Source organism: Triticum urartu, chromosome 3A (assembly GCF_056163025.1).
Source record: "Triticum urartu cultivar PI428250 chromosome 3A, HENAU_Tu73, whole genome shotgun sequence".
Taxonomy (NCBI): domain Eukaryota; kingdom Viridiplantae; phylum Streptophyta; class Magnoliopsida; order Poales; family Poaceae; genus Triticum; species Triticum urartu.
Genome location: NC_141875.1, coordinates 374,319,638 through 374,391,726, shown reverse-complemented (window position 1 = coordinate 374,391,726; position 72,089 = coordinate 374,319,638). Strand labels below are relative to the sequence as shown.

Here is a 72,089-nt window from a genome sequence, read left to right as displayed (position 1 = left end):
TTATGGTTGTTCTTGTTGCATCCTAGAAAGTAATACTATGAAATGCATTTAGATTCTCATTTGACTGGGATTATGTGAGTTTGAGCATGTTGTGAAGTACTATAGACCTTGTATACATCTTGGGATTCGACAATGATTGTAACTATTGAATTGTATAGACCATTACATTCGAAGTCAATAGCCTAATATATTTATTTCACAATTTCAACAAATGATTAGTTCACTACAAACTAAGAAAACAAATGTGTACTCCCTCCGTTTTTATTTAAGTCCGCGTATTAGCATTGGTCAAAGTCAAGTTTTGTAAACTCTCAGAAAGCTTATAAAAAAAATATTAACATATAAAATAACAAATAAATACTATTAGATTCATTATTGAATGTACTTTCACATCATACATATTTGTTATGGTAAATGTTTATATTTTTCTATAAACTTGGTCAAACTTTAGGAAGTTTGACTTCGGTCAAACCTAATATGCAGAGTTTACTACTACTACTCGCTAGTTGCTTAGCCGAACCACTCAACACGCCACACCGGGAGTCCAGTGTCACAAAATTTTGAGGTCGGCGGGAAAATCTCCCGCGACCCTAATTCGAGCAATGGGAAGTTACCATCATAGCCTTCAGAACAGGCCTACGGATGACGCTTGGTAGGGGGCTGTTTTCGTAACTTCAGGTTCACCCTACCCAGCCAATCCCACCCCGGCACCCAGAGTAGTACACCTGAATACTCCCCAATTTCTATCCCCACCGCAAAATAGATTTCTCCACGGCACCGCAGCCTTCGTGCTCCTCTGCTTTACATCGGCGCACTCGTCCACCGCAGCGCATCTGCCTAATCGATGACCTCGTATGCCGCACTGGATCCGGTCCATCGTCGTTGTCGTACATGGAGCCTCTTCCCCGGCATCGTCTTCCATGGTCTCGTATCTGCTTCCCGGAAGCCGACTCCAAGCGTAGAAGTACCACCGTTGTGGACAATGAACTGACTCCTGTTGCCGACCATCACTCACAGAGGCCGCCGCGACCATCGTTCTCCTCCTCGATTGGTAATGTGTGTGTTGAATCACTTAGCAGTACATGTGCAGTTCCAATTTTTTTCATACCTACCCTTCAAATTTCCTGGGTGCTATTGTTCCCGTAAATATAATTGGTTATAGCGTCCATTGTCCAACAGAATATCAGCTTGTAATTGTGCGTCGCTCCTGTATCGCGCTGTGCTTGGGTAGGTTTTTCATCTGCAACTAGTAGTGTGGCAAATGATGGAAAGGTTTTTAGAACTAGCAAAATGCCCATGCGTTGCACGCATCAAGATGCATTTGTATGAGTAGTTTATCTTGTTGGAGATGCTCTAACATGGCAGACGAGTGCTTTAATGTTGCCCACAAGATGCGCGAGTATTACTAGTAGTATATTTTTCTTGCCATGTTGAGATTTTAAAACCACGAGTGCGAACATGCAGAGGAGCAATGAAGATCAAACACGAGATATTCGGGACATCTTCAAGGAGCGTGGCAAGTTAAAGAGGAGCTGCACCGAACCTGTAAAACGATCTTTGGTAAGTAACACCCTTTCAATTACTTTCGTGTAGCCTCGTGTTCTTCGATGTGTATATGTTGTAGTTTCTGTTTCTCTTAAGTGTGGTGTTCTTCGATGTGTAATAAGAAGAGTCTTAATCGTCCTAATGCTTTCGTTTTTAGCTTGATGTAGGAAGTGGGTGTTCTCACCTTGTAGTCTGTTTTTATTTATTTTTTCCTTTTGAATTCACTTCTCTGAGTTCTGTTTATCTGGCTTCTACTAAATGGATCTAGGTTGCTCTGAGTATTGATCTAAAAAAGAAGTAACTTCATGATGCAGTTCCTGCGAGGAGGGAAGTATGGTCAACCTCGAGATCATGTTTCCAAAATGAGGCTAGATTACACACAAAGTGCCAGTTACCTAATGATGCTGGATTAGACACAAGGTGCAAATTCCCAGATGATGCTGGATTACACACAAGCCAGGTGGAGTCGTCAGCTGTTCGTGTCCTCGTGGCATTAGTAAAGGCTGAAAGAAAGCGTGCAGCAGCCCTTGAGAATGTAGCTGAGTTCCTGAAGAAGCGAAAAGAGCAATCAGATGCTCTCTTCGCCCAAGCCAAAGAAGAGATGGAAGAAGCCAGAAATAAGCTAGCAGAGGCAGAGCAGGCTAGGCGTCTCCTACTATCTAAAACTGTTGTCAATACAAAATTTCCTTCATAATAGCTAGGTTCAAATGTTTATCCAGTCAGCATGCCTGTTGTGATGTCCGTGCATCTACTGATGTGGCACAATTTTTTTCGGGTCATGTAATAACAACAATTACTTTCCAAACAATAACAGACAAAGCATTGGACATGGTATAGTTCACGCGCAAGCCTGACATTCCAAGTTCAACTTCCACATCAAACTCATGTTCACAGATATTTGCACATTCATACATAATGTCCACAACCATGATTCACTTCAAAGCCAAAAAAAATGTGAGGAAAGTTATAAATAAAGAAAATCCTCTACTAGTTCCTGCTACCAGTGCGAGCACAACAAGTCAAGACCATGCGTAAATTAATTATATTGTAGTCATTTTTTGTGTTCTAAAATGCCTGCCGGCTCGCGGAAGGACGTGTTGCCGGCACACGCGCGGATTCAATGAAGGCAGGCGGGGCAGTCTTAAGCTGGTTGCACACGGCGAGGAGGCGTGCTCAGCCGGGCCTGCAGTGAGTGCGGCCCTCTTGGCCGGCGTGCCAGTTCAATGCCTGCGCTATGAGAGGTCGCGTCCTTGTCAGAGCAATCACTCCCTCCAGTCCTTTTTTGTTTGGGTTTAACAAAATCTCGTTTTCCATTCACATTTTAGTGGTAGGAGTTGTGCGTGTGTGTCTGTGAGAGAGAGAGAGGAGACGGTAGTCGGGGTTGTCTGATCGGTAAACAAATGAATAATGTCAGTCTAGAATGGAGACGAAAAGGAGACCACAACAAATGTTGTGTCTACAGGAGAGATAGAGAGAGTAATTTTAGTGGTATGAGTCATATGTAGAGACATATAGGGTGTGTGAGAGCATCCCATAGAGAGAAAGACAAAGTGAAAGATGAGTGGAGACTGTGTGTTTGGCGGTGAAAAAGAAAGCTTAGGTACCGAGTGATACCAGAGAACAGTAGAGACGTGAGAGATAATTAAAACAGTGTAATTTATAATGATAGGGAGAGTGTGACACTTCTCAAGGGAGACGTCGAGAGACCATGTTTGTGAGGATAGGAGCAACATGAAGTGAGCATGCGGGTGAGCTGGAGAAAAGAGAGTGATAGCTACCTGAAGGAGCATGCATGCGAGAGAGATGGGCGTGAAAAGAGTGAACAAAAAAGGGATTCAAATATTTGAATTCGAGATGATGATACATGTAATCCATACTTGAACCAAAATTGATCTATCAAACATGCATACTCATATGAATTCACGCACATCTATGTTATTTAATATGTAGATATTACTGATCCATACATTTTAGTAGAACATAATTTGGTTAAATTTTTTCGAATTCAACCTTAAGATTTCGAGATCGTTGTATTTGTAGATCATATTATACATATAAAGGAGCAGAATTCTTTGTTGTGCTTTTGAAAGTATATATATATAAATGATGTATATAGAATGTAATTCCAATTGAAAATGGATCCCGCCCGAAAAAAAATAGAATACAAACGGGATTCAAATTGAGTTGGCACGGTAAACGTGCACTCTGCAAAATTTGAACGAAGCGGGGAAAGTCGCAGTAACCGTCCGAAACCAAAATCTGCGAGATGGAAATCACTACTGCCTATCCCTGTCACGCAAAGCCTATATGCTGGATTTCTATAGGTTTCGATAGGGGTAGGTTTGTAATTTCACCCAAACGTGACGTAACCGCCTCTCACCCAGATTCATACACGGCGGGCGCCAAAACACAGTGTGTCCTCGGCCGAAATCGACTCCCTCCCTGATTCATATTCATACACGGTGGGCGCCAAAAACAAACTCTCGTCGGCAAATATTCGGTGTATGCGAGATTACCGTCCTATCCCCAACCGACTAGTGTTGTTGTGATGTAGTAGAAATTTGAAACGGGGGCTAAGTTTGTAAATTTCCTCGCATTTGAGACAAGCGCGCCCTGAATACATGGTTCCCCCTTCCTCTCTACCTCCCTTTTCCCCATTCGTACTCTGTGGGCGCCAAAACATCCTCTCCACCCCACCCTCCTCCATCCGCCACCCCATCCACCGCCGTCCTCCTCCACCATGTCGAAGCTGATACCCCGCCAACGCCGTCCATTACAAGAGATCGACCTCTCTCATCCACGGCTTTGGACCGGGATCCTTGCATCCCATCCTCTCTCTTCATCCCCGCCGTCGTCCACCTTGCCGGTGCTGCTCCTACGACTGTCTCGTCCACCGCGCCCCGCCGCCACCGTCTACCCTCCTAGATCTGCTTCCACGCTGCCGACAGCCATCGCTACCGCAGCACCGTCAAATTCTCGGCAGATGCGTACATGGCGCCGCACCAGAGGCGGTACTCTTTCGTATCTGCTCAACTTATTTATCGCAGCAAGAAAATAGATCGCCACTGCTTTACTCTGATTTCTTGTCTTGGTTGCGAAGTTGCCTTTGTCCGGTTTGCACCTTCAGATCCACCCTGGCACGCTCAACACCATACTCGCAATGCTTATGGTTTTCCCCTTTTATATTCCACACTAGTTAAATCACAGTAGACTAAATTTCAAAATTGGGTCAGTCGATTTTTCAGAGCTCGCTGGAGTTCGCCGGTGCGATCGAAGGGGCTCGGGTGGTTGTGGGGCCTCGCCGAACGAAGAAAACTCGACGTGGGTGGGGTTGGGGTGGGGGTGGCGTAGGAACACAGGCGGTGGGGGCCGGTGGTCCGGCCGGCGGCCCGTGCGGTGTTCTGTATGGGAAGAATCAGAGACGAGGAAGAAGAAGGGTTAGGAGACGTAGGATCTTCATCCAACTGCCTGAAATGGTCGAGAGACAGCTAGGAGTTGCATTCTTAATGCGCTCTGGTTCATCACGTGTGGGCACTGCGCAACCAACATTTTATTATCCAAACTCTGCTTGCTCTTCTTTACCATGTTCCTCTTCCGTTCTTCTTTAATATGTACTCTCTCCGTTCCTAAATACAAGTCTATGTATAGATTCCACCATGGTCTACATATGGAGCAAAATGAGTGAATCTACACTCTAAAATGTACCTGGATACATCTGTATGTGATCCATAGTGGAAATCTCTATGAAGACTTATATTTTGGAATGGAGGGAGTATGATAGTAGTACAGTATGTTCCTTGTACTGAAGATGAGCAGGGACATTTGCAGTGTAGAGGTATATACGGTCGGTTGTGATGGACACTTTGAGCCTCTTTGATTCGTAGGATCTTGTAAACATAGGAATAGGATTTGTAGTGGCCTGCCCACTTGAATCCTATAAGAATAGCAAGGAAACGCAGGGAGCTGTGTCGCCTTTGAGAGTTACATTGATATTAACAGTACCACACCTTCACTTGAAGAGAGCTGGTATCCGAAGCCTTTCTAGCCGTACCGATAATACTAGCACATATATTCCAGCAAGTTCCACTTTGCTGATTTTACTCTGATGCTTAAGGTTTTCCCGTTATATCTACACTATGATCTGTGTAGCTGCTTTGTGTCGCACTAGCAGAGTCCACTCTTGAAGCTAAACACTGCAATGACTTACAAAATTGGCACCAAGGCATTGAGTGCCATTCTGGATGCAATGAAACTCATACTCTCCCCACCTATTGATTCTTGTTCAGAATATGATCCTAATGACTATTCTAACCTTGAGGAGTCAAAGGCAGTTGGCCTGTCCTGTTCACCCATCAAGGTGCCTGTTCTAATTTGGCAATGTTTTATTGATTGCGGGTATCTTGCATATGTTGTCTTGCATTTCTTCTACTTTGTTGCACCGCCATCTGCTTAGTTTACTCATCATATATGTCGAGACGCCATGCCCATACATTATCAATACATATTCCATCTATCATCATACCATGTTTTTCCACTCAAATGTTGTTCTAGTGCATCATACATCAAAAAGGAAGATGGTGATTGCCGAACCTGAAGGAGGACCAGCAAAGTCCTTGAAAAACGTGGTGGTGCTGGAGAAATCAGACAGCACCCCACTTATATTGGATGTACAACCAGTGACACAAAATGTAGGACCGACTCCAGCAGACTGTACCCATACTTCACTGGCCACACCACTAGCCCCACCACACAGGACCTGCACTCCAGCAAAAGGTATACCGATTTCATTTGCCATAGCACCAGCTGTACCACAGAAAAATCCCACTCCAGCAAAAAGTACAGCAAGTCCACCGGCTGAAGACCTATCCCAACTGCAGAGACAGCCAATTCCTGCAGATTGGAACCCCATTCCATTTATTCCCAGTTTAAAAGACAATGCTTTCAATGTTGTTAGGGACTACGTGCATATATTCCCATCATGGGAAGATTATTGTGAATACAAACACCATTTTCACATCTTCCTATCCAACTTACGTGTAAGTGCTATTATTCATGGCTATTATTTTCCTGTTTTTTGCTGATTGAACACATCAATGATTTACATTACATTGTTGTAACTAGGCAAGGGTCAATCTGGATAGTCATGATGAGCAAAGCTTGCTTGTGCTTTTCAAGGAAGCATTGTAGCAGTATCGGTGTTACCTGAGGAAATCACACTTTGATGGCAAGTTTATAAACGAATTTCTAGTGAAGTCTCCTGTGCTAAATTTAGAAGACAATGAATGGAAAAACCTTGTTATGCACTGGTCTCGTTCCCAGGATGAGGTACTGTCTATGAAATCACATGACAATTTGAACTTCTACTTTTCCGCATGTGCCTTACGGATCTTTTTTGTAGGAAATCTGCTCGAAGAAGAATTCTGATTTGACAAGAACGACAGGATATCTCAAATATGCTACCCGCTACTTTGCTCTTGTTAGTACCTGTTGTCCTGTATCACTGTACTTGCATACATACCTGGTTCATTATGTGACAGCAGTATGCATGATAGCTTACTTATCAATTGTTCGCTCCAAATTATCTGATCTATATGAATGGTTACATTAGTGTAGAATATATTCTATGCCAATGTTTTTTTAGCTCTGCATTGTTCTTGTAAGTACATGCTGTCCTTTATCAGTGTACTTATAATGACATGTAGTTGTTCATGTACCATCACTCTGCAGTTTATTTTCCTTTGCCATCCATTTTCTACACATCAGATCTATATTTACTCTTACCATAAGGTTGGTACTGAAGAAGTTTAGCTGTGCATTGCTCTTGGCTGTACCTTTTGCCTGTATCGCTGCACTTACATTTATAGCTACTTGGTTATGTAGCATCACTCTTCATCTTATCTTAAATATTCTCCATTTTTTCGTATATTATCACATCTATATTTACTCTTAACAAAATGTAGAATAAAGGCAATGCTTTTGAAGAAGATTCTGTGGTAAACTTCTTGAATTGCCCCCCCCCCCATCAGCATGGACAAGGCCTTTATAGAGCCTGTCTTCACCAATAATGTAAGTTTGTCCATCTCAAGCCTTCAAACTTTGTTGTATATATTTGGTTAGGCATGACTGCAACAGCTGTTTATTTTTGGTGTTTGCATCAAATTGCTTGTTTAAAGTTTATTATATGTAGTTCATAAACAAAAGTTCATCCTTTCTCAATTTAAGTTTTCAGTTGTACAACCAAGTTTCTTCTTCATACCATGTAAATTAAACTATACAGAGTAAGTGATCTTCTTTTGCATTGCATGTATGCTTCTGTTCTTCATCTGTAATCCAGTGGTGTGGTGAACCTACCCACTATAGCACAATGTCATATTCTGCAATGTCTTAACTATGAAAAATGTCATATCATTCTACTATTATTTAAACCGTCTCTTTATTTGCCAATCTGAAATGGTATAAATTGACAGCACACTAACCATTGATACTTATGAGTTCTTGATCTGTAATCTAGTGGTGTCGTGAAGCTGCCAACTCCTTCACAATGTCATTTCCTGCCATGTCTTGACCTGAACAATACCATATTGTGTTAATGCAAATTTAAACTGTGTCACTTTATTCGTGAGTAAGAAATGTGATGAATTATCAGCACTGATACTTTTATGTGCAAAACATGTCATCTGTCTGCTTGTTTATCTTTCAGAGTGAGGAAGATATAAGTGTTGAACAAGCGCAGTCTCATCATCTTGCTCAGCTGCTTGCGCTGCAGCTCCCCATCAGGGCTAACCTTTCTTGAACTCTATTGAAGTGCTGTCGGTTTTGTATATTATTTTGTCGACATGTTTATTTGCGCTGGTGGCGATCTTTGATGCCCAGTGTATGTAATCTGCTGTCTGTTTGTGCTTTATTATCATAGTGGCGAACTTTGATGCCCAGTGGATGTAATATGCCGTAATTTTTTTATTGTATAGCATAGGTTTTTTCTTATTCACGATGCTGCAGTTATTTTACTATATATATATCCTGTCTTCGCAGTAAACCAGCCAAACCATAAAATTACGGTACATAATCGGTCCATCATGTAATCACGATGTAGGCTGGGCCTGAAACGTGCCGATCAGCTCACAGGCCGGCAGCAGCCCGAAATGAACCCGGCCCATGATTGTGCGAATCAAATCACGGGCTTTTAACAGGCCAAAAAATTGTCTCAGTCCTTGTTTGCCCAATCAGATATCGGTTGCGAGCAGGCCGGATGCAAACCGGGCCGTAGTTAGGCCCAACTATATGACGGGCTTTCAACAGGCTAAAATTAATATAGGGCCGAAATGTTAAACGGGCCCTTAACAGGCCAAAACTAATATCAGGCCGAATTACTAAGTGGGCCTTTAGCAAGTGGGCCCAAAAGCATAGTGTCCAGTTGACGGGCCGAATCCGATATGGGCCATAATTATGCCCAAAACCTCTTAAAGGGCCAGACCTGATCTGGGCCGTAATTTGGCCCAGAACATGGCAGGCTTTTAATGGGCCGGATCTCATATGGGCCACTATTAGGCCCGGAGCGTGGCAGGCCATTAATAGACCATATCAAATATGGGCCGGCATTTGGCCCAAAACATGGCAGCCAGTTAACGGTCTGACCTACCAGGGTCCTCAAAATCTTGTGGGCCTACAGCTGGGCCGGCCCATTAATGTCGGCGAAATCTCGTGGGCCTTTAGCTGGGCCGGCCCATTATGATCCGCAAGAATTTTGTGGGCCTTTACCTGGGCTGGCCTATTATGGCACACAAAAATCTTATGGGCATGTACCTGGGCCGGCCCATTATGGCCCGCAAAATCTTGTGGGCCTTTAGTTGGGCCAGCCCATTATGGTCCGCAAAATCTCGTGGGCCTTTAGCTGGGTTGGCCCATTATGGTCCGCAAAATCTTGTGGGCCTTTAGTTGGGCTGGCCCATTTAAACTTGTTGGGCCGTGCCACGTGTCGACGTATCATAGGCGCCTTCTGTCCAGCGAGTGGATGACATCTGTCCCGATGATGAGCCGACACGTGTTTCCTCTAGCCAATGATGATTTTACACATGGAAAATCCGCATTGGTCGGGGCTGTTAACGGGTTATCGGATCCAAAACCCGACCTGTTAGCTTAACGGCGTTCCGTTACGGTGGATGCCACGTGTCGGTCACCCTTGACGAAAGCACTTCTGTGACGCGCGATTTATCGTCATGGAAGTGGACACTTCCGTGATGATAATTTTGGTAATGTCATGGAACACTTCTATGACAGCACATGTATGACTATCTTGATTCTTTCATAAATTTGTCATGGATGTACATGCATGACAAAAAAGCGACCTACTGTGACAAACACGTATCATCACGGAAGTGTATTTTTTTGTAGTGCAGGTGGTGGTCACAGTTACTGGCGCGTGGGACACCTCTGTCATCGGCTACGCAGTCGTATGTGGTGGTCACAGTTACTGGCGCGTGGGACACCGTTGTCATCAGCTACGTGATCGTAGGTGGTGGGCGCAGTTACTGGCTTGTGGGACACCTTTGTCAGCAGATGCGCCAACCGAAAAAAGAGGTGGCTTATTAAGCCAGGAAGAGTACTCGAACCCGAGACAACATGCTGAAAGAGAGGCACAAGAGCCAACAGACCAAGTATGTGTACGTGACTTTTGAAACAACCCTCACCATTTTACGCACTAAATGAAGCGAAGGGTAAACCAACCATTTAGTCACTTTATGTAGTATACCATCAAGGTGTTAATAGTTTTGTACAAACCATTTGGTGTGGCAGATGCGCTTGAGTCAACTAAATTAGTTTAGTCCTAAATATTGGTTTGGTGAATGAACGTGGGACATGCAAAGTAAAAAAGTAGGCCACATAAATGAGTTTAGTCTATAAAAATGGCCACATAAATGACTTTTGTTTGTGAAGGAAGTGTCGCAAATAATTTTGAAATGTGTTCCATTTCATTTTTCATCTAAAGCAAGCCACTAACCAGGTTTCAGCAATTTCGGAGTAATATTGCTATATTTATCAGGACCCTGATCCTAAGTCACACCGATCTAGCATGTAACACATCATATCACTTTGCGGCCTCACGCACGGTATCCCCACAGGTGCCACCTTACCTGGCCCGGGACCGTTTGCGCCTTTTGGCTCACGTATATGATAGTGTCACTAGCACCGATATGACAGGGAACTCGAACCGACATGACTAGTCGTAAACTCAAGGTGGCACTAACTTACAGGGAGAGGCATACATGACCCAGCAATGCACGTGTTGGTCAGCAACGAGTGAAACTGGGCTGTAGCAAGCTAGCCAAACTCCGGTAAGCACCGCATGACATTTCCCCGTAGGGATAGACACGAGAGCAGAGAAGGACACATGCCGATCATCCCATGTGTTCCGGAGTAGTAGCAAGCTACCATGGCTCAGTGGAAGCACTAGGAGACATTTCCCCATAAGAGAGGCTACCAAGAATAAACAACTAGGTGTCGGATCCCACACATAGCAATACACGTTACACGTACACATAACATGCAAGTATGTATTGTACAACATGGCATCACAACATAACTCAACAACTCATATAGATAAAGGCCCAGAAGAGCCACATAGAATTTATTAAAAACAAGGGTCACATGACCCAACATACAGAGCATACAAGAAATGGAAGCATAACATGTCTGAGTACATACAACTACAAATGGAAAAGGCTTAGAAGCCTGACTATCTAGCATACCCTCCCCAGGGTACAAGATCGTAGCTGAGGTAAGAAGCTAAATGTCAAAGTCCATGCGTAACTACTAGTGAGACTGAAGTCTCTCTGCGAAAACATAAATTAAGAAAATGTGAGTACAAATGTACCCAACAAGACTTACATCAGAACTATCTACATATGCATCAGTATAAACAAAGGGGTGATGGAGTTTAACTGCAGCAAGCCAGCTTTGACTCAGTGGCTATCCTGAACTACCATTGCAAGTAACTTCTTTGAGGTGGCGCACACGACTCCACATATTCACCACAACAATACACCACTATGGATCCACTCCCGTCTCCCTATGAGAAGGCCATTCATAGCACTCACGCTTATCTTGCGCATTTTAGAGTATCCACTTTCACTTGTCTATGAACAATGTAGGCGTTCCAAGTAGTCCATATCCGCGGACGCGGCTATTCGAATAGATCATCTTAACCCTGCAGGGGTGTACTTCTTCACACACGCTCTAGCCACTTACCGCCATCTACACATGATACGTCTCCAACATATCTATAATTTTTTATTTTTCCATGCTGTTATATTATCAATCTTGGATGTTTTATAATAATTTTATAGTCATTTTATATCATTTTTTGGTACTAACCTATTGACATAGTGCCAAGTGCCAGTTGCTGTTTTTTCCATGTTTCTTACATCGCAGAAAATCAATATCAGACGGAGTCCAAATGCCCCGAAACTTTATGGAGAATTTTTATGGTCCAGAAGGAACACAACGGGCCCTGGCTGCGCCTGGGGGGTGCCCCAAGGGGGGGGCACAACCCACCAAGGCGCGCTAGGAGGCCCAAGCGCACCCTAGTGGGTTGTGCCCACCTCGGGTGCCCCCAGACCGCTTCTTTGCTCTATAAATACCCCAATATTCAAGAAACCCTAGGGGAGTCGACGAACTATTCATCCAGCCGTCGCAGAGTCCAGAACCACCAAATCCAATCTAGACACGATCTCGGATGGGGTTCACCACCTCCATTGGTGCCTCTCCGATGATGCGTGAGTAGTTCTTTGTAGACCTTCGGGTCCGTAGTTAGTAGCTAGATGGCTTCATCTCTCTCTCTCTTGATTCTTAATACAATGGTCTCTTGGAGATCCATATGCTGTAACTCTTTTGCAGTGTGTTTGTTGGGATCTAATGAACTTTGAGTTTATGATCAGTCATATCTTTTTATATCCATGAAAGTTATTTGAGTTTCTTTGATCTATTATATGCATGATTGCTTATAGCCTTTTATTTCTTCTCCGATAATTGGGTTTTGTTTGGCCAACTTAATCTATTTATCTTGCAATGGGAAGAGGTGCTTTGTAGTGGGTTCGATCTTATGGTGCTTGATCCCAGTGACAGAAAGGGAAACAACACGTATGTATCGTTGCTACTAAGGATAAAATGATGGGGTCTATCTCTACATAGATAGATCTTGTCTACATCAAGTCATCATTCTTATTGCATTATTCCGTTTCTCCATGAACTTAATACACTAGATGCATGCTGGATAGCGGTCGATGTGTGGAGTAATAGTAGTAGATGCAGGCAGGAGTCGGTCTACTAATCTTGGACGTGATGCCTATATAATGATCATTGCCTGGATATCGTCATAGTTATTAGAATTTCTATCAATTTCCCAATAGTAATTTGTTTACCCACCGTTTGCTATTTTTCTCGAGAGAATCCACTAGTGAAACCTACAGCCCTCGGGTCTTCTTTCTCATATATTTGCCTTTGTGATCTATTTTCCTTTGCTTTCATTTTCAGATCTAGTAAACCAAAAACCCAAAAATACTTTGCTGCAATTTATTCTTATTTAGTTATTTGGCATTCGATCTATCAATCTAATACAAATTTGCCTCACTTCCGTTTGCCTATCTTGAGGCGCCGTACCCCGGAAGGGATTGACAACCCCTTTAACACGTTGGGTTGCTTGAAGTTGTTATTTGTGTGCATGTGTTGTTTACGTTGTGTTGCTTGGTTCTCCTACTGGTTCGATAACCTTGGTTTCATATCTGAGGGAAATACCTACCGCCGATATGCTGCATCATCCCTTCCTCTTTGGGGAAATACCGACGTAGCTTCAAGCGACATCAAAAGGAATTTCTGGCGCTGTTGCCGGGGAGGATCTTCAACACATACCAGGTTCCTAATCACAAATCTCACCTCCTCATAATTTACATTATTTGCCATTTGCCTCTCGTTTTCCTCTCCCCGACTTCACAAAAATTTGCCGTTTTATTCGCCTCTCTTTTTCGTTTGCCGTTTTCTCGTCAGATCTATCCTTTGCTTGCAATCATGAGTGATTTCGGTATGGCACCAACAGATGATGGCCTTACTCCTAATATTGGAAGTACGGGTAATCTGGATGCTAAAACCTTTATCTTAGGGCAAGGGAACGTTATGGGAAAAGAACGTATCCAAGATTTTTTCAATTGTGTTGGGAATCTAAGTCTTGATGATGCTCCTATACTTAAAACTACTAGATCTTATGTAGATGCTATTTCAGCATTAGTTCTAAAACTTGAAAGTAAATTTATTCGTTCATCCTACTTTGCAAAGATTGCTTTTTGAGCTTCCCGTTATAAAGAATCCTAGGGCTAAAAAGTTGGCCACTCTCGTTCTTATGAATGAGTTTGACTACATAATACGGGAAGCTTGGGATATCTTTGATTTTTATGGTATGAATCGTGAAAAATCCGTGATAGATGAAATTCTTTACAATAGTGACTATGCACTAAGGCATTTACTTGGGGATAATAAGATCTTTGATGAGAATCTTAAAAAGGAAGTCCCCGTTCTAGATATAATCCAACAAGTTTTTAATAATGTTAATCAACACTAGTCTTGGATTGTTGCGGGAAATCAAAGGGGTATGATGAAAACCGACTTAGGATTGCTAAGGCCTCTATGGATAACATATTTTATGTTGTGTTTGCAAAGCCTCATGATGAAAATACCTCTAAGATAGTTAAGAAGAAGGACGAAAAACCTTAGATCCTTGCTTTATGCCTAGCTAAGGGCGTAAAACTATAGCGCTTGTAGGGAGGCAACCCAATGAATAAATTTTCTTTTTTTATTTTTGCTTTCCATTCTTGAGTGTTAACACAATTATGCTACTATTATGATTTTGTTATTTATGTTTTAGTTAGTGTTTGTGCCAAGTATAGCCTTTAGGATCTTCTTGGGTGACAGTTGTTTGATCTTGCTGAAAACAAAGAAACTTTTATGCTCACGAAAATAATTTTCATTTTTACAAAAGAGTGATAAAATACCCATTCCACTTGAAGTAGATCAATATACAAATTGCTCAGGTCATCCTAATTGTTAAAAATATTTGGAGTTACAGAAGTATTCGAAATAGTCAGATTGCTACATACTATTCTATTTTGATAGATTCTGTTTTCTTTGTGTTGTATGCTTATTTTGATGGCTCTATGGTTTTCTTTGATGAGTTTTTTCCATAGAAAATTTGGCATACAGTAGGTATAATACAAAAACAAAATATGAATTGGTTTGATACAATACTTATAGTAGTGATTTATTATTCTTATACTAACGGATCTCACGAAGGTTTTGTTGAGTTTTGTGTGATTGAAGTTTTCAAGTTTTGGGTTATCTTACGATGGATGAAGGAATAAAGGATAGAAGAGCCTAAGCTTGGGATGCCCCAGCATCCCAAACTATTATCCAAAAATGAGCAACCAACTAAGGTTGGGGATGCCGTCGAGTGGCATCCCCTCTTTCTTCTAACGACCATCGATATTTTACTCGAAACTATATTTATATTTGTCACATGATATGTGTTTTGCTTGGAGCGTCTTGTATCATATGAATCTTTGCTTGTTTTATTTTGTGTCTTGAGTCATTAATCCTTGCTGGACACACCTATTTGAGAGAACCAAAATTATGTCATGACTTGTTAGAGTTGCTCTCTATGCTTCACTTAAATTTTTATGAGTTATGGACTTGCTCTAGTGCTTCACTTATATCTTCTTTTGAGCACGGTGCGCTTTAATATTTTTGAAGAAATGCTCTCTTGCTTCACTTACATTTATTTGAGAGTTAGTAAAATTTTCAAGAAATACTCTCTTGCTTCACCTAAGTTAATTTGAGAGAAAGAAATATTATGCTCATGATCTTCACTTATATTTGTTTGAGTTTATGAAAAGCAACACATGAAAATTAGTCCCAAAGTGATAGATATCCAAGAATGATATAATAAAAACTTTCATGAAGATCATTGGACAAAATAAACTTGATTCTTAGTAATAGTTTTGAGATATGATGATGTGATATGTGAGTCATCTTGATGAGTAATTATGCTTTAGTAAGAATATTGGCATTAAGGTTTGTGATTCCCTATGCAAGTACGAAAGTCAATAGTCATGCAATGAAATTATATCCTACTTGTGGTGCATTATTCGGTGTTATTTATGCTTAATGCTTTCTTATGAGATTACCTATTTCTTGGTTGGTCGCTTCTCAATGTTTTGCTAGCCTTCATTTTGCACTAAGTATGATCTCTACTTGTGCATCCAAAAACCTTTAAACCAGTTTTGCCACATGAGTCCACTATATCTACCTATATGTGGTATTCTTTTGCCGCTCTAAGCAAATTTGTATGTGCCATCTCTAATTTTCAAAATAAACTTCTCTTTTGTGTGTTTGTTTCGCTCGCGGAGCGGTGAGGGGTGGCTAATATTTTCCATGCTAGATGTGTTATTCTCACGATGAGTGTTTATTCACTTGTCATTGCACGAGAGTAAGGCAAAGGTATTAGAGATGCCCAGTCCTGAAATGTAAAAAATGAATTTACTTTATGTTGTCAAATAATAAATTCCTTGGAAAGTGTTGGTATGGAGGGCACACGTGGATACGGTTAGCCATGGAAAGTGAAAGTATGGTGGAAAAAGGAATAAACTTTATTTTCTGTTTGGGAACCGCCTATGATATATCTATGCATGGAAAGTATTGGGAACTCTAAGTCATTTTCGTTGGTGGGATGGATACACCTCCAAAAATGTATTTATCTCTAAGTTTTTCGCTTTGAGCTCTGGCACCTCTACAAATCCCTACTTCCCTCTACGAAGGGCCTTTCTATTACTTTATGAAATTTTTATTTTGAGTCTCCATCTTCTCTTATAAAAGCACCAACTAGGAGGCAATATGATCGTACTTAAGTATTGGGTATAGCTAATATTTGAATGTGTTCCATGAATGGATCAATGGTTGAGAATGACAGGCTAGGGATAACTTATTTTAGCGTTGATATTTTGAAAGACATGGTTGCTTGTTGATATGCCTGAGTATCTAAATTATCATGTCAAAACTAGACTATTGCTTTGAACAACTAAAAGTCCAAATGTCCATGCTATAAAGAAAAGAAATATGATATGACATGTTAGGCAGCATTCCACATAAAAAATTCTATTTTTATCACGTACCTACTCGAGGACGAGTAGGAGTTAAGCTTGGGGATGCTGATACGTCTCCAACGTATCTATAATTTTTGATTGTCCCATGCTGTTATATTATCAATCTTGGATGTTTTATAACCATTTTATAGTCATTTTATATCATTTTTTGGTACTAACCTATTGACATAGTGCCAAGTGCTAGTTGCTGTTTTTCCATGTTTTTTACATCGCAGAAAATCAATATCAGACGGAGTCCAAATGCCCCGAAACTTTACGGAGATTTTTATGGGCCAGAAGGAACACAACAGGCCCTGGCTACGCTTGGGGGGTGCCCCGAGGGGGGCACAACCCACCAGGGCGTGCCAGGAGGCCCAGGCGCCCCCTGGTGGATTATGCCCACCTTGGGTGCCCCCAGACCGCCTCTTTGCTCTATAAATACCCCAATATTCCAGAAACCCTAGGGGAGTCGACGAAATATTCATCCAGCCGTCGCAGAGTCCAGAACCACCAGATCCAATCTAGACACCCTCTCGGATGGGGTTCACCACCTCCATTGGTGCCTCTCTGATGATGTGTGAGTAGTTCTTTGTAGACCTTCGGGTCTGTAGTTAGTAGCTAGATGGCTTCATATCTCTCTCTCTCTCTTGATTCTCAATACAATGGTCTCTTGTAGATCCATATGATGTAACTCTTTTGCGGTGTGTTTGTTGGGATCTGATGCACTTTGAGTTTATGATCAGTCATATATTTTCATATCCATAAAAGTTATTTGAGTTTGTTTGATCTCTTATATGCATGATTGCTTATAGCCTCGTATTTCTTCTTTGATATTTGGGTTTTGTTTGGCCAACTTGATCTATTTATCTTGCAATGGGAAGAGGTGCTTTGTAGTGGGTTTGATCTTACGGTGCTTGATCCTAGTGATAGAAAGGGAAACATCACGTATGTATCATTGCAACTAAGGATAAAACAATGGGGTCTATCTCTACATAAATAGATCTTGTCTACAACATGTCATCGTTCTTATTGTATTACTCCGTTTCTCCATGAAATTAATACACTAGATTCATGCTGGATAGCCGTTGATGTGTGGAGTAATAGTAGTAGATGCAGGCAGGAGTCGGTCTACTAATCTTGGACGTGATGCATATATAATGATCATTGCCTGGATAGTGTCATAATTATTCTAAGTTCTATCAATTGCCCAACATTAATTTGTTTACCCACCATTTGCTATTTTTCTCGAGAGAAGCCACTAGTGAAACCTACGGCCCACGGGTCTTCTTTCTCATATATTTTCCTTTGCGATCTATTTTCCTTTGTTTTTATTTTTAGATCTACTAAACCAAAAACCCAAAAATACTTTGCTGCAATTTATTCTTATTTAGTTATTCGGCGTTCGATCTATCAATCTAATACAAATTTACCTCACGTCTGTTTGCCTATCTTGAGGCGCCGTACCCTGGAAGGGATTGACAACTCCTTTAACACATCGGGTTGCAAGAAGTTGTTATTTGTGTGTAGGTGTTGTTTATGTTGTGTTGCTTGGTTCTTCTACTGGTTCGATGACCTTGGTTTCATATCTGACGGAAATACCTACCGCCGTTGTGCTGCATCATCCCTTCCTCTTCGGGGAAATACCGACGTAGCTTCAAGCGACATCAACACGTCATGTATCTTGGCAACCTTCAAGACGAAGCCTGGAGAGGGTGTCGACCACGACCTGACTTACCACATAAGTCTCTAGTCCAGGTTTATCGCCTATTTAGGTTCCATTTGCAGGGAGTCCGGCCGAGGTTTCCACTACGGTCCCGAACAATGTGTGCAGGGTTCCCGAGGCACCATACGGGCGTCTCGATACACCGGGCCATGTACCTGCTGCATCACAGCCCACCCCTAGGGTCAGCGCTGCGCACGGCCTCCAGTATACTACAAACACCAAAAACTACTTGCAACTCCTGGACAGAGGACATGGCGATTAATAATTCGAGAGATTCAATTAAGGATCCCAATGTGTGGTAGTAACTGTCTTGGATCACAAACATGGAACTTAGTTCCTGAGGACAGTTTCAATGAGACAACCCACCATGTACTCCTACATGGCCTCTCATCGCTACCTTTACCAAATCATGTTCACACACCTAGCTCTCAATAGTAGGACATGTTCATCACCACTCCAATCCATCGCAGATGGATCAGACCTGACACAACTCTAAGCATAGCAGGCATAACAAGCAAGCATGAATAAGTAGGCACATCATGGCTCAAACAACTCCTACTCATGCTAGTGGGTTTTTACTAATTACTATGGCAAAGACAGGTCATGCAGAGGAAAGGGGTTCAACTACCGCAACATGTAACAGTTGAATCGTCGTTATCCTAATGCAGTAAAAGAGAGCAGGAGCGAGAGAGTGGGATTGTATTGGAGTGATCAAGGGGGGTTGCTTGCCTGGCACTTTTGAAGATAATATTATGTCTTCATCAGTGTCATCAATCACATTGTCGAAACAAAGTCTACTAAGAGGGGGAAAACATCGACAAACAAGAGCGAACACAATCAATGCAATGCAAAAATATGATGTATGATCATGACATGCCAATATGCTGTGATTTGGGCCAATGAAACTGGCAACAGTTTAAATGATGTTGATTTGAACCCAAGATTTAAATTCAAACTCCAAGTAAGGCATTTCAAATGACATTTAATCAAATTGTCATGTACAGTAGTTGTAGGTTGTTCAATCATGCATGGAAATGCCATAAACAGATTCTTTGGATTTTTCTGATAATTTTCATATATAAATTATTTCTTTCTGGGCTACGGTTTATTTTTTATGATTTTTAGAAGTTTTGGGCATTTTCTGAAAATAGATAAATCATTTAGATTTATTTGAATTCCAGAAAAGGCTTTATGACGTTAGAGTGGCATCAGCACCACGTCAGCAAGTCAACTAGTCGGTCCAAGTCAAACCTGACCAGTGGGGCCCACTGGTCAGTGACCCAGTGTTATTAGTGTCACAGACAGGTGGGTCCGGTCAACAACCACGTCAGCAAAGTCAATACTTGTGTGTGGGTCCCCCGGGTTTGATTAAATCTAATCTAAATTTAACCCGAGGTTATTTAGTCGGTAGGTCCCTAATGTCAGTGGCTGGGGTGATTAAACTAAACGTGATTAGGCAGTAATGATGATGCCATGTCATCACCACTAGCGTGTAAACGCCGGCGACCAAATCTGTGGTGGAGGGCGTCAGGATTTCGCTACAGGGCTAAATTTGGCGCGTGGGCAGAATCTACGGGGAGGTGGCGGACATCCAGTGGTGGTGGCGGCTGTAGCTGGGCTGGCCTGTAGAGGCACCGGCGACGAGCTTTGCGGCGGTCGGAGCTCTGGTGTCGACGGAATCGACGACACGGCACACTGGAGGACCAGCGGTTTGCACCTACGGGCTCGTGGAGGGACGCCGAGCATGTTGGTGTGCTCTCCTGCGAGCTACACCGTCTGAAACAATGGCGGCGACATGGCCGGCGGCGAGGAGCTCTCGGGCTCGACGGTGGCGATGGCTACGATACACGATCGAGGGGGATAAGAGAGGGGAAACATAGAGGTGCTCATGGCAGACCTGACAACATCGTCATCGAGCTTGGGGAAGGCCTGGTGCGGCAAAACGGTGAGGGCTCCTCGGCTTGCACTACTGCAGGATGCTGCTAACGCGACACTACGATCAGAGACCCTTCGAGAAACTGTGTGCGATGGAATAATCACAAACGGTGGTGTATGAAAACTGTCAAAAAGGTGAAAACATTTGCGATGGAGGATGCATCAAACACGGTTCAGATTTTAGTTGCGTGTGCGATGAAGGGCATATGGTTCAGTTCGATTAACTGTTTGCGATGAGGAGGAACAAAATAAATGGGCAGCCAAATGAAGGCATGTGCGATACACAGCATACGGTTCACTCGGATGAAGTGTTTGTGATTCGGCAACACAAAAGAAACATGCAGTCAGATGAAGGTGTGTGTGATATACAACATATGATTCACTCGGATGAACTGTTTGTGATTAGGCAACACAAAAGAAACGGTCAGCCAGATCAAGGTTAGAACAGAAACGGTTCAACTTAACAAGACGTGTGTGTTGTGCGATGGGATTCCATGTGGTTCACTCGGCCCTTGTCGTCAGTGTGTGACCTCTATGGACACCGTTCGCTCCCTAGGCGCCTCTTCATGTACCATGGCAATCGTCCACTGACTCTTCGCTTTTCCCTCTCAATTTGGAACTGTTGTCGCATGTTAGCTCTTCCTCCCTCCTCCATCTGCCTTCACCCTTCTCCATGGAGGGAACAAGCCAGAAACGACCCCATTATTCTTGCCCCAATCTGAATGATGACGCGGTGGAGGAACTCATTAATCGGTGCGACGTCATCACCTCGGCTAGCATGGCAGGTTCGTTCAATACCATTCTCGACTCAACTAATAACATCATTACAAGGAACCCAAGGGTCTAGGAGCGGTTTGATCCCCCCTATCTTCGCCATGATCCTGCCGACTGGCACAGGGATGAGGGAAGCCTCGCCTTGTGTAAGTTGATGCCTCTTGATAATGATACGTATGCTGTTAAGATGCCATCGCTTGAGGGCAAGGCTTGGGCAGGCGCAAATGGAGATTGGGTTTTTTATATTGGGTACAACTGTGAGTGGGAACTTGTGAATGTGTACACTCGTCACCGGGTTCCACTTCAAAAAATCTCAGACGACTGCCCAGGGGTTGAGTACACCGGTATTCTATAGGAGTTCAAATACGATCATGCTGATTGTCGTCTACGGAAGATAGCAATTTGTCGAGTTCCCAACCGCTCTTGGGGTTATAGGAATGCTTATGTTGTCGCTATCTTCGACAAGCTTGTTGTCGTCCTTCATGGTTCGACTAGATGGATATTGCTCAAAAATCAGTTTCTATACACGGTGAGTACTGTGATGCAATTCAATATGAGGGTCTTGTGTTTGCTGCCACCACTCATGGCGCTGTTTTTGCATGGAATCCTTATGATTTCAGTATGTTTGTCTTCCACCGTAATTATATTTTCTCTACGTATAGTACCAGTTAATCGTGCTTCAAAACTGATCGGCACGCCATTAAAAAAATAAAGGTCGATAACTAATGCGGCACCTCGGGCCAACGCGGCCAGATCGCATTTTGCACAAGAAATTACACACCATGTTTCGTTGACATGTGGTCCCGTTTCAATATATCAGTGAGACGACGGCAAGTAGTAGGAGTATTTCCGAACGGACGTGTAGGCCGGGGCGCCTCTTCGTGAACCGTGGCAAACTCAAAACTGTCCACCGACTCTTCGCCTCCCCTCTCTATTTGGAACTGTTGTCGCTAGCTCTTCCTCTCCCTCCTCCATTTTCCTTCAGCCCTTCACCCTTTCTTCTGCCATTGTTTGATCGTCTTCTCCATGGAGGGAACAGGCCGGAAACGACCCCGTTATTCTTGCCCCGATCTGAAAGATGACGTGGTGGAGGAACTCATTGATCGGTGCGACGTCATCACCTCGGCTAGCATGGCAGGTTCATTCAAGCCCATTCTCAACTCAACTAATAACATCATTACAAAGAACCCAAGAGTCAAGGAGCGGTTTGATCTCCCCTATCTTCTTTGCCGTGACCCTGATGACTGGCGCCGGCACGACGGAGGCCTTGCCTTGTGCAAGTTGATGCCACTTGATAATGATACATATGATGTTAAGATGCCATCGCTTGAGGGCAAGGCTTGGGCGGGCACAAATGGAGATTGGGTTGTTTACATTGGGTCCAACTGCGAGTGGGAACTTGTGAATGTGTACACTCGTGACCGGGTTCCACTTCCAAAAATCCCAGCAGACTGCCCAGAGGTTGAGCACACCGGTATTGTACGCACGTTCAAATACGATCATGGTGACTGTCTTCTATGGAAGATAGCAATTTGTCGAGTTCCCAACCGCTCTTGAAATTACAACAACTATCAAGTTGTTGCTATCTTCGACAAGCTTGTTGCCGTCTTTGGTGGTTTGACTCGATGGATATTGCTCAAAAATCAGTTTCTGTACACGGATGAGTACTGTGATGCAATTCAATACGAGGGCCTTGTGTTTGCTGCCACCACTCGTGGCACTGTTTTTGCATGGGATCCTCGTAGTTTCGGTACGTTTGTCTTCTACCGTAATTATAATTGTTTCATCCACATGCATGCAGGTTAGCTAGTTTCCCTTTACTAATTAACCTTCTTGTGTTTCCAAGGTCCCGTGAACATTCCACCACCTATACTTGAAAATTTTATTCATGAGCATGAGGACGAGCAGGACCCATATACTCAGTGGCGCCTGGCAACTTATTCCGATGGATCACCTCTTCTTGTCTGTATATGGGGCACTGCTGATGTTACTAAGGAAGCAGGTGTTGTCTCGTATGGTTGCACTCTCTGGGCCTATTCCAACATTCGTTGCAGGGTATTCGCGATGGATACTAGTGTACTAGCGCCAACACCTTCTCCCTGGTTTAGTATTGAAAGTCTTGGAGGAAACACACTCTTCCTTGGACAAAACTATCCAATGATGGTGGAAGGCGATCCAGCTGCTGTTGACACAACGTTACTACCATTTATGAGAAGCAACTGTATCTATACCTTGGACATTACTATGCTTCCCTACCGTCCCAATATGGATATTGAAATAGGCCGCTTCAGCCTGGATGATCAGTCCCGCGTTGGTCTCGAGATTGATAGTAGCTGACCCTTCCCAGAGAATCACTTCTGGTTCAAAGAAAGCGTTTCCAACACCGACGAGTGGTTGAGCTGAAGTTCATTTCATCGCTTTGTTATTTGTTGTGTGAGAAAAACTTTACAAGAATGTTTTGTTGGAAATGATCTATAATTGAACGTGTATCCTCGTTGTCGTTGTGGGTTGATGACTTGTTGTATGTAATCAATGGTACATTTGCATATGCGTCCATGAACTCACGCCTGCTAGTGGTGTCCATATGACAGTGCTAGTGATTTTAGTTGAAAAATTAGATAGTGCTAGTGATTTGTAGCTGCATATTTTGACAAATTGCACTGTTACAAGGTTGACAAATGGCAATGTTACTAGATAAACAAATGTCAATCTTTCTAGTTTGAGAAATGGCAACATACCCAAAATGACAGATATGCAAATCTTACCCAATTGTTTGTACGTGGTTGCACACGGGTCATGCAAAACATCCGTTTGCGTTCAAGGGATGCAAAAATCCTGCTCAACACATTTTCCGTTGGTTTCCTGGGGAAGCTGTCGGTTTGCATACGGGTGTTCTAACTAAAATGTTTACGATGAGTGTTTTATATTTAAAAACCCGTGACGTTTTTTTCAAAAGAAAATCGTTTGATAAGTCTGTACATTAAGAGAGAAAAACGCAAGTTTGTTCAAACCATATCTTTTATTCAGTCACACTACGAATTTATATTCATATGATCGAGAATTCGAGATACAGTATTAAACCCCAAAAAAACTGTTTCCGGCGGCGGAGGAGGCGGCGTGCCGCGCCGTCGTTGTCGTTCTCCGGGACGCCGTTGTTGAAGTCTTCAAGGCAGCACAAAATGTTCTTCACCTGTAAATCAAACATCATGTCGTCGCGCGATCGATGGGCGGGGCGCGGGAGGATGGCAACTGGCGCCACTGAGAGGTAGCGGTCGACGACAGCGTCCCATGCCACTTAGGGGGGCACGGGCACGGGCGTGGCGGGTGTAGCCAAACGCACAAGGACCGGCGCCATGGTGGGTGAAGGGGCGCACACGGGCGCGGCGGGTGCAGCCAAACGCACGGGGGCCGGCGCCACGGTGGGTGGAGGGGCGCGCACGGGCACGGGCGCTGGCGCTGGCATGTACACGAGCTCGCGCGGGTCCGTGGAGACCTCGCTAACTCCAGCGGCTTCCAGCTTTGCGATAGTGCTCGGTGACCAGCCCATCAATGCTACGGGGATGGTCGCTGGCGCGGGCGCGAGGATGGGAGCTAGGACGGGAGCGGGGGCAGCTACCACCGCGGCCAGCTCGTTCTGGACCATGTCCATGAGGCCCCATTCCTCCTTATTTTCTATCTCCTTTGGCTCGGAGTCGACTTCACCAAACTTGAAGACTAGTGGAGTGGGAGATGATCATTCTATGCCATGGCGGTGGAGGTCTGCGGGGGGGGGGGGGGGGGGGGGGATGGGAGGCGAACAGTAAGGCCGCCCATATTAAACAGCAACCCGGGCGCCATTAATGGAGAGGAAGGAGGGTGACCATGGATGTCAAAGCTCGCTTCCCAATGACAGCTTGCACGCTTCTCGGTGAGCTTGTGCATTGGAGGACAGCTTGCACGCCTCTTGGTCATCCTGCGCACCGTCTGCGCTCGCACGCCTCCTGTTCAGTCAAGGTCAAGCAGCTGTCCGCACGGCACCTCGTACAACCATTAAAACCAAGACACGTGGCGTCACGTGAATGGTTAACAGAAAGCACACGGTTTGAATTATACAAACGTTTGAGATATTAAAGTGGCAGCTATTTTTTCAAAATGCCTTTGTTGGCTGTCATTATTCAAGTGCTCCTTCTCTCAAAATGGAAACGAAAAATACCACATCATGCCGGGTGCCATTCCATGATAGCATGCCAAGTTTCATGAATTTCAGACGAGTATTGGATTTACTAGAATTTAAAAACCAGGCATCTCAATGTTTTGTCGGCAATCAACGGTGCCCTGGTGTTTGAAATTCATTCCCATTTCTTGCATGGGACCTAAGCATGCACCCAAGGACACATATTTGTTTTTTCAACCAATTTATATGCACTGGATCATGTGCATGTAGTTCAAATTTGAATTATGCACATAAATGCATTGAAAACTCAGTTAATGCATAAAAAAGTCCAAAAGAACCCCCAAAAATTACAAAAATTGACACAACACTCCTGTTGTTCTATGTTGACATGAGAAAATTTTTGGAAGCAATAAGAGGCAGTGGATATCGTTTCGTCCCCAAAGGTGGGACGTTCCCTACCGAAACCATGATGCTTGTTGTGAGAAACATATACCCAAACCTGCCCCAAACGTGACAATTTTTTTACGATAGCATGTTGATGCCGCTCCATGAAAGCACGCCAAGTTTCATGAATTTCAGACAAGTTTTGGATTTACTAGAATTTAAAAACGAGGCATCTCAATGTTTTTCCGGCAATCAACGGTGCCCTGGTGTTTGAAATTCATTCCCATTTCTTGCATGGGACCTAAGCATGCACCCAAGGACACAGATTTGATTTTTCAACCAATTTATATGCACTGGAGCATGTGCATGTAGTTCAAATTTGAATTACGCACATAAATGCATTGAAAAGTCAGTTAATCCATAAAATGTCCAAACGAACCCCAAAAAATCCCAAAAATTGACACAACACTCATGTTGTTCTATGTTGACACGAGAATTTTTTTGAAAGCAATAGGAGGCAATGGATATCGTTTCGTCCCCAAAGGTGGGACGTTCCCTACCGAAACCATCATGCTTGTTGTGAGAAGCTCTGGTTTGTGAGAAGCATATACCCGAACCTGCCCCAAATGGGACAAATTTTTTAACACGGCATGTTGATGCCGCTCCATGATAGCATGCCAAGTTTCATGAGTTTTCAGACAAGTTTTGGATTGACTAGAATTTAAAAACCAGGCATCTCAACATTTTGCCGGCAATCAACAGTGCCCTGGTCTTTGAAATTCATTCCCATCTCTTGCATGGGACCTAGAAATTCACCCAAGGACACACATGTGATTTTTCAACCAACTTTAGTGCATTGGAGCATGTGCTTGTAGTTCAAATTTGAATTATGCACATAAAATGCCTAGAAAACCCAGTTAATGTATAAAAAGGCCAAACGAACCCCGAAAAATTCATTCCCATTTCTTCCATGAGACCTAAACATGCACTGAAGGACACAAATTTGTTTTTCAACCAATTTGTATGCAGCAGAGCATGTGCATGTAGTAATTTTGAACTGTGCACCTGAAATGGCTAGAAAACCAGTTTCATGTATGAAATGTCCAAACGAACCCTGAATAATTCCAATTCTTTTACGACACACATACAGTTGCATGTTCACTTCAGATAAAAGGTCTAGCAATTCAAACACCGTCCATTGCCGCTATGACCCCATTTTGTAATTCAAATCAAGTAGATCCCACACAGTTTATTCTCACCAGCTCTGTGAGATGTAGTACAAAATGTCTTGGAGCATCGTCGGTGTATAGTACACATATAGCTTACGCGAGAAGGTGCGTCGGCTATAGTCCACAGCCGGCGTGTCTAGCACACTAGCGCGCTCCCCAAAAACTCCTGCCTCTGCATCCATCGTAATCTTGAAAATATCTACCGCCTGTAAGGTTTTAATGTTTGATATCACACGATTAGTATGTGCGGACCGTGTGCGATGTCTGTTACTCCCGCTCTGCTTCAGTCCCTTGATTCAAATTTTCAGTAGCCCCGACATTTTACTCCCGCCTCTGCATCCCTCGCATTCTCAAAAATATCTGCTCGCCCTTGATCCAAATTTTCAGTAGCCCCACCTTGTTACTGCCGCCTAGTAAAAATTTTAGTTGCCGCCGTATTTCCTCAAACACAACCTCCACTCACACAGACACACACAACCCTCGAAACCATTGGTAGGTCGCCGCCATCACCGGCGCCTCCATCCTCACCCTCTGCCTGTGTGCCGGGGAGCTCGAGTATCCAATGGCCAAAAAGAGGTTTATCGTGGCCTTTTCGCCCAACGCTGGCGAGGTGGCCGCTGAGGTGTCCCCGTCGTCCTCCGCGGGCCCGATCCGCTGTCGCCGGTCCCCCGATCCACCCGGCGCCGCGCCTCTATGCCGGTTTGAGGACTTCCCCGTCATCCCCCAGACCCAGCAGCCGACGAAGTCCTACCTCAGGGTCTGGTAGCGGCGGTGAGGGACGTGGCTTGCCAAGATTACAAATCGAGAGAACCACACCCTCCGATGGCTCGGTAGCTTCCACACGGCCGAGCTCGCGGCCATGGAGGACGACCGCTGGCAGGTCCGCTACCACGGCGCGACGGCTAGGCTGAATTTCCCCTTCGGCACATGTCCGGTTCACCTCGTTCCGCCGGAGCCAGGGGTGGTGATCTCGGCTATGGCATGGGAGGACCACGAGGTGTGGGAGCGTCTCGAGGCCGAGGCCGCCAACGAGGCCTACATGCAAGAGCTCCGCCGGCAGCACCCGGAGCTCGTGGAGGCGGAGAGGGCGATCTTTGCCGGCGCGGAGGGCGGCGAGGTTATCGCGCTCTCCTCCGATGACGAGGTCGAAGGCGGCGAGGACGATGATGCGGAGGGCGGCGAGGTTATCGCGCTCTCCTCTGATGATGAGGTCGAATGCGGTGGCGACGACGGCGCGGAGGGTGTCTAGGTGGGCCCGGAGGGCGAGGAGATCGACGTCGATGAGTGGAGGAGTGCCTTCCCCAACGACCCCAATGACGGTACTGGCCCAGACCTGGCTCACGCCACACCATACCTGATGTGGAAGGATTGGCTTGACCTCTACTTCGACCGAAAGTAGTTTAGCTTAGTTTAAATTTATGTTTTATGTTCGGTTATGCAAAACTAGATATGTTTATGTTTGAATGCATGCTACTTTCCGTTGAACCTGCTTTGAACTTGATCAAATTGAAGTTTACAACCTTAAGTTTAGGTGATCGACTAGAAAAGGCCAAAAATTGCTGGAGTATATATATATATATCCATTAAGGGGTTTAGTCCTTTAACTTTTTAAGGATCGCCTAGAGATGTCCTTATGACTTGTTTATTTCAGTTCTTCACAATGTGATGCTCTATATGCGCAACTATTTGCCGTGCAGCTCAATTTCATGAATAACAGTTTCAACAATACCACTGTGAATTACAATATTTTGTTGCTGTTAAGGATATTGCAGTTAACATGCTTTTTCGTTTTTCCATTGTTGTTTAGCAACATGCATTGTACTGAATGACTAAATATGCAATCCCAGGCTACATAGCAACAAGGAAGAGTGCTACCTTAATGTTCTGATGATGTCTAGATATACATGTAATAAAATCTTATATGTTGGGATGGATGGAGTGTTGTACTACATCATTTTCAATTGTTGTTTAGCTTCTAATATTAACTTGGTGCTTTTAGGTACATATATCGTTGCCAAAGATCCACACTTCTACCCTTTCTATGTATTGGGCAATGAGATATTCATGAACTAGCATCAAGTGAGGAAACTGATAAAGATTGTTACTAAAATCGGTCAAAAGATGTCAATCGAACTATTTGTTTACACTTTATGCAAGGCAACAGTGAACTGCAGGATGGTAAGTAAGAACCCTGTAGCCTTGTTTTTACTGCCCGTAATGAGTTGTGTTAGATGACAATATCTGAATCTTTTTTCTTTTGCAGTGGATCCTGAAGCAGTTTACTCAAGATTACCTCTCAAACTACATGACTGGCGGCCGGCCATCACAAGGGGTTGGACTAGAGTACTGCATGCCTTCTGCATCCAGGAGAGCACAATAGGGCCATTCCGCTTCACCTTGTTCAACAACTGGAATGTCTGTCGCCTCTTTCTTTACCATCTGTAATAGTACAAGTATAGAACCCTGGCACATCACTCTTTATTTGGTGCTTCTGTAATTCTTAAACATATGTACCTATGAATCAAATAATGCATTGGTTGTTTGAACCTGATGGATATGAATAAAGCTATAGCCTACTTTCATGTTTAAATTAGGTACAATTTTAAATAGCAGCAATTAAATTATGGCAAAATCATGTTGTGCAGGTCATTACAGCACACACGGTTGGTAAAACACAAACGTTTGCGATATACACCATAATCTGAGACGGTTCACAGAGAGGAAACGTGTGCAAGCATGCACACAGTTGCCGTTTGCAAAGCGTGTGTGATGTCAGACACTATCACATACGGTGCGGGAAAACTAATTGTGTGTGATTGTCTACCTATCGTACACAATTTATAATCATGAATTGTTTGTGATGTGCCAGGCATCGTAAAACTCCCGTGCCTAGAATCTTCCTAGAACTCCCGTGCCTGGAATCTGCCTGGTTTTAGGCAGAACCACAAAACTCCAACTACGATGGCAATGCGAGCACAAATGAGTAGCAATGATGAAGCGTTTGGGATATTCGAGATATCGGAAATGGTTATACAGGGATAACTGTATGGATCAAGGCTCCCTATCCCCGACGGTTTCTGGGTCATGTGGGAAGGACCCCCCTATCGCCCACACTCACTTGGAGACGGTTCCATATGCCATCGCAGAAAGGGGTTAAAAATTGTTTGTTTAGGACCGACGCGCACAAGTGTTGGGTACGTTGGTGAGGAGGAAGGGGGGACGAGGCGGAGCTCATGGACAGCTCCAAGGGTGAGGGAGAGGCGGTGACCATGGCTACGGTAAGCGGCGGCGATGATCACTCTCGGTGGTGCTGCGGGAAGAGAGCAGAGGAGGGGGAGGGGGTCCTGGGAGAGAGGGGTGAGGTGGAGGGGGTCGAGGAGGAGTGTGTGGCGCCCTCGGGTGCCTCCAGCGGCGAGCAGGTAAGCAGGAGGTGGCCGACGCATGGCGGGCATGCGCCTTCCTGCCCACTGGCAGGAGGTTGAGGATGGTGCGCGGTTGGGCTAGGCGAGCTACAGTGCTGGGCCAGCTGGGCTGCCAGGTAAGATTCCGCTCTCTCTCTCTTTTCCATTTCTGTTTTTTAATTTTATTCCTCTATTTTGAATTAGTAAAAATACTAATTCATTTCCAAAATTCCTGGAGTAAATTATGGGCACATTTTGAATTATTTCCAACAGCCCTCAATTGTTTTCATAATTATTGAAGCATTTCAAATATTTAGTCATTAAATGCACCAATTCAAATACAATATGATTTAACTCAAAAGTCTAGAATGGCCTAGAAAAATGTGCACCGTTTTTGGCAGAGGTTTTCACCCATTTCAAAAATGATGCACTTTTCTGAAGGGCATTTTGGGTTCATTGGAAATATTTTCAGTTGACCCTAGTTTGTCAGAGGGGTGCTAGGGTTTGATCAATCCCCATTTCAAATTGATTTTAATTTAATCATGATGACATGAAGATCAAGCAAAGACAAACAAAGGCTGATCTAGGGTTGTGAAAAATCACCCCCACTAAAAAAGAATCTCGTCGCGAGATTCAAGACGTGAGATAAGAAGAGAGAGGAGACACAAGGCCAACACAATCTTCACGATCCAGGTTGCACTTCATAAGGACGTTGATTCCTTGCATCACGTTGATCTTGACATCCTTGCCTTTGAGTTCTTCATCCACGTGATGATGACGTAAAGAAACTCTACTGGAATTGATCTTCTCGAAGATCGAGCTATTTAAGATCAACTCGTGGAATGAGATGTTGAAACATCTCTTGAGCTGAAACACAAAACACACAGCAAGAGGGATGGATAGTAGCAAATGACGAAAGTTCGTTTTGGTAGGCAACAATTCCACGCTTAAGAAGATGGTGGATGGTCTCAAGGTAGCGAGGAAGGTAATTGCCCTTTATGCCATAACGGGGAACCTTAGAGAAGGCGACTCATAGAACTATTCCCTTAAGTGGCAAAAAGAATTACTTTTGATACAAAGATCATTGAAACCGTCTATACTAGCCTAAGGCAAAACACAACCGATCGTTTGAAGGAGTTCGAAAGATTGACATACTCAGACTAGAATGGATGATGTGGACTACCTTGTTGGAGACGATGCAATGGATGATTTTTCCTTATCATCAGAAATTGATAGGACCCATGGTAGGACCATTTTTGAAGATGATCTAGAACAACAATCACTAAGAAGGGTAGCCCATGGAATTTGGCACAATGGTGGGGCAAGCTGGGGACAGAATGCAAATGTTGGGAATGTTCCAACCATCATATCTGCCTGAGATTCAGATCCGATTGGTGACGGGATATTCCAGACATCCGCATGTCTGAAAAGGAAAGTTTGCAACACAAATCGACGAAATAACGTTGCGAGATTCTCGGGGAATGGACTACGGTAGTAAGCTCCAAAACATGAGCTAGTTCTGCTACAAACATGTTAACACGCTATCCCAGACAAGCATGACCACACAGTAGTCTTATAATAAAACACTACCGAGTTTGGCTGGGGAATCATCATTTAAGATAACGAGGTCTTGTGCAAGTCTGTCTGGGCCCTTCAGGATTAGCACATGAACTTCTTTTCTTTGAACAATTCAATCAGTGGCTTGGTGTGCTAGGAAATACAGGCGGGATGGAGGTATCTAATCTCTCAAGCCATAGTATACTTCTCACGTGCATGACTGACTTGGGATGATTCCAGAGGAAGCAAAACTAAATTCCTCGAATTCAAGGCGGCAACTTACATCGAATGCACGTCAACTTAGAGGAAGTCACTTCTTACACCAAACATATACTTCATGAATGGAACACGAGGATGATGCTTAGAAAAGTTTGCAACACTAGCTTTAATGTTCAGCACAAATCATGGAGATGATAATTATGTTGCCAATGGGCTCAGTAACAATTCATCCAGGTTTCCATATAGATGGAATTCCACAATTAAGTGAACACGGTGATAGCATTGGTTAGACCAATAGAATATAATGATGCGTGCTCGAGGAAAACAACCATGAGTAAGACAACATTACGAACATCGTTAGTTCTGATTTGATTTGACGATAGCTCACACTCAAATCAAAGTTTAGACAAGGCCATAGATCCAACAACTGATCACAAAGGGCAATCAGTGAAGATATCATCTCTTCTCAGCAAACACACAAACACAAGGATATCCCTTTGGCAATGAACTAAGTGGGACAAGCTTTCATCTTCCAACTCTCCAAGTTGTTGTTTGGCCAACTAGCTCAGGGGTATCCAACACAAGACTCTTGGAGAAGGGGTAGTTTACAAGAAGCCAACTTGATCACAAGCTCAACATAATAGTTAGGGGACAACCTGGTGATACTTCCAAGAAGATACTTGGAAAATCACAAACCACTGCTAAGTTATTGGGCTCGAGAACAATCTTGCTTACGAGGCAAGATGATGTGATAAAATAAGCAAGGTTTTGACACAATCCTAACTCATTGATCGAAGAGTGCACCAGGAGGAATGGACTAGGTAGCACGATTAATCTTAGAATGACAATTCAATAACCAACACACTAAGAATGAAATTATCGTCCTTTAACTACCAAGCAACAGGGTTGCTAGGAGTATTGATTTCACACATCATAGTTCACTTGTCGGCATTCCGGTTGCAACAACACGGGGACCGAGGAATGAATAATGATGGCGAGAAGTATCACTTTATCAAGAGTTCATAGGATGGTGTGTAATTCCCATGATATTCTTGATATAAAGATGGTAATACTCCAAGGTAGAATCAGAACAAAAGCTGGAGTGACATTTTGATCTGCGGAATACAACTGCTTTGACCCAATCCTAGAAATTGATAAGGTACTGGAGTTTGTTTCTCCTAGTCATTCCGGAATAGAATGGCTTGACGGACCACAAGAATAAGAGGCATCGATGAACAGGAATGCACAACTATTCCTGACTATCAATTGATAGACCAGGGTCGAAATATAGCTGAGGAGAGACAACTCAAGGAACATATAACTTTCTGAGTTGTGGATGCATAGATTAGTATGTCGAACCAAGTTCAACATGTTTCTTCCGGATAACCCATGCAGAAGGTAGGATTGGCAGAGTCATAAATATAACAGAGAACTCATCGAGACCACTCTTATTGTGATTTATGGTATTTGGAAGAACGAAATACCACAGACCTCGAGGACTATCGTGAAGGGTGAATCTCGGGTTCAAGAACCCAGAAATAGAATGCCTACTAACTAAATGGCATCACGGGATGCTTTCGAGAATGACGACCAAAATCATCACACCGGGAACACAAAACATGGCTAGATTACTAGGTGATTCCCTAAGACACCTAGGGTCATAACAATAGCTCCAACATATATGTCGAGGCAATAGAGTACCTCAACTTACCGATTAGTGTGGTTAAACTGGCCCAAAGAAATATTGGGACAGGAAGAAAAGATTTGCAAATGCATCTGATTGTTTAGAATCCTGGGATGACTCGAACAACATAACAGCTGTAATTGCTCGAAAAGATTTGAGACATCCTGCAAAAATGGTGGCATAACCACTTAACATCGCAATGCCAAGGTTCTAAGATCAACTGTCAACATACGGAAGTATTAGGAACTGGACTGAGGCTTGAAACCAACAATCCTATGAGTCTACAGATTAGTAACACGTGATCCCGATAGAAGAATGAGAAGCCTAGTTCTTAATCCCCGTAGGAAAGAAGAGGGTGACTCAGATCAGAAGGACATAAGGTAAAGGAGTAAAAAGAGCCTTACGTTCCCTTCCACAATCAATTCCCTTATATTACTAAAGCATTTCTAGACACGACTTCGACCAGTTTGGCTTGGTAATCCTACAGGCAGTCAGGCTCTGATACCAAAGCTGTCAGGACCCCGATCCTAAGTCACATCGATCCAGCATTTAACATATCATATCACTTTGCGGCCTCACACACGATATCCCCATGGGTGCCACCTTACCTGGCCCGGGACCATTTGTGCATTTTGGCTCATGTATATGATAGTGTCGCTAGCACCCATATGACAAAGAACCTGGGCCCACTTGACTAGTTGTAAACTCAAGATGGCACTAACTTACAGGGAGATGCATACATGACCCAACAATGCACGTGTCGGTCAGCAGTGAGTGAAACCGGGCTATAGCAAGCTAGCAGGACTCCGATAAGCACCACGTGACATTTCCCCGTAGGGACAGACACGAGAGCAGAGAAGGAGACATGCCAATCATCACATGTGTTCCGAAGCAGTAGCAAGCTACCATGGCTCAGTGGAAGCACTAGGAGACATTTCCCCATAAGAGAGGCTACCAAGAATAAACAACTAGGTGTCGGATCCCACACATAGTAATACACGTTACACGTACGCATAACATGCAAGTATGTGTTGTACAACATGGCATCACAACCGAACTCAACAACTCATTGAATATATAAAGCCTCAAGAAGTGCTAGGCACAATCGATGCCTCGAGCGCACCGCCCCACGTAAGGGGAAAAAACCACCGCACCACGCCGCGTGAAAAAAAACCCAGCGAGGGCGCAGTGCACCACGCAAGGGAAAAAACCACCACACCATGCGAGGGACGCGCTCGACGTGCAGGCCGTCGTGAGCCCTGCGCCCATCCACTCTCTCCTCCATCCCCATTCCCTCTTCTCCAACCCTAAATCTTTTCCCCCTGCCCTACAGCCACCCCAAGCTCCTCATCCCCTCCACTCCCTCGACAATTGTGGCGACAGCGTCCTTTGGTGGCGGAGGAGGAGGGGGGAGATGGTGGCAGCGGCGTCGTGCACCACACGGAGGTTGTTCAGGGACGCTCTCAAGGTGCTTGAGGTCGACATCCAACATGCCAACAACCTGTGAGTGCCTCCCCTCCCCCTCCCTCCCACCGAAAGAATCCCCTTCCTCAATTTCTTCAATCTGGGGTGTATTGTTTTTGACTGAATCCGTCTGCCTCCGGTGCCCTGCCGCAGGGCATCGGAGTGTTTGAGGGGCTACAACGGGGCGTGCCTGCAGATGCACATGTCCTACAGCCCCGCCACGCGCCTCTTCCTCTTCATCCTACAGCGGACCGACTGCAGCCTCGCCGGCGCCCTCGGCCTCCTCAGGATCCCCATCTACAAGGTACTTCTCTTTTGTCTCCGACCCCATGGTTTTGTTGCAGAATTTGTGCCATATTGTGTTGACAGTGCTCGTTGTGGATGTGTTCTTACCGAATCTTGCCTCTGCTTCCATTGTCTCTGCAGGTTTATGAAACAATGTGGTGCTATTGTTATTATTGAGCAATGATACTCTGCTTCTTTTTTGAAGTAGGAAGTGATGAATCAAGCAAGGAGGAAGGACGCCATGTTTGATATTCGACCATTTTCTTTACTCTATATGTAGTAATACCTGCTGCTAAATGCACGACAACACAACGATGTTCGATCTTCGACTGTTTCTTGCCTCTGAAACCCAAGGTAGGATTGCCCCTTGTTAGGTGTGTGCTTGTACCTGCTGCTAAATTAATCATGTACTTTTGTTTGCTCTAATATATATTCACCAAATGAAAATAGTTAGGTAAAGTCTAATTGGTTGCAGAATTTTGGGGAAAGTCTTGGCTGGACTATATATTTGCACTCGGAGCTAAGATCTACCAAAGCAAAATTAGGTTATTTGTGAATGAACATTTCCTCTTTAGCAATCTGATGGATTTACAGGCTTGTTTGTTTTGTTGGTGGCTTGCTGCTCGGGTATGCGATCACATCAGTTGGTTATTTGCTCTCGGAGCTAAGATCTTTTCTGCTCGTCTCCTGAATCCTGTTTGATAAAATGTGTGTGAGCCGAGACATTTATTTCTTCCATGTTCCTTTCCATGTGCAGGTTCTTTGTTGATTTTGTTGGATGCGTGTGATGTTTACCAACAAGGTTAGGTTTCCTATTGGCTTGCTTGATTAGGTCTTGGTAAACATTCCATGAACTGGTGCGTTTGTGCGGTCAGGTTGGCTGTATATAAATTTTGTGGTTCACCTGCTACAGATATGCTTTTCTAATTGTAGTGTGACAGCTTTAACCAAAGTCTGTTTAGTTCACTCAGCCTTCTATTCATTGATTTTTATATGGTTCTTGAAAGTAGAGCTTGCTTAGCATTTGAGAGTGCTCCAGTTTGCTTAATCACTGTGACTATGTGCTCTGGGTTAAAATTCTAAATTTCGTCTTTGTTGGAGCTTCAGAAGGGTTGCTCATCAATGAACTAGAAGATTGTTTTGTCCAGGGCACTCACATGATTAAGGAAGAAATTGGTCATTCCTGGATGTGCTAAGCAGATCAAAGGTGAGCTCATCCTATTTTCTTTCTTCAATCTTAGCCAAAGATTTATCTCCGGTTTCCTTGCATTTGCCATGTTGGTTCTTTGTGTAGATGTGCCAGCTAGCATAGAATGTGCATCATCATCTTTGTCTTTGAGTAGAATTGAACTATGATTTTCTCTTTTATGTATAGTTTTTATAAAAGATTTCAAATTCCTGCTCATTTCTGTCGACTTTAAATGTTTTACATTTAAATTTATCACGTGGACAAGAGCAATATTTCACATGGACAAGAGCAATATTTCTTCTGAGAGTTATATTGTTTTGCATCTATTACAGATTTTGCAGGTTATTTAGCCATTCCCATGCTTCCAAAGCAACTCATGACCCCTCTTATAACTCTGCCCTGCAATATTTAGGTGTTACAAAAATAGTTTAACCATTTTTGCCTCATAATGAGAGTTCTTTCACTATTTTGGAGATTTGTGCATACTTTCAGCAGTTTAACACCTCCATTGGTACTTTTAACCTTTCATTTAGCGAGTTGACAAGGTCGGCGTGTTAGATTGCACAAAGCTTCCGTGGTCATCTAAATATGTTTCATGCACTGGATGAAAGCACGTGGCTTGTTGTGACCAGAAACTAAATTGAGTATAGCCCAAGTCGATATTTACCTATTCGGTAGTGCAGACCAGCAGCTGAGAATGTGTTGGAGATATGCCCTAGAGGCAATCATGTATGATGATATTTCCTATGTGTTTATGAATAAAGATAGTCCTTGGACATTATCAATGATGTGTATCAGCAAGTACGTGACTTGTTTGTCGGACTATGTATTGTATGATGACTCTCCTAAAAGGTCCCTAGTCGAAAGGGCTGTGTGGACACGCAGCCAACTAGACTAGCATATGACGCGGTCGATGGCTTGGTCTCACTAGCCATGGGGCATTGGATGCTAACCGGATAATATGGACTTGGAAGCATCTGGTCGGATTCGACGTAGTCGGATCCGAGTCGAGATAAGGTCCGAGTCGGACAGACCCAACTATGAGACGCAGCGATATGTCATCTGTGAGTCTCTAGTACAACATATGTTCTATGTCCTAAGACCTGAGCTGACGCATGTACTCGGGATGGTGACAGACTTGCTTTGGGCCGACCAAACGCTACTCCACAACTGGGTAGTTATAAAGGTAGGTTTCGGGTTTGTCCAAAACCATGCTGCGAGACGTGGTCGGGCAAGATGGGATTTGCCCCCCCCCCCCCCCGATCAGGAGAGATATACTTTGGGCCCCTCGTGTGATCCGACAAGGATAAGCATAGCCATGCGACAAGGATTATGAGATAATCCGGTTTGTGGTCGGCATCACTGGAATGAGAAAGAGGTCGGGATAGCACAAGGATGACAGACTTGCCTTGAGCTCGACAACATATATCGTGTGGCAAAAGGAATGGAAGTATGATGTACAGGTTGGCTAACCAGCTTCATAGTCTGCTTGGTGTTCGGCATGCCTTGCTGGAGGCCGCTACCAACCATGCAGTTCGGAGGTGATCCGAACTGCGACCAAGCCGACTTGAACCTAAGGGGTCGCGCGCTTAAGGGAAGGAACCTACGAGGTCGGATCCGAGGACACTGGTCGGATGTGATCCGAACTGTATTCGGATTGTGGCCGAGTAGACTTATGGGCTTTAGGGTTCGTGCGAGGCCCAAGGGTTGAGCCCGCGACGGACGCCTATATATAGTGGAGGTGCCGCACACTCACGCGATTGATCGCTTCGGCGCTGTCACTAGGGTTTCCATGTGTTGCGCATAGACACCTCCACTCGCCGCCGGTTGTGTGATCGGACCTAGCAGTCCGCCACACGACGTTCCTCCTGCACGCGCGGATACCGTTTGAGGCAGTGCACTTGCGCCGCTCCGGCGAACCTGTACATGGGAACCGACCACCGGCTGTACGAGGGGCACGTTAGAGCTATGGGCATTCGATGTCTATTTGATTGACTCTAGTGCAAGTGGGAGACTGTTCGAGATATGCCCTAGAGGCAATCATGTAGATGATATTTCCTATGTGTTTATGAATAAAGATAGTCCTTGGACATTATCAATGGTGTGTATCAGCAAGTACGTGACTTGTTTGTGGGACTATGCATTGTATGATGACTCTCCTAAAAGGTCCCTAGTCGAAAGGGCTGTGTGGACGCGCATCCAACTAGACTAGCATATGACACGGTCGATGGCTTGGTCTCACTAGCCATGGGGCATTGGATGCTAACCGGATAATATGGACTTGGAAGGATCTGGTCGGATTCGACGTATTCGGATCCGAGTCGAGATAAGGTCCGAGTCGGACAGACCCAACTATGAGACGCAGCGATATGTCATCTGTGAGTCTCTAGTACAACGTATGTTCTATGTCCTAAGACCAGAACTGACGCATGTACTCGGGATGGTGACAGACTTGCTTTGGGCAGACCAAACGCTACTCCGTAACTGGGTAGTTATAAAGGTAGGTTTAGGGTTTGTCCAAAACCATGCTGCGAGACATGGTCGAGCAAGATGGGATTTGCCCCTCCGATCAGGAGAGATATACTCTGGGCCCCTCGTGTGATCCGACCAGGATAAGCATGGCCATGCGACAAGGATTATGAGATAATCCGGTTTGCGGTCGGCATCACTGGAATGAGAAAGAGGTCGGGATAGCACAAGGATGACAGACTTGCCTTGAGCTCGACAACATATATTGTGTGGCAAAAGGAATGGAAGTATGATGTACAGGTTCGCTAACCAGCTTCATAGTCTGCTTGGTGTTCGGCATGCCTTGCTGGAGGCCGCTACCAACCATGCAGTTCGGAGGTGATCCGAACTGCGACCAAGCCGACTTGAACCTAAGGCGTCGTGCGCTTAAGGGAAGGAACCTACGAGGTCGGATCCGAGGACACTGGTCGGATGTGATCCGAACTGTATTCGGATTGTGGCCGAGTAGACTTATGGGCTTTAGGGTCCGTGCGAGGCCCAAGGGTTGAGCCCGCGACGGATGCCTATATATAGTGGAGGTGCCGCACACTCACGCGATTGATCGCTTCGGCGCTGTCACTAGGGTTTGCATGTGTTGCGTATAGACACCTCCACTCGCCGCCGGTTGTGTGATCGGACCTAGCAGTCCGCCACACGATGTTCCTCCTGCACGCGCGGATACCGTTAGAGGCAGTGCACTTGCGCCGCTCCGGCGAACCTGTACGTGGGAACCGACCACCGGCTGTACGAGGGGCACGTTAGAGCTATGGGCATTCGATGTCTATTTGATTGACTCTAGTGCAAGTGGGAGACTGTTCGAGATATGCCCTAGAGGCAATCATGTATGATGATATTTCCTATGTGTTTATGAATAAAGATAGTCCTTGGACATTATCAATGATGTGTATCAGCAAGTACGTGACTTGTTTGTGGGACTATGCATTGTATGATGATTGTCCTAAAAGGTCCCTAGTCGAAAGGGCTGGGTGGACGCGCAGCCAACTAGACTAGCATATGACACGGTCGATGGCTTGGTCTCACTAGCCATGGGGCATTGGATGCTAACCGGATAATATGGACTTGGACGGATCTGGTCGGATTCGACATAGTCGGATCCGAGTCGAGATAAGGTCCGAGTCGGACAGACCCAACTATGAGAAGCAGCGATATGTCATCTGTGAGTCTCTAGTACAGCATAGGTTCTATGTCCTACGACCTGAGCTGACACATGTACTCGGGATGGTGACAGACTTGCTTTGGGCCGACCAAACGCTACTCCGTAACTGGGTAGTTATAAAGGTAGGTTTCGGGTTTGTCCAGAACCATGCTACGAGACGTGGTCGAGCAACATGGGATTTGCCCCTCCGATCAGGAGAGATATACTCTGGGCCCCTCGTGTGATCCGACCAGGATAAGCATGGCCATGCGACAAGGATTATGAGATAATCCGGTTTGTGGTCGGCATCACTGGAATGAGAAAGAGGTCGGGATAGCACAAGGATGACAGACTTGCCTTGAGCTCGACAACATATATCGTGTGGCAAAAGGAATGGAAGTATGATGTACAGGTTGGCTAACCAGCTTCATAGTCTGCTTGGTGTTCGGCATGCCTTGCTGGAGGCCGCTACCAACCATGCAGTTCGGAGGTGATCCGAACTTCGACCAAGCCGACTTGAACCTAAGGGGTCGCGCGCTTAAGGGAAGGAACCTACGAGGTCGGATCCGAGGACACTGGTCGGATGTGATCCGAACTGTATTCGGATTGTGGCCGAGTAGACTTATGGGCTTTAGGGTCCGTGTGAGGCCCAAGGGTTGAGCCCGCGATGGACGCCTATATAGAGTGGAGGTGCCGCACACTCACGCGATTGATCGCTTCGGCGCTGTCACTAGGGTTTGCATGTGTTGCGTATAGACACCTCCACTCGCCGCCAGTTGTGTGATCGGACCTAGCAGTCCACCACGCGACGTTCCTCCTGCACGCGCGGATACCGTTAGAGGCAGTGCACTTGCGCCGCTCCGGTGAACCTGTACGTGGGAACCGACCTCCGGCTGTACGAGGGACATCGGACGAGGAGGAGACGATCCACGCGGACGCGCTGCCCCAACTCTTCTTCCGCTGCACGACACTTCGCGTCTAGTGGTAACGAAATGTGATCCATCTCCCGTAGCATGTTCTTGGTTGTTCTGCGCGTAGGAAATTTTAATTTGAGTCGACGCATCCTACCGTAGATCCCAACAGTGGTATCAGAGCCTCTGCTATAGGATTTGGTTTCAGATCGTATGCATATTAGATATGTGGAGGCGGCAGATGAGATCTGTCGTCGTTTATGAGATTGGCTATGTGCGTGGTTGATGAGATCAACTACACATGGGGATTGATGAGGCTATGTTTTCTGTCATTTGGGATCAATGAGGTCGTGACACGATCTACCTCTACCGGTCGGTTATCCGCCATCGGGGTTAACAGTGAAACGTAAATCCGAATCGGATTCGCGATGATCGATGAGATCGGTCAGATCAGAGAATTCGGCGTGATCGGAGTTCAGATGTGATCTAGGATTTCCGAAAACGTCGGGCGCTGCCCCTTCGAACCCCGTCCGCTAACCGGCTAGCGGGACCGCCGTGTGCGTAGCGCCTTGTATTTCATACATGACCACTCAAACCGATAGAATGTGATTCTATGCATAACTTTATTTGCAAGGTTTGATGTGAATAGTATGGCTCATGTGTATGTGATGCATGTGTGTAAATTATACATGGCCTGCGTGTCATGTTTGTCAGTCGGCAGGAGCCAAAGTGCTGTCATTATATTGTATAACGACTTGCGTGTCGACTTGTGACTCTTTGTAAAATTCATTACTAGTTGTAGTAGTTGGATAATAGAGATCAGGTTGGTGGCTTGGCTTCCCGGCGTGACAAACAAGATTGAGTTCCTAGATGGTCATCGGAGTCGGAGCCGACCTAGAAGGACATCCATGAAGGAGCCATACTATTTCACAATATGTGTTTATTTGTGATTGTTATGCTTCCTTGTTTTCTATGCATGTTAGAATGGTAGAAAGATCCCTCATGAATATCAAGCGAATTGCCATCCCCGATGTTGCACCTTCACACGTCAAGTATGTCTAGTAGTGGGCTCATAAAATTGGGGTGCTGCTAGGTGTCCTTGAACTGAAGGGTTCGTGTCGGACACGGACATGCACTGCATCAGGTTAGCTTGACAAGGCTATCAAAATGGTTTTGGGCCTTGTGGCAAAGAAGGTTGGGGGCCGGGGTATGAGAGACCTACCCGACCGACAGGAGTCGTATGGAGATACAATTAGCAAGGAGTTGCTTACCGGAGAGACATGTTGTCTAGCAGTGATGCTAAAGCTCACTAGTCCCATGTGCTAGTCGGATCCTGAATCACTGAGAGTTTGTGGAGGGATGCTGACTTCAGTGGGAGTATTTCTATTCAAGGCTAGAATTACTCTACATAAACGCATTGCTCAGTGATTGCATATTTTTTTGTTGTAGATCAATGGCACCACCTGCTCAACCCAACTTTGCATTGAAATCAATTCTAGAAAAGGATAAACTGAATGGAACAAACTTTACTACCTGGTATAGAAATTTGAGAATTGTTCTCAAGCATGATAAAAAGGAACATGTTCTAGAGGATCCGCTTCCAGAGGAACCTGCCGATAATGCTAGTACCACAACCAAGAATGCCTACCAGAAACTCGTTGATGAATCAAACGAGATCAGCTGCCTCATGCTGGCTTGTATGGAACCCGATTTGGAGCAGCATTTCGAAGATGTTGGGGCTTTCGATATGATCGAGAGTCTCAAGAGCATGTTTTAGGTGCAGGCTAGAACCGAAAGGTTCAACGTCTGGCGATCCTTGATGGATTGTAAGCTGAAGGAAGGTGATCCACTGAGTCCGCATGTGATCAAGATGATCGGATATGTGCAAGCTTTGGATCGGTTGGGCTTTCCGCTCTTGGATGAGGTGGCTACTGATGCAGTTCTGGGTTCTCTTTCGCCCAGCTATGGGACGTTCATCTCGAACTATCATACGCATGGCATGGATAAGAAGCTCACTGAATTGCATGGGATGCTCAAAGTGGCAGAGCAGGATATTAAGAAAGGCACGCATCAAGTGTTGATGGTGCAGAAATCGGCTAAGTTCAAGAAGAGTTGGTCTAAGAAGAAGGCTAAGGCAAAGGGCACGGAGATGGTAACTTCCGCCGTTGCGCCGAAGTCTGGACCGGACTCAAAGACCATTTGCTATCATTGCAAGGAAACTGGTCACTGGAAGAGGAACTGTAGCAAGTGGCTTGCAGAGCATGGCAAAAAGGCCGGGAATGCTGCTTCAGGCAAAGGTACACTTGTTGCATATGTTATAGATGTTTACCTTGCTGACGTACCTAGTAGCTCTTGGGTATTTGATACCGGATCAGTTGTTCATATTTGCAACTCGATGCAGGGGCTGGTAAGAACTAGGCGTGTGGCACAAGGGGAGATTGACATCAGGGTCGGAAACAAAGCAAGAGTTGCTGTGTTGGAGGTCGGCACGATGCAACTCCAGCTTCCTTCTGGATTTATTTTGGAATTGAATAATTGTTATTACATTCCTGCACTTAGTCGGAACATTATTTCTGCCTCATGCTTGATGAGTCAGGGTTATGAATTCAATTTAAAGGACAATGGTTGTTCGATTTATTTGAATTGTATGTTCCACGGCTATGCACCCATTGTTGATGGGTTATTTATATTGAATCTAGAACAAGAACTGGTCTATAACGTGAATGTCAAGAGGCATAAGCCCAATGAGATAAATCCGACATACTTCTAGCATTGCCGGCTTGGACACATTAGTCTGAAATGCATGAAGAAGCTCCATGATGATGGACTCCTAACTTCGACCGACTTTGGGTCGTTCGAGACATGCGAATCATGCTTGCTCGGCAAGATGACTAAGTCTCCTTTCGCAAAGAGTTGTGAGAGGGCATCCGAGCTGTTGGAACTGATACAAAGTGGTGTGTGTGGACCAATGAGCACAACTGCCAGAGGTGGCTATCAGTACTTCGTGACTTTTACCGACGACTTGAGTAGATATGGATATATCTTTTTGATGAGGCACAAGTCAAAGACTTTTGAAAAGTTCAAAGAGTTTCAAAACGAGGTGCAGAATCAGCTCGGCAAGACTATAAAACTTCTACGATCTGATCGTGGAGGTGAGTACATGAGCCAGGAGTTTGATGATCATCTGGAAAGCAGAGGTATAGTACCTCAGCTCACACCTCCGGGTACGCCACAAAGGAATGGTGTATCGGAACGGAGGAATCGCACCTTGTTGGACATGGTTCGATCTATGATGAGAAAGTCGGATTTACCCTTGTCATTCTGGGGATACGCTCTAGAAACTGCAGCTTTCACACTTAACAAGGTACCATCAAAATCCGTAGACAAGACACCACATGAGATGTGGACCGGGAAGAGTCCCAGTTTGTCTTTTCTAAAGATTTGGGGTTGTGAAGCATTTTTCAAGAAACTTATGTTAGACAAGCTTACACCCAAGCCAGGAAGAGGAAACATTCTGAAGCCTCTCCAACTGCCCCCTCCAAGAAGAAGAGGAAGACCAAGAAAGATCGGGCAGCTCCCACAGAGCCCTTGATAGTTGAACCCATTTGTATGGTCTATCCTGAAGCTGAATGCCATGAACGCCAACTGACCATCCATGAGCCTGCTTCCACAGAGGCTCATGAAGCTGAAGACTTTCCAGCAGCTGATCCCATCACTGCTGAAGACATTGGTCAACATGACAATGTAGAAGATGGTGCAGTCCTTCCTCAGAACAGCGAACTCATCAGCATTGGTCGTCCACTGACGCCAATTGCACATGATGCTTCATGGGCGGATCGCCCACAAGAGGAAGAAGACTTTGAGGCCCAGCCCACTCCAACTCCACAAGCGTCGCCCGCGTTGCGCAGGCTTCGCAAAGGTCCAAGGCCTCAAGTCTCTGCTGAAGACAATCCGGCTGCATCAGCCGCGGAAGAAGAAGTCCCACAAGTTCCCACTCCCCTGTCCCAACAAGAAGCAGTTCTCAAGGAGAACGTGCCTGTGACCGACCCTCCAGCTCGTCAAGTGGAGGATGAAAATCTTGCGGCTGCCACAACCACCAATGAAGCTAATGTGGAGCCCTCCCCAACGGAAGAAGAAGACAGCGAAGCCACTGATCCCGTCACTTCTGTTCCTGAGTCTGCTGCCGGTCCCCAGTTCGACTATCATGTTGAGCACAGGCCTCAGGTACAGAAGCCAATCCCAAGACTGCCAAGGTTCCCAGGTCCTGCATCAGCACCTGACTCCTTCAATATCAATGGCTTCAGGGCAGACAACACATTCTTCGATAGCTCCAGGAACCCCTACTCAAGGGAAAGGATATCATCTGACCCGTTCTGGAGCTATCCTCAGCGAAGCTATTACTCATGCATTCTTTACAACCAAGGTCGCATCTTCCCACACAAGCGCCTTAACATTGAAGCTATAGCTGGTCTGCCCTGTCTAGGAGAATCTTTGGATTGCTTCAAGGAAGTTGGACTGCTGCCGTTCGTTACTAACCAAGAGCATTGGAATGAAGAGCTGCTGCTCCAATTCTATGCCACCCTTCACATCCGCGGGTACAGCAGAGATCCGAAGACTTGGGTCATGGAGTGGATGACCGGAAATGTTCATCACGAAGCCAATGCATTTGACATCATTGAGCTTACTGGTTTGCCCACTCCTGGCGATCTCTACGAGCATGGCTGTCAGCTGCATAGTGAAGCTATTGAGAGCATCTTTAAGAGGCCGGAACCTGATATGAGTCAGATGCTCAGCATGATGAAGCCATTGCCCCAAGATGCTGCTTATCCAACAGAGTTCTTCGTTGAAGACCTTGAGTATCTGCCACGAACCATCTATCACATCATCAGGCGAACTCTCTAGCCCATCAAAGGGCACTCTCCAAATGCCAAGCTTGAGGGTGCAATGAAGACTTTGGTCTTCTATATTCTTCATGGAAAATGCTTCAATGCACAGGACTTATTCATCCGCCAACTTGCTGCATCGGGCTCTGATCTGTTTGGCTTGAAGTTCTACGCCCCATGGGTAATGCGGCCAATTAACCTTCACTCCGATATCTCATATCAACCATCTGCTTGCAATCATAGGATTTTTCTGCCTGATGTGGATATCTCTACTGAAGCCATCTATCCTGTGCCTGCAAAGGAACCTCTAAGTCTTCAGAATGCAGAGCATCAGAGTTTCTCACAGAACATTGAAGGAGTTGAAGCAGTCACTCGGGTGTATCCTTTGGCTGGCACTACACGTGCACCACACCCTGCGTCTACTGAAGCCACTGATCGTACAACTGCTCCAAGACCCAAGAAGCGCACTCGTGTTCTCAACGACCGAGAACTTCTTGTGGCTCTTCATCAGAAACAGGATAGGCATCATGACTAGCTGAAGCGTCAGATGAAAAGCCTCTTGGTGGAGGTTAATCGCATTCGCAATCTTGCCACCAAGAATGCTTTCGTTGCCCATGAAACCTGTCGCCGCACATGGAAAGGGCTAACGATGATGTGTTCTGAAGATGATCTCCAAGAGGATGGCTTCACTGAGCGTTTCAAGTTTGACTCCACACCTCCTCGAACAGCTATGCTGCTAGGAACTCCACCCCTTGAAGACTCTGAGTTCTCTTCATCTGCTGCAACAGTGACTGCTAGAGTTATCGAGGATGAAGATGATGCTACTTCACCACCACCTCCTTCAGCGCGCGTCAACTCTGCTCCAAGCTCTTCAGCACCGCCAAACACCACCAACGACCCTGCTACTTCACCTACTCCGCATGGGAACGAGTAGATGCTCTATGTCTTCAAACCTTTTTGGTCCTTACTGACAAAAGGGGGAGAAGCATATGAGGTTGATAGTCTTTAAGCGGGTCCATATGGGCGGGTGCTTTATATTTTGCTTCGTGCTTACAACTCTCGTTTTGCTACATTTGGTTCTTTGAGTTGTAACACTTAAACTCGATGGTCGTCTGCTACTTATCTGCCACCTTGTTTTGCGATGATAAATTCCGCATGTGCGACGATAAATTCCGCACTTAGATCATTCTGCAAGCGTCCATTTTCCATTATGCATGTCATTATCTTCATATACTTTCACATGCATAGTGGATTGTCATCATAAGTTGAAGTGGATCTCCACAAGTACAACCTGCCATGTGCATTTGCATTCCAAAAGCAAATTACCTATATGCACATCTTCAGGGGGAGCCCTTGCAACTTATGAAGACAATTCCTTATCCTTTACAATTTCACAGATTATCTTCCCCGTTGAAAACTTCAACTAGTTTGTCATCAATCACCAAAAAGGGGGAGATTGTAAGTGCATCTAGTGCCACCCCTAGTTGGTTTTGGAGTATTGATGACAAACCGAGTTGAGGGACTAATGTGTTTGTGAGAATTGCAGGATAACACAGGTAGAAGTCCCTCATTGATTCAGTTTTCCTACCAGAGATGACCCCTAAAAATGTATGAAGATATTGAAGTCAAAGGTGGTATATGAAGATATTCACATTGAAGACTATGACAAGAGAAGACACCACATGAAGCCTATGGAGCTCGAAGACTTAGATCTTTCGTAGTTCTTTTTCTTTTGTGTTGAGTCATAGGAACCACCGTACTGTTAAGTGGGGTCCAAGAGAACTAGTCAGACTGACTGAAGTGATGCCTAACCAAAAACCTATGTCTTCGAGTGAAGACTATGAGAGCGAATCTTGTCCAGAGTCGGACAAGTCAGCTTTGCTTGTAGCCCAAGTAAAGTTGTCGTGTGAGTTTGAAATCTGACCGTTGGAACACGTGTCAGTTCCTTAGTGACCCAGGGTCATTTCGGACAAATCAGGTCGGGTTGCCAAGTGGCTATAAATAGCCCACCCCCCACAACCATAAACGGTTGGCTACTCAGATTGAGAGTACGGCTTTTGTCGTTTGAGAGCAACCCACCTCGAAGCCTTTGAGAGAGAATTCCTTGCGAGGATAAAGCCCTAACCACCCAGAGCCAGAGAGAATTGGGCATCACTTAAGTCTTCTTGTCTGTGTGATCTGAAGACTTATTACACTTGAGGACTGTGCATCCTCCAGCCGGTTAGGCGTCGCGTTCTGAGCATCCAAGAGACATTGTGGATTGCCGGTGAACGAAGTCTGTGAAGGTTTGGGAGTCTACCTTGAAGACTTACCAGAGTGATTGGGCGAGGTCTGTGTGACCTTAGCTCAAGGGGAATACGGTGAGGACTGGGTGTCCTGAGCTGCGTGTTCAGGACTGGGTGTCCGGGACTGTGTGTCCGAAGGTTTAAATACCTAGCCGCCCCAACCAGACGTACAGTTGTCACAGCAACTGGAACTGGTCCAACAAATCATTGTCTTCAACGAGTCACTGGTTTCATCTTCCCTTCCCTTTACTTACTGTTGCTCCTTGTGAAGTCATTGTATGTTTGCACTATCTTTTGTCTTCACCGAGTGACTGCATGTTCTGTATGGCTTCATAATATCTTCCTACCTGATCCTTACTACATTGCTGCTATTAAGTCATTGTGCTTTCACTTCATTGAATACTTGACTATGGCTTGCCTAGTGTAGTCTACCTTCCGCTGCATGGTAATAGGTTTATTTCTATCGTTTGTCTTCATAACTTCCACATTTTGAAGACTTTCAAAAAAATCGCCTATTCACCCCCCCTCTAGTCGATATAACGCACTTTCAATTGGTATCAGAGCAAGGTGCTCCCTTGTTTTGTGTGATTTGGTTTAACCACCTGGAGTTTTAGCTATGTCGACTGCAGGGATAATTAAAGTCTCCGCTGCGTGCCCCGTCTTCGATGGAAGTGAATATCCCTACTGGAAGAATAAGATGCGCATGCATCTTGAAGCCGTTGATGTCGACCTATGGTATGTCATCGAAAACTGCGTTCCCAAGGCTGGAGAAGGTGTCACTGTTGCTGACGTCAAGAAATTTGTTCAACTAGACTCTACTGCCAAGAATATCATCTGTGGTCACCTGACCAAAGGACAGTATGGCCGTGTGAGTGCTTTGAAGACATCTAAGCTGGTCTGGGACTGGCTCTCCAAGGTCAGTGAAGGCATCTCAACCCAGAGAGATCAGAGAATCAGTGTCCTTCGCAACCTCTTCAACCGCTTCAAGCGAAATGACAATGAGAATGTCCAGCACACTTTTGACCGACTCACTGACATCACAAATGAGCTTCAAGCCTTCGGCGCTACTGAGATCACCAAACATGAAGTCGTCAAGACACTACTGAGATCACTTGATAGTTCGTTTGACATCCTAGCCCTGATGATTCAAGAACGTCCTGATTTCAAGACACTCGATCCATCTGACATACTTGAGAGGCTCAACACACATGAGTTTCAGCTTTCTGAAAAAAGAGATATCTACGGTCCAAACTATGGGCGAACTCGTGCCTTGAAGGCAAAAGCTGTCTCCTCATCTGAAGAAGAATCTGACAGCAGTTCTGATGATCCTGAAGACATTGGAAGAGAACTTGCTATGCTTGTGAAGAAGTTCCAAAAATTCACCAAGAAGAAAGGCTTCAGAAAGTCTTCCTGATCAAGCTCAAGGAATGATGAAGCTTCTGCTCATGACTACAAGAAGAAAACATGTCACAAGTGCAAGAAACCTGGCCACTTCATCTCTGAGTGTCCACAGTGGGACAATGAGAACAAAAAGAAGAAGAAGAGCAAGGAATATGACTCTGATGACAAGAAGAAGAAGAAATACTCAAAGTCTTCGTCCAAGTCTTCCTCAAAGTCTTCATCACACAAGAAGAGCTCATCTGGCAAGGCACATGCGTTTGTTGGCAAGGAAATGGACTCGGAGGAGGAGTCCGCTTTTGTGGAGGCGGAGGTGGAGTTTGAGGAGGAGTCCGATTCAGGCGTCGCATGTCTGGCTACAGCATGCGTTGCCAAGTCCATCTTCAATACTGAAGACAATGACCTCGTCACCGACACCGACGCAAATGACAAGGACTACTCCGCTTCTACCTACTGCTTCATGGCTCGCGGTGCCAAGGTAAACACACGCACTACTCACTATCAAACATCTAGTGACGATGACTCTGATTGTGATTCAAAACCCAGCTACAAAACACTTGCTAAAATTGCAACTGAACAGCAGAAAGCTATGGAACATATTCAAAAACTGTTAGACAGAAGCGATGATCTGTTAGGTGCTGAAATGACTCGATCTGAATCCTTAATTGAAGACTTAAAAAATCTTCACATTAAGTATCAGGAACTTGAAAGTTGTCATGAAACTCTCTCAACAACTCATGAAAAGCTTTCCTATGATTATCTTCAAAGGAAGCAAGATCTTGAGAAATTGAGAGCGGTTCAGGAAGATCTTCAAAAGGAAAACGAGTCACTTCACTCCAAACAGATCAGTCCTGCTCAGGAAGGATTTGAACCAACATGTCTTAAATGCATTGAGCGTGATAATGCTACTTCTATTGCTGAATGTTCTACTGCTACTACTGTTTCAATATCTTCAACTGTTGATGTGGTAACTAACCCCTCTGTTGAGGATACCACTGCTATTGCTGATGAGAATACTAGGTTGAAGACATTGCTTGAAACAGGGATGTACAAAAGTCTTAAAGGGCATTAGACACTATGTGATGTCCTTAAAAAGCAGATTCTGAACCGAAACCCGAGGAAAGAGGGTGTTGGGTTCGTAAGGAAAATGAATGCTGATGGCTCTTACTGGAAACCCGAGAAGTACCCCAAAACCATGTGGGTTGCTGCAAAGGAACCTTCAGCAGACCCATCCAATCTATCTGGCTTCACCTGTGCTAACCCCATTATCATTGATGAATCCTTTGATGCAAACTATATACTGTTTAAGAATCAGAATGGTGAAGTGTTTGCCAGGTACATTGGTACTAACTGTAGGAATGGACCGCCTATGAAGAAGATCTGGGTTCCGAAAAGGTGTCTGGAGAATCTTCCTGTGAATGTCATCATGACACCTCACGTGAAGAAGACAAACCTCAGACCAAAGGCTTCATACGGTCCAAAGGCTTCATACAGACAGAGGACTCACCTGAGTCACACTAACACAAATGTTTTGCAGGGAAACCATACTCAGGCATATGAATATGAGAGCGGTTCATCAAACCGCCATGTTCATAAGACCAAGAACTATTCTGCTTATTCTTATGAGTACTATTGTCCGCCTGCAAGACTGTTTGTTAGGGCTCCAAAGCCAAAATTCTCAGATGCTGCACTTAGACTTATTGCTTCTCAGCCACCCTTGAAGATGTGGGTGGCTAAGAAAGCTTAACTCTCTTTTGCAGGGAAAGGTCTCCAGCAGAAAACCAAAATCGTCTGACGCCATTGCTGGGGACCTTAAACATCTTGTAGGGCGCAAGATCAAATGCCCGAATGGTCTTACTATGTACTCATTCCTGAATCGCTTGCTACTCTCCCTATTAGTCCTAATCTGGATCTAAGCTTTCATAACCCATTGGTTCGTCAAATGTTTTTGCTTCACAAAGCTCTTGGTGAAGCCTATCCCCCTAACTGCACTGTAGGGTACGACACCAGCGTCTTTAGAATGGATTATTGATAGTGGGTGTACAAATCACATGACTGGCAAAAGAAGTCTTCTTATGGACTCAACCTTACGTCCATCCGACAAGAGCCACATCACATTTGCTGACACTGGTAAAAGTAAGGTATTGGGTCTAGGTAGAGTTGCAATCTCAAGGGATCAACACATGGACAAAGTCATGTTTGTTGAATCCCTTAGCTTCAACTTAATGTCTGTCTCAATGCTTTGCAATTTGAACATGATCGTAATACTTGGAAAATATCATTGCCTTGTACTAATGGAATCTGACAAGTCTCTAGTGTTTGAAGGGTATCGAAAGGATGATCTGTACGTAGTAGATTTCTCAGCAGGACCACAGCTTGCCGCATGTCTTCTAGCAAAAGCTTCAGAATGCTGGCTCTGGCATCGGAGGCTTGGGCATGCTGGCATGAGGAACCTCCACACCCTTGCGAAGAAGAAGCATGTCATAGGCATCGAGGGTGTCAAGTTCAAGAAAGACCACTTATGCGGTGCCTGTGAAGCAGGGAAGATGACGAGGGCCAAACATCCTTCGAAGACAATCATGACCACTACTCGACCCTTCGAACTGCTTCACATGGATCTTTTCGGTCCCACTCATTACTCAACTCTTACTACTACTGCATGCCTCTATGGCTTCGTTATCGTTGATGATTACTCTAGATACACTTGGGTGCACATAATCCTTTACAAGACTGAAGTGCAGGATGTCTTCAGACGCTTCTCCAATCAAGCTATGAACAATTATGGCGCCAAGATAAAGCACATCAGAAGTGACAATGGCACTGAATTCAAGAACACTGGCCTTGATACATATCTTGATACCTTGGGCATCACACATGAATTCTCAGCCCCGTACACGCCACAGCAGAATGGCATCGTCGAACGCAAGAACAGAACACTCATTGAGATGGCCAGAACGATGCTAGATGAATACAAGACCCCAAGAAAATTCTGGCCTGAAGCCATTGATACTGCATGCCATACAATCAATCGTGTTTATCTTCACAAGCTTCTGAACAAGACATCTTATGAGCTCTTTACTGGCAAGAAGCCAAATGTCAGTTACTTCAGAGTATTTGGCGCAAGGTGCTGGATCAAGGACCCACATCACACCTCAAAGTTTGCACCAAAAGCACATGAGGGTTTTATGCTTGGATATGGAAAGGATTCACACTCCTACAGAGTCTTCAATCTCTTTCATTACAAAGTGGTTGAAAAAGTGGATGTGCGGTTCGATGAGACCAATGGTTCACAAAGAGAGCAACTGCCAAATGTGCTAGATGAAGTTCCATCCAGTGAATCAATCAAGATAGTGGGAACTGGAGAAATTATACCTTCTGAAGCTCATCCTGAAGAAGAACTTATCATCTCAGCACCTGATCAACATGAAGACAATGCTCAGCCTGAAGACATTCCTTCTAACAACGACAATGATCAGCAAGAGCAAAGTCTTCGCCCTGTACATCCTCGCGTTGCCAATGAAGTGCAGATTGAAAGAATAATTGATAGCATCAATGCACCCGGTCCACTCACTCGTTTAAGGGCAACTCAGCTAGCAAATTTCTGTGGGCACTTCGCATTCGTCTCAATAACAGAACCCAAGAAAGTTGAAGAAGCCTTCATGGAACCTGAATGGATTCAAGCTATGCAAGAAGAGCTTCAACAGTTTGAGCTGAATAATGTATGGGAACTAGTTAAGCGTCCTGATCCACGGAAGCACAATATAATAGACACCAAATGGATATACCGCAACAAGCAAGATGAGCATGGTCAAGTTGTCAGAAACAAAGCTCGTCTCGTTGCTCAAGGATATACTCAAGTGGAAGGCATTGACTTCGATGAAACATTTGCTCCTGTGGCTAGACTTGAAGCCATACGCATACTGCTGGCCTATGCAAATCATCACAACATACTTCTATATCAAATGGATGTGAAGAGTGCTTTTCTCAATGGCAAGGTTGAAGAAGAAGTGTATGTTGAACAACCGCCTGGCTTTGAAGATCCAAAACATCCTGACATGGTATACAAGCTCAACAAGGCACTGTATGGCCTCAAACAAGCCCCTCGAGCCTGGTATGACACACTCAAATACTTCCTGAAGAGCAAAGGCTTCATACCTGGTTCCCTAGACCCCACTCTCTTCACGAAGACATATGATGGTGAACTGTTTGTGTGCCAAATATATGTGGATGACATTATCTTTGGCTGCACCAATCAGAAGTACAGTGAAGAGTTTGGATATATGATGCAAGAGCAATATCAGATGTCCATGATGGGAGAGCTGAAGTTCTTCCTCGGTCTTCAAATATGACAACAACGCAACAACATCTTCATATCTCAAGAGAAGTATCTCAAAGATTGCCTGAAGAAGTTCGGTATGCAAGACTGCAAAGGCTTCACCAACACCAATGCCAGTCAATCATCATCTGGGTCCCGACGATAATGGTAAAGAGTTCGATCAAAAGGTATACCGCTTCATGATTGGTTCTTTACTTTATCTATGTGCATCTAGGCCAGATATTATGCTTAGTGTTTGCATGTGTGCTCGATTTCAAGCGGCACCAAAGGAGTCGCATCACTTAGCTGTGAAGCGAATTCTTCGATATTTGGCTCACACCCCAACTCTAGGATTATGGTATCCAAAGGGCGCAGAGTTTGATCTGGTTGGATTCTCGGATGCTGATTATGCTGGTGACAAAGTTGATCGCAAGTCTACATCAGGCACATGTCACTTTCTGGGACGATCACTTGTATGTTGGTCTTCAAAGAAGCAGAACTGTGTATCTCTCTCCACTACTGAATCTGAATACATTGCTGCTGGATCTTGCTACGCTCAGCTTCTGTGGATGAAGCAAACACTCAAGGACTATGGCATTCATCTGAAGCAAGTGCCACTTTACTGCGACAACGAAAGCGCCATCAAGATCGCCAACAACCCAGTTCAGCACTCGAAGACAAAGCACATTGAAATTCGTCATCACTTTCTCAGAGATCATGTTGTGAAGGAAGATATTGATATCATACACGTCAACACTGAAGAGCAATTGGCAGATATCTTTACCAAGCCCTTGGATGAGAAGAGATTTTGCAAGTTATGGTGTGAGCTAAATATCCTGGAATCCTCAAATGTCCTGTGATCAGGCACACATCCTAACCCTTATGCATATTGATGACTTAGATGTGCAACACACGAAGTAAAGTATATCTTCAATCAATGAAGACATACATTCTAAGTGTGAATACATTAATGTGGATTTTGACTTCGGAGCGCCACGATAATTGTGCGCCGTGTCTGGGTCTAATACTTCCTATACGGTGGGTAACGCCACCACCAAATGTTCTATTTTGAAGTGTTTCACTCATGACGTTATCTTGCAATGTCTTCACATTTGGTTTGGCTTCGATCTCAACATATCTTCATGATTATCTTCACTATGTTGATTATATATATATATATTAGTGTTCTGTCCTCTACAGCATTCATTTATAGCTATGTCTTCATTGTTGAATCTTTTGAACTAAGTGAATGTGATCGGACCCTAACCTCTCTATGCTTTCTATCTCAAATTCTATCTCTCCAAATCATATGCATTCTATTGAAACTGTCGAATGTCTTCTCTGCGTCCTTGTCAGCAGAAGATACAGAGACAACCATTAAGTCCGTTTTCAATGCTCATTCTTCCACATGAAGTAGGAACGACCACCCGACAATCAAGGCATGCGTGGGACGTGGAACAAACCCCAAAATTCCGCATAGTGGCCACGTGTTCCTCAGATGCGAATCGCCAGGGGCACCTGTGTAATAGCGCAGTGCCGCCCATGTACCTATAAATACACACTTCACAGCGGTCATTATCTCTTCTTCCACTCTCGCACGAACCCTAGCGCCACCGCTAGCCCTCGACGACGCCGGCGACGAAGCGCTTCGCTGCCGCAACCTCTCCGACGCCGTCTTCACGCCGACCGCGGACATCATCCTCTCCGCCGTCGCCGTAGGTGTCCTCCGTCGCCAAGTTAGGGCACGGAAGATCGAACTGCTCGGCCTCATCTTCCACTTTGTCTAGCAGTTCTTAGTGTGGTAAATAAAACTACCTTTTTACAGCACCGTTGATCCTATGGATTTGTCACTTTCTACCACAAGTAGTTTCTATTCACACAAGTTAGATCTCTCTCATACTGCATCTCATAACATGCCTAGTATATTCACTTATGCTTCACAAAGTAGTTAGATTCCTCACTTGTACTGATCTGTGGATTCGTACAAATCTGGAACCAACTCCTTATCTATGAGTGAATGTCTTCGCAAAATGAGGTCACTGTGTTCTAAACTGATTTATCTTCAAAATCTTCTAAGAATGCATATGACCTCTTCCCCTTCCCTCGCACCTTAATGCTGTCACAGGTACATGTCCGTGGGAGAATCCTTTGGTTCTCATAGTTTGCATTCATTTGCAGAATTCTTACAGCATCACATTAATTCTCCCGAAGCCAGTTCCTGTTGGTCCAGCAAGCGAAAACCTTTGAAGCCTTTGAACGTGTTGAAGCCTTTCAAGTTAAAGTTTATGGCTTCAGAGAAAGCAGCAAGGAAGGGTGGCAGAAAGCATCATGGAGAAACATCCAGAGATCTGCCAGATGAACTCTCAGAACTGTACAAGACAGATCCTGAAGAGGATTACAATCAGCGCAAGACCCGAATCCAATGGATTCGAAGATATTGGGCAGAATAATGGTTCAAATACCGATTTGTAACCCAAGAATATGCTGAGAAAAATGCCATCAAGAGACCGTGGGGAGACATCCAATACAAGAATCTTCTACCCAGGTCCAGAGATGAAGCCATTGCTCAAGGCTTCTATCCCTGCATGGTCCGTGGGCCACAGCCAGCTGATGCACACCCATCGTCACTACTATGGTGTCGTGATGACAATCTGTTCAAGCGCAACTTCTAGTTTGCCCAGAACTCAGCGAAGCAGCACAAGAAGACTTTGGGGTTAGACTTCAACCCTGGTCCCTTAGCACCAAGGGCAGATGGCACAAGAGATGCAGAACCCAATGTCATCGGCCCTTTCTACAACCTTGAAGGCCTCATCACCCGCATCTTAGTTCAAGGGACTGCAGTGAATGAGCCTGCAGCTGACGCTGAATCAGAAGAAGCTCCTGCAGCGCCGAAGACAAAGAAGATGAAGAAGCCTAAAGCTTCAAAGCCTGCCCCCTCACCAAAAATCTCAAGGGCGAAGCCACTGGCAACTGCACCTCCTGAAGACAGTGTGAAGTCCGAAGACTTATCTCGCATCTCCAAGCTCCAGAAAGTCAAGATGCCTCTGCCTCACACCGGATAAGAGCTAACTGCTACTGCCATTTTGCGCAATGATGACATTGATCTGTCAAGTGATGAAGATCAAGCAGATGACGCTCTTGAGCAACTCATCAAGAGCAAAGAAGAAGCAGAAATCTTCAATGATCTGCCTCTCTTTGATGTGACCATCATCCACAACTTCATTGACGAGTGGTTTGACACGCCAAACATCAGCTTTGAAGATCTGTAGCTACCAATTGGCCTCAGTGTCGCCTTCCAAGGCGCCATTGCTTCAGAACTCGCTATTGCCCAGCGCATTGTTGAACTGAAGCAAAAGATTGACTATGAAAAGGCTCAGTTCAAGAAGCATATGGCCAAGCTCAGCATGCAGGAAGTGAAGAACTTCAAGAGTATGATGCACGAGCTCAAGGAAGCCTTTGTAAAGAAACGTGCAGAAGCTCAGGGTTCGCGTGAGCGCATGAAGACTTTGGCTGACAGATGTGTGCAAGCCTACAATGAGGCTGAGAAGCGCAAGGCCCTTGGGCGTCCTGGCATCGACCCCAGGATGGCCGCAAAGAAGAAGAAGAAGCCTGCTACGGCTGAACCTGACGCACCAAAGTAGGAAGCAGTTCCTATTGTCTTCCCAACTAAAATGACTGGCTCGAAGCCAAAAAGCCGGTCAACAGCTTCAGAGCTCAAGAAGACAAGGACTGCTGAGGCTGAAGCCAGGAAGAGGAAACATTCTGAAGCCTCTCCAACTGCCCCCTCCAAGAAGAAGGGGAAGACCAAGAAAGATCGGGCAGCTCCCACAGAGCCCTTGATAGTTGAACCCATTTGTATGGTCTATCCTGAAGCTGAATGCCATGAACGCCAACTGACCATCCATGAGCCTGCTTCCACAGAGGCTCATGAAGCTGAAGACTTTCCAGCAGCTGATCCCATCACTGCTGAAGACATTGGTCAACATGACAATGTAGAAGATGGTGCAGTCCTTCCTCAGAACAGCGAACTCATCAGCATTGGTCGTCCACTGACGCCAATTGCACATGATGCTTCATGGGCGGATCGCCCACAAGAGGAAGAAGACTTTGAGGCCCAGCCCACTCCAACTCCACAAGCGTCGCCCGCGTTGCGCAGGCTTCGCAAAGGTCCAAGGCCTCAAGTCTCTGCTGAAGACAATCCGGCTGCATCAGCCGCGGAAGAAGAAGTCCCACAAGTTCCCACTCCCCTGTCCCAACAAGAAGCAGTTCTCAAGGAGAACGTGCCTGTGACCGACCCTCCAACTCGTCAAGTGGAGGATGAAAATCTTGCGGCTGCCACAACCACCAATGAAGCTAATGTGGAGCCCTCCCCAACGGAAGAAGAAGACAGCGAAGCCACTGATCCCGTCACTTCTGTTCCTGAGTCTGCTGCCGGTCCCCAGTTCGACTATCATGTTGAGCACAGGCCTCAGGTACAGAAGCCAATCCCAAGACTGCCAAGGTTCCCAGGTCCTGCATCAGCACCTGACTCCTTCAATATCAATGGCTTCAGGGCAGACAACACATTCTTCGATAGCTCCAGGAACCCCTACTCAAGGGAAAGGATATCATCTGACCCTTTCTGGAGCTATCCTCAGCGAAGCTATTACTCATGCATTCTTTACAACCAAGGTCGCATCTTCCCACACAAGCGCCTTAACATTGAACCTATAGCTGGTCTGCCCTGTCTAGAAGAAGCTTTGGATTGCTTCAAGGAAGTTGGACTGCTGCCGTTCGTTACTAACCAAGAGCATTGGAATGAAGAGCTGCTGCTCCAATTCTATGCCACCCTTCACATCCGCGGGTACAGCAGAGATCCGAAGACTTGGGTCATGGAGTGGATGACCGGAAATGTTCATCACGAAGACAATGCATTTGACATCATTGAGCTCACTGGTTTTCCCACTCCTGGCGATCTCTACGAGCATGGCTGTCAGCTGCATAGTGAAGCTATTGAGAGCATCTTTAAGAGGCCGGAACCTGATATGAGTCAGATGCTCAGCATGATGAAGCCATTGCCCCAAGATGCTGCTTATCCAACAGAGTTCTTCGTTGAAGACCTTGAGTATCTGCCACGAACCATCTATCACATCATCAGGCGAACTCTCTAGCCCATCAAAGGGCACTCTCCAAATGCCAAGCTTGAGGGTGCAATGAAGACTTTGGTCTTCTATATTCTTCATGGAAAATGCTTCAATGCACAGGACTTATTCATCCGCCAACTTGCTGCATCAGGCTCTGATCTGTTTGGCTTGAAGTTCTACGCCCCATGGGTAATGCGCCTAATTAACCTTCACTCCGATATCTCATATCAGCCATCTGCTCGCAATCATAGGATTTTTCTGCCTGATGTGGATATCTCTACTGAAGCCATCTATCCTGAGCCTGCAAAGGAACCTCTAAGTCTTCAGAATGCAGAGCATCAGAGTTTCTCACAGAACATTGAAGGAGTTGAAGCAGTCACTCGGGTGTATCCTTTGGCTGGCACTACACGTGCACCACACCCTGCATCTACTGAAGCGACTGATAGTACAACTGCTCCAAGACCCAAGAAGCGCACTCGTGTTCTCAATGACCGAGAGCTTCTTGTGGCTCTTCATCAGAAACAGGATAGGCATCATGACTGGCTGAAGCGTCAGATGAAAAGCCTCTTGGTGGAGGTTAATCGCATTCGCAATCTTGCCACCAAGAATGCTTTCGTTGCCCATGAAACCTGTCGCCGCATATGGAAAGGGCTAACGATGATGTGTTCTGAAGATGATCTCCAAGAGGATGGCTTCACTGAGCGTTTCAAGTTTGACTCCACACCTCCTTGAAGAGTTGTGCTGCTAGGAACTCCACCCCTTGAAGACTCTGAGTTCTCTTCATCTGCTGCAACAGTGACTGCCAGAGTTATCAAGGATGAAGATGATGCTACTTCACCACCACCTCCTTCAGCACGCGTCAACTCTGCTCCAAGCTCTTCAGCACCGCCAAACACCACCAACGACCCTGCTACTTCACCTACTCCGCATGGGAACGAGTAGATGCTCTATGTCTTCAAACCTTTTTGGTCCTTACTGACAAAAGGGGGAGAAGCATATGAGGTTGATAGTCTTCAAGCGGGTCCATATGGGCGGGTGCTTTATATTTTGCTTCGTGCTTACAACTCTCGTTTTGCTACATTTGGTTCTTTGAGTTGTAACACTTAAACTCGATGGTTGTCTGCTACTTATCTGCCACTTTGTTTTGCAATGATAAATTCCGCATGTGCAACGATAAATTCCGCACTTAGATCATTCTGCAGACGTCCATTTTCCATTATGCATGTCATTATCTTCATATACTTTCACATGCATAGTGGATTGTCATCATAAGTTGAAGTGGATCTCCACAAGTACAACCTGCCATGTGCATTTGCATTCCAAAAGCAAATTACCTATATGCACATCTTCAGGGGGAGCCCTTGCAACTTATGAAGACAATTCCTTATCCTTTACAATTTCACAGATTATCTTCCCCGTTGAAAACTTCAACTAGTTTGTCATCAATCGCCAAAAAGGGGAGATTGTAAGTGCATCTAGTGCCACCCCTAGTTGGTTTTGGAGTATTGACGACAAACCTAGTTGAGGGACTAATGTGTTTGTGAGAATTGCAGGATAACACAGGTAGAAGTCCCTCATTGATTCGGTTTTCCTACCAGAGATGACCCCTAAAAATGTATGAAGACATTGAAGTCAAAGGTGGTATATGAAGATATTCACATTAAAAACTATGACAAGAGAAGACACCACATGAAGCCTATGGAGCTCGAAGACTTAGATCTTTCGTAGTTCTTTTTCTTTTGTGTTGAGTCATAGGAACCACCATACTATTAAGTGGGGTCCAAGAGAACCAGTCAGACTGACTGAAGTGATGCCTAACCAAAAACCTATGTCTTCGAGTGAAGACTATGAGAGCGAATCTTGTCCAGAGTCGGACAAGTCAGCTTTGCTTGTAGCCCAAGTAAAGTTGCCGTGTGAGTTTGAAATCTGACCGTTGGAACACGTGTCAGTTCCTTAGTGACCCAGGGTCATTTCGGACAAATCAGGTCGGGTTGCCAAGTGGCTATAAATAGCCCACCCCCCACAACCATAAACGGTTGGCTGCTCAGATTGAGAGTACGGCTTTTGTCGTTTGAGAGAAACCCACCTCGAAGCCTTTGAGAGAGAATTCCTTGCGAGGATAAAGCCCTAACCACCCAGAGCCAGAGAGAATTGGGCATCACTTAAGTCTTCTTGTCTGTGTGATCTGAAGACTTATTACACTTGAGGACTGTGCATCCTCCAGCCGGTTAGGCGTCGCGTTCTGAGCATCCAAGAGACATTGTGGATTGCCGGTGAACGAAGTCTGTGAAGGTTTGGGAGTCTACCTTGAAGACTTACCAGAGTGATTGGGCGAGGTCTGTGTGACCTTAGCTCAAGGGGAATACGGTGAGGACTGGGTGTCCTGAGTTGCGTGTTCAGGACTGGGTGTCCGGGACTGTGTGTCCTAAGGTTTAAATACCTAGCCGCCCCAACCAGACGAGTTGTCACAGCAACTGGAACTGGTCCAACAAATCATTGTCTTCAACGAGTCACTGGTTTCATCTTCCCTTCCCTTTACTTACTGTTGCTCCTTGTGAAGTCATTGTATGTTTGCACTATCTTTTGTCTTCACCGAGTGACTGCATGTTCTGTATGGCTTCATAATATCTTCCTACCTGATCCTTACTACATTGCTGCTATTAAGTCATTGTGCTTTCACTTCATTGAATACTTGACTATGGCTTGCCTAGTGTAGTCTACCTTCCGCTGCATGGTAATAGGTTTATTTCTATCGTTTGTCTTCATAACTTCCACGTTTTGAAGACTTCCAAAAGAATCGCCTATTCACCCCCCCTCTAGTCGATATAACGCACTTTCAGATCCGAGTTAAAGTCCATGGATGAGAATCAAGTTTGGGACTTGGTTGATCCGCCGCCTGGCGTAACGGCGATTGGTTGCAAATGGGTCTTTAAGAAGAAAACCGATGTGGATGGAAATGTTCAGATCCACAAAGCTCGGCTTGTTGCTAAGGGTTATGGACAAGTTCAAGGAATTGACTACGACGAGACTTACTCGCCGGTAGCGATGCTGAAGTCGGTGAGGATCGTACTAGCTATAGCTGCATATTTCGATTACGAGATATGGCAGATGGATGTCAAGACGGCTTTCCTTCATGGAAATTTAACCGAGGACGTGTATATGATATAGCCCGAGGGTTTTGTCGATCCGACTAGCACTAGTAAGGTATGCAAGCTCAAGAGATTCATTTATGGGTTGAGGCAAGCATCTCGGAGCTGGAACATTCGTTTTGATGAGGTCGTCACTGGTTTCGGCTTCATCAAAAGCGAAGAGGACTCTTGTTTATACAAGAAGTTAAGTGGGAGCTCAATAGTGTTTTTGATCTTGTATGTGGATGACATACTACTGATCGGAAATGATATTTCGATGTTGAACTTGGTCAAGGAGTCATTGAATAGCAAGTTTTCGATGAAGGACCTTGGTGAGGCAATGTACATTTTAGGCATTAAGATCTATAGAGATAGATCAAGGAGGCTGCTCGGCTTAAGCCAGAGCACGTACATAGATAAAGTGTTGAAGCGGTTCAACATGAGTGAGGCAAAGAAAGGGTTCTTGACACTCTCACATGGTATAAGGCTAAGTGAGACTCAGAGTCCTTCAACATCGGATGAGCGAAGCAGGATGAGTAGGATTCCATATGCCTCGGCAATCGGATCCATCATGTATGCCATGATATGTACGCGGCCCGATGTTGCTTTTTCAATAAGCCTAACAAGTAGATACCAGGCCAACCCAGGTGAGGGTCACTGGGCAGCGGTGAAGACTATTTTGAAGTACCTGACAAGGACTAAAGAGATGTTCCTAGTTTACAGAGGTGAGGAAGAGCTTGTCGTAAGGGGTTACGCCGATGCTAGTTTCCAAACCGACAGAGATGATTGTTGATCACAGTCCGGATTCGTGTACGTCATGAATGGAGGAGAAGTGAGCTGGATGAGTTCCAAGCAAGATACGGTGGTTGATTCTACTACAGAAGCCGAATACATTGCGGCATGTGAAGCTGCAAAGGAAGGTGTTTGGATCCGGAACTTTCTGGATGATCTTGGTATTTTCCCAGCCTCGGTAAAACCGTTGGACCTTTATTGTGATAATTCTGGTGCCATCGCACAAGCCAAGGAGCCGAGGAATCACCAAAAGGTCAGACACATAGATCGGAAATATCACCTGATACAAACGATTATAAAGAATGGTGATGTAGAGTTATGCAAAATTCACACGGATGCAAATGTTGCGGATCCGTTGATTAAGTCGCTTCCACAACCCAAGCATGAGGGGCACGTTAGAGCTATGGGCATTCGATGTCTATTTGATTGATTCTAGTGCAAGTGGGAGACTGTTCGAGATATGCCCTAGAGGCAATCATGTATGATGATATTTCCTATGTGTTTATGAATAAAGATAGTCCTTGGACATTATCAATGATGTGTATCAGCAAGTACATGACTTGTTTGTGGGACTATGCATTGTATGATGATTGTCCTAAAAGGTCCCTAGTCGAAAGGGCTGTGTGGACGCGCAGCCAACTAGACTAGCATATGACACGGTAGATGGCTTGGTCTCACTAGCCATGGGGCATTGGATGCTAACCGGATAATATGGACTTGGATGGATCTGGTCGGATTCGACGTAGTCGGATCCGAGTCGAGATAAGGTCCGAGTCAGACAGACCCAACTATGAGACGCAACGATATGTCATCTGTGAGTCTCTAGTACAACATATGTTCTATGTCCTACGACCGGAGCTGACGCATGTACTCGGGATGGTGACATACTTGCTTTGGGCTGACCAAACGCTACTCCATAACTGGGTAGTTATAAAGGTAGGTTTCGGGTTTGTCCAAAATCATGCTACGAGACGTGGTCGAGCAAGATGGGATTTGCCCCTCCGATCAGGAGAGATATACTCTGGGCCCCTCGTGTGATCCGACCAGGATAAGCATGGCCATGCGACAAGGGTTATGAGATAATCCGGTTTGTGGTCGTCATCACTAGAATGAGAAAGAGGTCGGGATAGCACAAGGATGACAGACTTGCCTTGAGCTCGACAACATATATCGTGTGGCAAAAGGAATGGAAGTATGATGTACAGGTTGGCTAACCAGCTTCATAGTCTGCTTGGTGTTCCGCATGCCTTGCTGGAGGCCGCTACCAACCATGCAGTTCAGAGGTGATCCAAACTGCGACCAAGCCGACTTGAACCTAAGGGGTCGCACGCTTAAGGGAAGGAACCTACGAGGTCGGATCCGAGGACACTGGTCGGATGTGATCCGAACTGTATTCGGATTGTGGCCGAGTAGACTTATGGGCTTTAGGGTCTGTGCGAGGCCCAAGGGTTGAGCCCGCGACGGAGGCCTATATATAGTGGAGGTGCCACACACTCACGCGATTGATCGCTTCGGTGCTGTCACTAGGGTTTGCATGTGTTGCGTATAGACACCTCCACTCGCCACCGGTTGTGTGATCGGACCTAGCAGTCCGCCACACGACGTTCCTCCTGCACGCGCGGATACCGTTAGAGGCGGTGCACTTGCGCCGCTCCAGCGAACCTGTACGTGGGAACCGACCACCGGCTTTATGAGGGACATCGGACGAGGAGGAGACGATCCACGCGGATGTGCTGCCCCAACTCTTCTTCCACTGCACGGCACTGCGCGTCTAGTGTCAATGAACTGTGATCCATCTCCCGTAGCATGTTCTTGGTTGTTCTGCACGTAGGAAATTTTAATTTGCAGTCGACGCATCCTACCGTAGATCCCAACAGAATGTTCATTAGATGATTTGTTCTGTTCCAAATGCGCAAGCAACTTGCAGGGGGATCCATTTCTTAGAAAAGCGTCGTCAGTTAACTATGTGTATGCTTATTTCATAATGTAGACTAGCAGCTTGGAATTTCTAATCAGATGATTTGTTTAGTTGTTTCCAAATGTGCAGGCAACCGGAAGGGGAATGCACATCTCTTATCATTATGTTGTACAAGCTCATGTGGAATTTAATTTTAGATTGTTCGATATGGCACAAGGGCAGGCGCTAAATGAGAGAAAGAACCAACACAAGGGAAGGAGCAGGGGTCAGACAACCGATATCTTGGCAATCACTCTGTTTCTGAATTTCTATGTTATTGTTTTCATTCATTATGAGGAAGGGGATAACCATCTGATTAGGACATACAAAATTCTGTATTAAATCATTTAATCATATTGACCTACTGGACTATTACCTTGTGTGAAGTTGCTTACCATGGGCCTCTATTCCTATAGTAGACTTCTAATTTCATGATGCTACTGAGTTTACAATTGACATTCATTTTTTACCTAAATCAAATCAAATGTAGGACCACCTCTTGTTCAGTACTGCGGAAAGCTTGAAAAGTATTGTCACTGGGGTAATGAAGTTAAACTATATAATCACCACTGTAAGGGCATATTTTACCCCATGTGGTTTTGGTGATTGATGACAATGCTTTTGCAGACTAATCGTGCACTTTGAGCATTTCAGATATCTCATCTTCGGGCACAAGACAATTCGTTGCCCTCGGAGTCTAGTGAAGACGGAGTTCTCTCTACATTTCTTTTCCGTGGATTTGAGTCTTAGGAAAGCCGTACTATTAAGAGGGGGTCTGCTTTGGAAAGGTTTGGGTGGAATCATCATGTACACGTCTGTTCCTTTTGCACCACCATTCCTTTGGCTCTTTGGAGCAACCACCGTTTATCCATGTCTCTACAAAATGAAGGACTCCTAGTGCTTGTTTTGCTGTGGCATGCGGTAGTACTGCTCATGGGAGCAGTAGTACCACATAGGCCCATGGTAGTACCGGCCAGGGACGCAGTAGTACCGCAGGCCCTTGCGGTAGTACCGCTCCATGGGTGCAGTAGTACCGTGGCCTCAGGCCGGGCACAGCAACACGAGCGGAAGTAGGGGCAGATGTAATCTTTTACATCCGCTCCCTACTCAGTACTACCGCTCTAGGTTTGCGGTAGTACCATGTCGGATTTTTTGCATAGATCGTTTCTCAGCGGAAGTAGCCACGGATGTATTTTTATTCGTCCGTGCCTTCCCAGCCCAGACAAACCCTTCCTTGTGGTAGTACCGCAAGGGGGAGCGGTAGTACCGCTCTAGCGGTTCTACTGCTCTCTACTTCAATGCAACAGGGATGGTCTAGCGCCTGCCGCGCATGCGGTAGTACCGTAGTGCCCCGTGGTAGTACTGCAGGCCCTTGCGGTAGTACGACATGTCTGGCGCGGTAGTACCGCATGTCGCGGGCTGGGTAAGTGGATAATGGTTGGATTTGTCCTATCACTATATAAGGGGAGTCTTCTTCTCCGAGTTGACTACCGCTTCCATTCCCAAGCTCCATTGTTGCTCTAAGCTCCATTTTCGCCTGATCTCTCTCCCCAACCAATCAAACATGTTGATTTTCTACGGATTGGTTGAGAAGGCCCCGATCTACACTTCCACCAAGAGAAATTTGATTCCCCCCAATAATCCCTTGTGGATCTTGTTACTCTTGGGTGTTTGAGCACCCTAGACGGTTGAGGTCATCGCGGATCGATATTCCATTATGGTGAAGCTTCGTGGTGTTGTTGGGAGCCTCCAATTAAGTTGTGGAGATTGCCCCAACCTGGTTTGTAAAGGTTGGTCGCAGCCTCTAAGGGCACCAATAGTGGAATCATGGCATCTCACATTGTGTGAGGGCATGAGGAGAATACGGTGGCCCTAGTGGCTTCTTGGGGAGCATTGTGCGTCCACACCACTCCAACGGAGACATGCTTCCTCTTAAAGGGAAGGAACTTCAGTAACACATCCTCGTCTCCACCGGCTCCACTCTTGGTTATCTCATACCTTTACTTGTGCAATCTTATATTGTGTTGCTTCCCTTGCTTGCTTGTGTGCTTGTTGTTGTTGCATCATATAGGTTGCTCACCTAGTTGCATATCTAGACAACTGACTTTCATGCAAAGTTTAACTTGGTAAAGAAAAGCTAAAAATTGTTAGTTGCCTATTCACCCCCTCTAGTCAACTATATCGATCCTTTCAATTGGTATCAGAGCCTCGTCTCCTTTTAAGGACTTTTCCGTCCGAAGAGTATGGTTGACACCGTAGACGGTGGGGAGGAGCACCCCAGTGTGATTCTGTCCTCGTCTATGACCGATGGAGGTTCCTCGGTCTCTTGTGAGGAGTTCAATGCGGCTTTGGACGCATTGAAAACCTCCATGACGACCGAGGTTAAAAGGATGTTCAATAAGTTTTTAGAAGGACTTAAATTATCCACCGCACCAATGAAAGTGGGTGATCCCGCTAACAAGGTGACGGATGCTAACTCCGACAAGGGGGAAGCTACGAGTGACAAAGTTCCTTTATCTAGTGGTAGAAGTGGAAATGGCATCTTTACCCATGTTGAACCTCCACTTATGTATGGAGGACCAGTTCCCTCCACTCATTTGAATCATGTTGGTCCTCCTTCTAAGTTTGTGAAAAATGAAGATTTTGCCTTTTGGGTCTATCGCTTTAAACATCATTTAGATCACAGTTCAACTAACCTTTGGAGAATTATTGAGCAAGGTTTCTGTCGGCATGACCCAAGTAACTTCACTCCTAGAGAAGCCGCGGATCATCAATTCAACGGGTCCGCTCTTCGCATTCTCCAAGTGTCCACCCCTCCTGAAGATATTGCGCATCTCCGACCTTTCACCGTGGCCAAGGAAGCATGGCAACATGTTGTTTGCATTTACAAGGGAAGCACAAGCATTCAACGCTTCAACTATGAAGTGGTTCAAGATGAAGCCAATCAGTTTGCAATGAATGAAGATGAAGAACCTCGTGAGCTTTACCGGAGATTAACCACTCTCGTGGTTTCACTCCGAGATCACGGGAGCAAGGATACGGATGACAATTGGATCAAGTGCAAATTTCTCAAGGCCATGATGCCTTACCACAAGTCCATGTCCTCCGTCATCCATCAAAGGATGGACTTCCACACTTTGTCCTCAAGTGAAGTGTTGGATGATTTTGTGGCAATGACAATCTTGGACAAGACCGCCGACACTGCGGTGTTGCGTTCTCAACGCGCAAAGAAGCCCAACCTTGACTTTAAGGCCAAGGCTAATGTGGAAGAAGAGGAGGAAGAGGAAGAAGAGGAGAGCAACCCCGAAGATATGAAATATGCTTATCATGAGCACATGGCTCTCGCTTCAAGGCAATTTTGGAGAAAGAAGAACACAAGGACCAACCTCAACAAGAGCAACTCGAGTGGCGTGAAGGGCAAGCAATGTGTGAGGACTTGCTAAAATTGTGGCAATGTGAGCCACTTTGTTGCAGAGTGCCCATATGAGAAGAGGGAAGACAATGGTGGCAAGCTCATCCGAAAAGACAAGGCCAAGTCCTTCTCGAACAAGAACAACTTCACCAAGAAGACTCCTCCCAAGGGGTTGGTGGCACAAGAAGAGTACAATGAGGATGATGACGATGATGAAGATGGTGAGACGGTTGCCATGGCCTCTGTGGCCATTGCAACAACTCCACGGGTGTCCCTCTTCGACTCACCCAACGAGAACATCACCGCCAAGTGCCTCATGGCCAAAGCCACCAACAAGGTAACCCCTAACTGTAGGTTCGAAAGTATGTCTAGAGGGGGGAGGGGTGATTAGACTACTTGAACAAATAAAAATCTACCCTTTTCCCAATTTTAAGTCTTGGTAGATTTTAGCAACTTAGCACTAGTCAAGTAAACAACCTACACATGAAAGTCTAAGAGTATAGCAGCGGAATGTAAAACATTGCACATGAAGGTAAAAGGAGGAGTTTGGAGGGAGCAAACGCAATGTAGACATGGAGATTTTTGGCGTGGTTCTGATAGGTGGTGCTATCATACATCCACGTTGATGGATACTTCAACCCACGAAGGGTAATGGTTGCGCGAGTCCACGGAGGGCTCCACCCATGAAGGGTCCATGAAGAAGCAACCTTATCTATCCCACCATGGCCATCACCCACGAAGGACTTGCCTCACTAGGGTAGATCTTCATGAAGTAGGCAATCTACTTGCCCGTACAAACTCCTTGGTTCAACTCCACAATCTTGATGGATGCTCCCAAGTGACACCTAACCAATCTAGGAGACACCACTCTCCAAAAGGTAATAGACGGTGTGTTGATGATGAACTCCTTGCTCTTGTGCTTGAAATGATAGTCTGCCCAACACTCAACTCTCTCTCATATGATTGGATTTGGTGGAAAGATGATTTGAGTGGAAAGCAACTTCGGGAGGCTAGAGATCAAGATTTATGTGGTTGGAGTGGAATATCTTCACCTCAACACAAGTGCAGGTGGTTCTCTCTCAGAAAATGTATGATGGAAGTGTAGGCATGTTCTGATGGCTCTCTCCACTAATGAAGAGTCGGTGGAGGGGTATATATAGCCTCCACACAAAATCTAACTGTTACACACAATTTACTAAACTCGGTGGGACCGAATCAGAAAACTCGGTCAGATCGATTCAGTTCAAAATGTGAACGTTAGGATTTTCGGTGGGACCGACGTGTCAACTCGGTGGGACCGATTTCATTAGGGTTAGGGCATAACTTAATCTCGGTGAGACCGGTTACACAAACTTGGTGGGACCGATTTTGGTAATAAGAAAATAGAGAGTTGGTCAGGCAAACTCGGTGGGACCGATTCACTCATATCGGTTGGACCGAAACATTACGAAGGGGAAACAGAGAGTTTGCATTGTGAACTCGGTGGGCCCGATTGCTCATCTCGGTTAGACCGAAACGTTATGAAGGGAAATGAAGAGTTTGCAATCCCATGTCGGTGAGACCGAGATCCCTAACAGTGGGACCGAAATGACTAGGGTTTTGTGGCAGTGGCTATGTCAACTGAACTCAGTGGCACTGGATGGAAAGTTTCTGTGGGGCCGGGTTTGACTTTTGGTTTGTGACATATGTGGATATGAGAAAGTGGTTGAGGATTTTGGAGCATATCACTAAGCATTTTGAGCAAGTAACCCATTAAGCAACACCTCATTCCCTTTTAATAGTATTGGCTTTTCCTATGGACTCAATGTGATCTTGGATCACTAAAAGGTAAAATGTAGAGTCTTGAGCTTGAGCTTGAGCTTGAGCCAATCTTTTGTCCTTACCATTTTGAGGGGTCCACATTTCTAATCCATGCCATGCCAATCATTGAGCTTTCCTGAAATATTTATCATGAAATAGTATTAGCTCAATGAGCTATATGTTGTTAGGAATTACCAAAACTACCTAGGGATAGTTGCACTTTCAATCTCCCCCTTTTTGGTAATTGATGACAACATATAGATCAAAGCTTCGACAAATGATTATAAGATTGAAATACATCGTCGCTTTAAGAAGTATGTGATAAGCAAGAGCTCCCCCTAAATTTGTGCATTATTTAAAATTTGCTTTTGAATGCAAATGCACAATCGATTAGGATTATGGGTCACTCTTCCATGTCACATACATCTTGGTGGAGTGCTTAAAATGATATAACTTAAAAAGCATGCACTCATCACCAAGCAAAGTGAATGATCATATACAGAAATAAATGATAGTATCATTGTAGCAAGCATTAAAATAGCATATGATCAATCACATGATCACACAAGCATCTCACACAAGGACATAAAGTAACTCACACAGGCATACAATAAAAAGTTCAACCAAAAGACAAAGAAGCAAAACACTCTCTCGAGGCCTATGATCTATACATATTTCTCCCCCTTTAGCAACAAGTTACCAAAAAGTTCAAATATGCATAGTGTTATGTGTCTCTCAGGCTTGGTCTTCGGGAGGTGGTGTAGAGAGAACTCCAAGGACGAAGACATCCGTTGATGTAGTTGGAGCTTGTGGAGTGGGTGTTGGAGGTGGTACTGAGGTTGTGGGTGCTGGTGCTGATGTTGTTGCTCTTGTATCAGGTACATCCACTGCAGCAGACCTCTGTCCTCTAGGCACTCGCTGAAATGCATCAGGAGTTGCCTTCCCTCTCTTCGCTTCTTCTTCCTCCTGGAGCTGCTCAACTGCTGTTTGAATCTCGGTTACCTTCATATCAAGATCATAAAATTTAGTTTCTACGATCCTTTCCAAGCTCTCTTGGTTTTGAGTCAGGGTGGCCAAGCCCTTCTCAATCCTCAGTGTAGACTGGATCAGATATTCAAGTTGATCTTGCTTGCTCTTCAGGAAAACTTGAGATGCCTCTTCAACACTTGGCATCTTGGCAGCTTTCTCAGCCTTTGCTTTGGCTCTCTTCTCCTGTGCTTGAACTAGTGATGGTTCCTCCTCATTCATCACTACGGTGTTGTCTTCAAAATTAGGATATAAGGGTAGATGCTCCTTATCCAACAGATATGTTCCTGTACCCATCTTGGAGTTGATGAGCTCCTAAATGTGTGGAGCATACCCACAGCTTCTCTTCTGGTCAGCGGCAGTCCTCTTGATTGTCTCTATAATCAGACTCATGACCTTGAAGTTCTGAGGGACATCAAAAAGCTGTAGCAGGTTGATAGAATGCCCTCTGATCATCTTGTGATCTCCTGACTTGGGTAGCAATGTGTGCCTAAGGATCCAGTTGATGGTAGGCAGACCAGACAACAAGTAATGTATTGATCCAAGCTTGTGAGTCTCCAAAGCTTTATCTGGGATCTCCTTGTACATGTTTACCATAGAGTTGTGGTCTTTCTTCTTCTTGGCATACACATCCAAGTCATCCCCGTGTGGGGCATTTATCAACTTGGCCCATT

At 45.1% G+C, this 72,089-nt stretch overlaps 1 protein-coding gene across 2 annotated transcripts; it reads left to right on the top strand.

Moving 5' to 3' along the window:
- Positions 1 to 35,049: 35,049 nt before the first annotated feature.
- LOC147979752 (E3 ubiquitin-protein ligase AIRP2-like) lies at positions 35,050 to 37,884 on the top strand. 2 transcript variants are annotated; one of them, XR_015618974.1, is made up of 4 exons: positions 35,050 to 35,286; positions 35,401 to 35,551; positions 35,674 to 36,334; positions 36,681 to 37,884. XR_015618974.1 is itself a non-coding variant. In XM_087547151.1 (3 exons), the coding sequence occupies exons 1-3, from the start codon at positions 35,198 to 35,200 to the stop codon at positions 35,707 to 35,709; spliced, it is 276 nt and encodes a 91-aa protein (XP_087403277.1). In that variant the 5' UTR covers positions 35,050 to 35,197; the 3' UTR covers positions 35,710 to 37,884. The 2 variants fall into 2 exon arrangements, 1 of the variants encoding a protein (XP_087403277.1); XM_087547151.1 differs by having other exon boundaries at positions 35,674 to 37,884.
- Positions 37,885 to 72,089: the final 34,205 nt, after the last annotated feature.

Bases quoted from the DNA above. Each gene is read 5' to 3' on its own strand.
- LOC147979752 (XM_087547151.1), top strand. From the start codon at position 35,198: ATGGTGGCAGCGGCGTCGTGCACCACACGGAGGTTGTTCAGGGACGCT. The intron at 35,287-35,400 runs GTGAGTGCCTCC...GCCCTGCCGCAG, and splicing joins ATCCAACATGCCAACAACCT to GGCATCGGAGTGTTTGAGGG. The intron at 35,552-35,673 runs GTACTTCTCTTT...TTGTCTCTGCAG, and splicing joins TCAGGATCCCCATCTACAAG to GTTTATGAAACAATGTGGTG.